The sequence below is a fragment of the Leuresthes tenuis genome, unplaced genomic scaffold (genome assembly GCF_036924035.1).
Source record: "Leuresthes tenuis unplaced genomic scaffold, fLeuTen1.0.hap1 SCAF_21, whole genome shotgun sequence".
Classification (NCBI taxonomy): domain Eukaryota; kingdom Metazoa; phylum Chordata; class Actinopteri; order Atheriniformes; family Atherinopsidae; genus Leuresthes; species Leuresthes tenuis.
The window spans coordinates 14,579,412-14,651,500 of NW_027325375.1; the positions used below are offsets into that span (position 1 = coordinate 14,579,412).

At 42.6% G+C, this 72,089-nt stretch overlaps 3 non-coding genes across 3 annotated transcripts; 2 read left to right on the forward strand and 1 right to left on the reverse strand.

Annotated features, from left to right (window-relative positions):
* The first annotated feature begins 7,874 nt into the window (after nt 1–7,874).
* On the forward strand, nt 7,875–7,988 carry LOC140280621 (U5 spliceosomal RNA). Its single transcript, XR_011909561.1, has one exon. It is a non-coding gene; the product is annotated as a U5 spliceosomal RNA (small nuclear RNA).
* A 308-nt stretch (nt 7,989–8,296) lies between these two features.
* On the forward strand, nt 8,297–8,480 carry LOC140280530 (U2 spliceosomal RNA). Its single transcript, XR_011909489.1, has one exon. It is a non-coding gene; the product is annotated as a U2 spliceosomal RNA (small nuclear RNA).
* Nucleotides 8,481–10,082: 1,602 nt separating this feature from the next.
* LOC140280654 (U5 spliceosomal RNA) lies at nt 10,083–10,196 on the reverse strand. The gene has a single exon (XR_011909591.1). It is a non-coding gene; the product is annotated as a U5 spliceosomal RNA (small nuclear RNA).
* Between the last annotated feature and the right edge of the window lie 61,893 nt (nt 10,197–72,089).

Sequence of the window (72,089 nt, forward strand, 5' to 3'; positions counted from 1 at the left end):
TTGATCATACATTGTCGGACATTCGCACCTTTTCTTACCCGCTTTTTACAAACCATGGTCGGACTTTCACATCTTCTTGTAGCCGAACACATCCGCTCCCGCTATTGATTGTGTACAGTCGGGTATTTTAACCTTTTCTTACCCGCTTTTTACCAAGTATGGTCGGACATTCACGCCTTCGTACAGCAGAACACCTCCGCTCCCTCTTTTGATGGTGTATGTTCGGGCATTCAAACCTTTTCTTACCCGCTTTTTCCAAACTATGGTCGGCTATTCACAGCTTCCTCTCCACCATACTTGTATGGTGGGATATTCACACCCACTTGCATCCGAAGACCTCCGCCCCAAATTTTGTTGATATTTAGTCGGACATTCGCACCTTACCCGCTTTTGGCAAACTATGGCCTTCTTGCAGCCAAACACCTCTGATCTCGCTTTTGATGATGTAAGGTTGGGCATTCAGACCTTGCTTCACCTGCTTTTCACCAAATATAGTCGGACATTCACACCTTCTTGCAGCCGAACACTTCCGCTCCACCTTTTAGTGTTCTATCACACCTTTTTTTCACCGCATTTTATACATTATGGTCGGAAATTTTCAACCACTCTCATCCGAAGACCTCTCCTCCCGCTTTCTTTAATATATTTGAACTTTAGTCGGACATTCAAACCTCCTTGCAGCTGAACCACCTCCGCTCCCTGTTTTGATCATATATGGACTGGCAATACTACCTTTTCTTACCCGTTTGTGAGTAATTATGGCTGGACATCACAACACAACCTCTCTCGCTTTTGATGATGTATGGACCGGCATTCTTACCTTTTCTAACACATTTTTCAGCAATTATAGTTGGAGAATCACACCTACTCACAGCAGAACAACTCCGCTACCGCATTTGATGGTGTATAGTCGGGATTTCTCACCCTTTCTCATCAGCTTTTTGCAAATTATTCTCTGACATTCACACCTACTTGCAGTCGAACAGCTCTGCTCCCGCTTTTGATTATGTTTGGTTAGATATTCAAACCTTTTCTTAACTGCTTTTTCACAAACTTTGGTCGGACGTTCACACCTTCTTGCAGCTGAACACCTACGCTTCCGGTTTTGATAGTGTATATTCGGGCATACGAACCTTTTCTTACCCGCTTTTTACAAACCATGGTCGGACTTTCACACCTTCTCTTAGCTGAACAACTCCGCTCCCTCTTTTGATTGTGTACAGTCGGGTATTTTAACCTTTTCTTACCCGCTTTTTACCAAGTATGGTCGGACATTCACACCTTCGTACAGCAAAACACCTCCGCTCCCTCTTTTGATGGTGTATGTTCGGGCATTCAAACCTTTTCTTACCCGCTTTTTCCAAACTATGGTCGGCTATTCACAGCTTCCTCTCCACCATACTTGTATGGTGGGATATTCACACCCACTTGCATCCAAAGACCTCCGCCCCAAATTTTGTTGATATTTAGTCGGACATTCGCACCTTACCCGCTTTTGGCAAACTATGGCCTTCTTGCAGCCAAACACCTCTGATCTCGCTTTTGATGATGTAAGGTTGGGCATTCAGACCTTGCTTCACCTGCTTTTCACCAAATATAGTCGGACATTCACACCTTCTTGCAGCCGAACACCTCCGCTACCTCTTTTGATGGTGTATGTTCGGGCATTCGAACCTTTTCTTACCCGCTTTTTAAAACCAGGGTCGGACTTTAACACCTTTTAGTAGCCGAACAACTCCGCTCCCGCTATTGATTGTGTACAGTCGGGTATTTTAACCTTATCTTACTCGCTTTTTACCAACTATGGTCGGACATTCACACCGTCTTACAGCGGAACACCTCTGCTCCCGCTTTTGATGGTGTATAGTCGGGCATTCGAACCTTTTCTTACCCGCTTTTTACAAACTATGGTGGGACATTCAAACATTCTTGTATCCGAAAACCTCCGCTCTCTCTTTTGATCATACATTGTCGGACATTCGCACCTTTTCTTACCCGCTTTTTACAAACCATGGTCGGACTTTCACATCTTCTTGTAGCCGAACACATCCGCTCCCGCTATTGATTGTGTACAGTCGGGTATTTTAACCTTTTCTTACCCGCTTTTTACCAAGTATGGTCGGACATTCACACCTTCGTACAGCAGAACACCTCCGCTCCCTCTTTTGATGGTGTATGTTCGGGCATTCAAACCTTTTCTTACCCGCTTTTTCCAAACTATGGTCGGCTATTCACAGCTTCCTCTCCACCATACTTGTATGGTGGGATATTCACACCCACTTGCATCCGAAGACCTCCGCCCCAAATTTTGTTGATATTTAGTCGGACATTCGCACCTTACCCGCTTTTGGCAAACTATGGCCTTCTTGCAGCCAAACACCTCTGATCTCGCTTTTGATGATGTAAGGTTGGGCATTCAGACCTTGCTTCACCTGCTTTTCACCAAATATAGTCGGACATTCACACCTTCTTGCAGCCGAACACTTCCGCTCCACCTTTTAGTGTTCTATCACACCTTTTTTTCACCGCATTTTATACATTATGGTCGGAAATTTTCAACCACTCTCATCCGAAGACCTCTCCTCCCGCTTTCTTTAATATATTTGAACTTTAGTCGGACATTCAAACCTCCTTGCAGCTGAACCACCTCCGCTCCCTGTTTTGATCATATATGGTCTGGCAATACTACCTTTTCTTACCCGTTTGTGAGTAATTATGGCTGGACATCACAACACAACCTCTCTCGCTTTTGATGATGTATGGACCGGCATTCTTACCTTTTCTAACACATTTTTCAGCAATTATAGTTGGAGAATCACACCTACTCACAGCAGAACAACTCCGCTACCGCATTTGATGGTGTATAGTCGGGATTTCTCACCCTTTCTCATCAGCTTTTTGCAAATTATTCTCTGACATTCACACCTACTTGCAGTCGAACAGCTCTGCTCCCGCTTTTGATTATGTTTGGTTAGATATTCGAACCTTTTCTTAACTGCTTTTTCACAAACTTTTGTCGGACGTTCACACCTTCTTGCAGCTGAACACCTACGCTTCCGGTTTTGATAGTGTATATTCGGGCATACGAACCTTTTCTTACCCGCTTTTTACAAACCAATGTCGGACTTTCACACCTTCTCTTAGCTGAACAACTCCGCTCCCTCTTTTGATTGTGTACAGTCGGGTATTTTAACCTTTTCTTACCCGCTTTTTACCAAGTATGGTTGGACATTCACACCTTCGTACAGCAGAACACCTCCGCTCCCTCTTTTGATGGTGTATGTTCGGGCATTCAAACCTTTTCTTACCCGCTTTTTCCAAACTATGGTCGGCTATTCACAGCTTCCTCTCCACCATACTTGTATGGTGGGATATTCACACCCACTTGCATCCGAAGACCTCCGCCCCAAATTTTGTTGATATTTAGTCGGACATTCGCACCTTACCCGCTTTTGGCAAACTATGGCCTTCTTGCAGCCAAACACCTCTGATCTCGCTTTTGATGATGTAAGGTTGGGCATTCAGACCTTGCTTCACCTGCTTTTCACCAAATATAGTCGGACATTCACACCTTCTTGCAGCCGAACACTTCCGCTCCACCTTTTAGTGTTCTATCACACCTTTTTTTCACCGCATTTTATACATTATGGTCGGAAATTTTCAACCACTCTCATCCGAAGACCTCTCCTCCCGCTTTCTTTAATATATTTGAACTTTAGTCGGACATTCAAACCTCCTTGCAGCTGAACCACCTCCGCTCCCTGTTTTGATCATATATGGACTGGCAATACTACCTTTTCTTACCCGTTTGTGAGTAATTATGGCTGGACATCACAACACAACCTCTCTCGCTTTTGATGATGTATGGACCGGCATTCTTACCTTTTCTAACACATTTTTCAGCAATTATAGTTGGAGAATCACACCTACTCACAGCAGAACAACTCCGCTACCGCATTTGATGGTGTATAGTCGGGATTTCTCACCCTTTCTCATCAGCTTTTTGCAAATTATTCTCTGACATTCACACCTACTTGCAGTCGAACAGCTCTGCTCCCGCTTTTGATTATGTTTGGTTAGATATTCGAACCTTTTCTTAACTGCTTTTTCACAAACTTTTGTCGGACGTTCACACCTTCTTGCAGCTGAACACCTACGCTTCCGGTTTTGATAGTGTATATTCGGGCATACGAACCTTTTCTTACCCGCTTTTTACAAACCATGGTCGGACTTTCACACCTTCTCTTAGCTGAACAACTCCGCTCCCTCTTTTGATTGTGTACAGTCGGGTATTTTAACCTTTTCTTACCCGCTTTTTACCAAGTATGGTCGGACATTCACACCTTCGTACAGCAGAACACCTCCGCTCCCTCTTTTGATGGTGTATGTTCGGGCATTCAAACCTTTTCTTACCCGCTTTTTCCAAACTATGGTCGGCTATTCACAGCTTCCTCTCCACCATACTTGTATGGTGGGATATTCACACCCACTTGCATCCAAAGACCTCCGCCCCAAATTTTGTTGATATTTAGTCGGACATTCGCACCTTACCCGCTTTTGGCAAACTATGGCCTTCTTGCAGCCAAACACCTCTGATCTCGCTTTTGATGATGTAAGGTTGGGCATTCAGACCTTGCTTCACCTGCTTTTCACCAAATATAGTCGGACATTCACACCTTCTTGCAGCCGAACACTTCCGCTCCACCTTTTAGTGTTCTATCACACCTTTTTTTCACCGCATTTTATACATTATGGTCGGAAATTTTCAACCACTCTCATCCGAAGACCTCTCCTCCCGCTTTTGTTAATATATTTGAACTTTAGTCGGACATTCAAACCTCCTTGCAGCTGAACCACCTCCGCTCCCTGTTTTGATCATATATGGTCTGGCAATACTACCTTTTCTTACCCGTTTGTGAGTAATTATGGCTGGACATCACAACACAACCTCTCTCGCTTTTGATGATGTATGGACCGGCATTCTTACCTTTTCTAACACATTTTTCAGCAATTATAGTTGGAGAATCACACCTACTCACAGCCGAACACCTCCGCTCCCGCATTTGATGGTGTATATTCGGGCATACGAACCTGTTCTTACCCGCTTTTTACAAACCATGGTCGGACTTTCACACCTTCTTGTAGCTGAACAACTCCGCTCCCTCTTTTGATTGTGTACAGTCGGGCATACAAACCTGTTCTTACCCGCTTTTTACAAACTATGGTCGGACATTCAAACCTTCTTGTAGCCGAACACATCCACTCCTGCTTTTGATGATGTATGGTTGGGCATTCGCACCTTTTCTTACCCATTTTTCAGTAATTATGGGTGGATATTCACACCTTCTTGCAGCGGAACACCTCCTCTCCCGCTTATGATTATGTGCGGTTTGATATTCGAAAATTTTCTTTCATGTTTTATAGCAATTATTGATGGACATTCATACCTTCTTGAAGCCGAACACATCCACTCCTGCTTTTGATGATGTATGGTTGTGCATTCGAACCTACTTGTTGCCCGTTTTTCATTAATTATGGGTGGACATTCACACCTTGTCGCAGCCAAACACCTCCGCTCCCTGTTTTGATCATGTATGTTTTGACATTCGCACCTTTTCTCACCTGCTTTTTACTATTGTCGGCCAATCACAGCTTCTTCTCCACCATACTTGTATGGTAGGAAATTCTCACCCACTCTCATCCGAAGACCTCTCCTCCCGCTTTTGTTAATATTTAGTCGGGCATTTGAACCTTTTCTTACCCACTTTTTACAAATTATGGTCGAACATTCACACCTACTTGCAGCTGAATACTTCCGCTCCACCTTTTAGTGATGTATGGTTGGCATTTGCACCTTTTGTTACCCTCTTTTTATACTGATTGCTGAAGATTAAGTTGTTCTTTCTCAAACTACAATTTTTTTTTAATTGTTGAAACTTGATTTGAAGTGGATAAATAAGGAGGACAAACAGTTTTAAGTCACGCTGATAGAAGAAATTAATTTTATAGCAAAATCTGTATTTCGTCATATGTCGAGAGATGCTTATTGCTGAAGAAGTTCTTTCTCATTCTACAAAGTACAACGTTGTTTATCGTTGAAACTTGATTAGACATGAATAAATATGAAGGACAAAGCAGTCTTAACTTGGTTTGAGTTAATTAATTTGTTTATAGGAGAATCCGAATTCGTGCTTATTTTCAGATTCCTGAAGAATGAGTCTGGTTCTTTCTCATAATACAAAGTTTGTTGTTTATTGTTGAAACTTCATCAGAAGTGAAGAAATAAATGAATGCCTATCAACAAATGTGGGATCTAAACTCTACTGCTTCCTCTAAAATAATTTATTTTCTCAATTCAGAAATGTGTGTGTGTAAGTCACAACACCCGTGACACCAAAACGGCTTTCTTTTCTCTCTTTTCTCTACACTCTGCACTATGAGCACACACACCAAATCAGAAAGGCTTTTTTCTCTCTTTTCTACATTATGGACTGTGGGGACACAAAACCGCTCTCTCTTTTTTTTTTTGATTGTGTGCCAGGGCGTTGTCTCACGTATTAGATTATGCTTAAGATACGAATGGGTTTATCAGTCACATCAGAATCCATACATACTGATCCTCCCGTAATAAAATGGTCGGATCTTATCAAACACACTTTGTTTCTTGTGACAATCAAGTCAGCGAAACAGCGTATACACGTCAAGACACTGAATCAAGTTTGCCACAAGAACTCATAAGTTTGGCAGTATTGCTCTGCCGTCAGCAATCATACACCCATTTTATTTTCGTGAGACGTGCAGGCACCTGTTCATCTACTGTTCTATCACTATGAATTAGTTTATCTATTATCAATAAGGATACTTCTACAACTACTATCAAAGTATGTCCAGACTTCTTATGTTGTCAGTTGCTATATATGAATAAGTGGGTAGCTACTGACAAGCATTAAGCATGTCACACAGCCCAAACATATAACATTTCAGGACACACCACACAGTTAACAACCACAGTGAAGTGTCAAAGCCCAAACATTCAACAGGACACTTACACAACACATTCAAATCAAACAGTCAGACAACATACAAGAACATATACCCCAGCCGGCATTGCTCCCTGCCTATTTTCCTACAGCTCACTATGTGTGCGCACACCTTTATTCACAAACTCTTCAACTTATACTCTTTTACCGAAGCTGCTACAGCTCAATTGGCCGAATACCCTTAGATCCTATTTCGGTGAATTTGACATCTGCCTTACATGTAACAGATTAGCGGTTTAGCAGTTTTAATTTAGTTTGAGTGAAGGAATTCATTTTATAGCAAAATCCGAAATCGTGAAGCACTCATGAAAGTAAGCTTATTCTCGGATTCCTGAAACTTTAGATTTGCTCTTTCTTTTACTGCAAAGTACAACGTTGTTTTTTTTTGTTTAAATCTTTCTAGACATGGTAAATATGAACGACAAAGCAGTTTTAACATAGTTTGAGTGAAGGAATTCATTTTATAGATAAAATCCCAAGAGTCTGCAGAGAAAAGAGAGTGAATGCGAAGTAGACTTTAACACGGCTATGGGAGCGAGCCGAGTGTTGGCTAACCGGGAGAATTGCTTGAAAGAAACGCTACACCGAATGAGCGATCAGAACAAAGCCTCAATACGGGATTCTCGTGGTGTTTTTGTTGCTGCCTTGTCTTTTGCATAGAGTAAAAGACAAGGCAGCCATCGAATAGGGCCCGATTGTTCCTACTTGGTCAGCCGAGGAGCAAGGGGGGGGGGGGGGGGGGGGGGTCAAGCGTCTCAACCAAGCAAAGCTCACCATGGGGAAGGTGGCTATACCAACTAGCCTGATGCCCTGCTCCCGCAGTGACGGATAATCGTACTCTGGTTTCTCTTCATAACATACAAGTCTTTCGCCTTTTACTAAAGACTTCCGTGGAGAGCAGCACTAATGAGTTGTTTCTATTATTGGCAGGCTTTACCTTTGCGGGTGAAGCCCTTTCTGTCTGTGCAAAAGAAATCTTGCTACTTTGCAGAGTGACTTCTCTGAGTAGAGTCGCCTTACTTGTTGCGACTGTGCCGATGTTCGAAGCTGGAGTGCAAAGTTGTTGCTTGAATGGTGCTTGCTGGAGCATGCGGGAGTGCAAAGTTATACCATTTAAAAGGGCTGAAGAGTGCTCAGTGCAGCGGGTGGGCGGAGGTGCAACGTGACACTCTGGCCACCTATGGCCATAAAAAGAACACTGCTACAAGTGCGCATTGTGCCAGCAAGGGCCCTCGGACCTGAAACAGTGGACAGTTATCGCTTCTCGGCCTTTTGGCTAAGATCAAGTGTAGTATCTGTTCTTATCAGTTTAATATGTCCTCTATACGAGGACAACATATTAAATGGATTTTTAAGAATAGGAGTTGAAAAAGAAGCTTGCTCCGTTCACTCCAAGCCTCGACCCGGGACTGCAGTGCCGCTGGGAACGGTGCGCTCTCCTCTGCTCTTGTGAAAAAGCAAACAGTGGTGCAGGATGGAAGTTTCAGGGAGCCCAAGATGAAACTTTCTTTTAATCTGCTGAGAAAAGAGAGTGAATGCGAAGTGGACTTTAACACGGCTCTGGGAGCGAGCCGAGTGCGGGTTAACCGGGAGAATTGCTTGAAAGAAACGCGACACCGAATGAGTGGTCAGAACAAAGCCTCAATACGGTGTTCCCGTGGTGTTTGTGGCTGCCTTGTCTTTTGCACAGAGTAAAAGACAAGGCAGCCATCGAATAGATTGTTTCTACTTGGTCAGCCGAGGAGCGGGGGGGGGGGGGCAAGCGTCTCAACCAAGCAAAGCTCACCAAGTAGGAACAATCGGGCCCTTTTCGATGGCTGCAACACCTGAAAGAGATATTGATGCGAGACCCGATCAAATGCTTTTTCAAAGTCTAAATTTAAGATGACAAGCCGGGTGTTTCTGTCTCTAGCGTAATCAATGATGTCTCGAATCAGTACGAGGCTGTCAGTGAGTTGTCTCCCTGAGATGGCACAAGCTTGGTCTGGGTGAATTACCTCCTCTAAAACAGAGGACATCCGTGTCGCTAAAACCTTGCTAAAAAGTTTACAGTCAAAGTTTAAAAGTGTGATGGGCCTCCAATTCTTTAGGTCAGTCTTATCATTTTTTTTATAAAGTAGAGTCACTATTCCCACTCTAAAACTGTCAGGCAGTCGATCGAGTTTTTCAAAATCTTTAAAAACATCTAAAATGTCTGATGATAAAAGGTCCCAATAGGTCAGATAGAATTCTGCAGGAAGCCCGTCTAAACCCGGAGCTCGACTTCTCTTAAAACCTGTTAGGCATTTTTTTAACTCTAAAGCAGTAAAATTCTGTGTCAAGTGTGCATTCTCTTTTACGGTTTTGTCAACGAATTTTAAGATTTCTGCCGATGTTTCCAAGTGCACTGGTTTCTCTTTGTACATGTTACTATAAAAGGTATGTACAGGACTTCAACACTGAGTGGTGAGGTCTCTACAGGCCCCTCCCCTTTTTGCTCCTCACTTCCAATCCAAGCTTTTGGCGGGAAGTTTGAATTTATTGGGTCAACCTCTTCACTTTGTTCACCAACTGCCACCTTTGGTCCTTCTCTTTGTTGGCTTGACTGTGGCTTTACCGTCTTTAATTTGTTGGCAAAAGATTTAGGGCAATCTCTGAACAGGTGATTTAATTCTCCACAGAGATTACATTTCCTGCCATTTGGACACTCTCCAAAAGTTTGCCCAATTTCTCTGCTCTTCCCACATAACACCTTGGTACAAGCCTCAACCAGGTGCCCATGCTCACCACACTTGCGGCAGAACTTGGGCTGCCCCTAGTAGTGGATGTAACCTCGGTTTTCAAGGTGGCCAGAGTGTCGCCCACTCCGCTGCACTGAGCACTCTTCAGCCCTTTTAAATGGTATAACTTTGCACTCCCGCACGCTCCAGCAAGCACCATTCAAGCAACAACTTTGCACTCCAGCTTCGAACATCGGCACAGTCGCAACAAGTAAGGCGACTCTACTCAGAGAAGTCACTCTGCACAGTAACAAGATTTCTTTTGCACAGACAGAAAGGGCTTCACCCGCAAAGGTAAAGCCTGCCAAAAATAGAAACAACTCATTAGTGCTGCTCTCCACAGAAATCTTTAGTAAAAGGCGAAAGACTTGTACGTTATGAAGAGAAACCAGAGTACGATTATCCGTCACTGCGGGAGCAGGGCATCAGGCTAGTTGGCATAGCAACCTTCCCCATGGTGAGCTTTGCTTGGTTGAGACGCTTGCTCCCCCCCCCCCCCCTTGCTCCTCGGCTGACCAACTAGGAACAATCGATGGCTGCCTTGTCTTTTACTCTGTGCAAAAGACAAGGCAGCAACAAAAACACCACGAGAATCCCGTATTGAGGCTTTGTTCTGATCGCTCATTCGGTGTCGCGTTTCTTTCAAGCAATTCTCCCGGTTAGCCCACACTCGGCTCGCTCCCATAGCCGTGTTAAAGTCTACTTCGCATTCACTCTCTTTTCTCAGCAGACTCTTGGGATTTTATCTATAAAATGAATTCCTTCACTCAAACTATGTGAAAACTGCTTTGTCCTTAATATTTACCATGTCTAGAAAGGTTTAAACAAAAAAAACAACGTTGTACTTTGCAGTAAAAGAAAGAGCAAATCTAAAGTTTCAGGAATCCGAGAATAAGCTTACTTTCATGAGTTCTTCACGATTTCGCATTTTGCTATAAAATGAATTCCTTCACTCAAACTAAATTAAAACTGCTAAATCGCTAATCTGTTATATGTAAGGCAGATGTCAAATTCACCGAAATAGGATCAAAGGGTATTCGGCCAATCGAGCTGTAAAAGCTTCGGTAAAAGAGTATAAGTTGAAGAGTTTGTGAATAAAGGTGTGCGCACACATAGTGTGCTGTACGAAAATAGGCAGGGAGCAATGCCGGCTGGGGTATATGTTCTTGTATGTTGTCTGACTGTTTGATTTGAATGTGTTGTGTAAGTGTCCTGTTGAATGTTACATGTTTGGGCTTTGACACGCTTCACTGTGGTTGTTAACTGTGTGGTGTGTCCTGAAATGTTATATGTTTGGGCTGTGTGACATGCTTAATGCTTGTCAGTAGCTACCCACTTATTCATATATAGCAACTGACAACATAAGAAGTCCGGACATACTTTGATAGTAGTTGTAGAAGTATCCTTATTGATAATAGATCACTAATTCATAGTGATAGAACAGTAGATGAACAGGTGCTTGCACATGTCTCACGAAAATAAAATGGGTGTATGATTGCTGACGGCAGAGCAATACTGCCAAACTTATGAGTTCTTGTGGCAAACTTGATTCAGTGTCTTGACGTGTATACGCTGTTTCGCTGACTTGATTGTCACAAGAAACAAAGTGTGTTTGATAAGATCCGACCATTTTATTACGGGAGGATCAGTATGTATGGATTCTGATGTGACTGATAAACCCATTCGTATCTTAAGCATAATCTAATACGTGAGACAACGCCCTGGCACACGATAAAAAAAAAAAAAGAGAGAGAGCGGTTTTGTGTACCCACAGTCCATAATGTAGAAAAGAGAGAAAAAAGCCTTTCTGATTTGGTGTGTGTGCTCATAGTGCAGAGTGTAGAGAAAAGAAAGCCGTTTTGGTGTCACGGGTGTTGTGACTTACACACACACATTTCTAAATTGAGAAAGGAAATTATTTTAGAGGAAGCACTAGAGTTTAGATCCCACATTTGTTGATAGGCATTCATTTATTTCTTCACTTCTGATGAAGTTTCAACAATAAACAACAAACTTTGTATTATGAGAAAGAACCAGACTCATTCTTCAGGAATCCGAAAATAAGCTCTATTTTATGAGTTATGCACGAATTCAGATTCTCCTATAAAACGAATTCATTAACTCAAACCAAGTTAAGACTGCTTTGTCCTTCATATTTATTCATGTCTAATCAAGTTTCAACGATAAACAACGTTGTACTTTGTAGAATGAGAAAGAACTTCTTCAGCAATAAGCATCTCTCGACATATGACGAAATACAGATTTTGCTATAAAATTAATTCCTTCTATCAGCCTGACTTAAAACTGTTTGTCCTCCTTATTTATCCACTTCAAATCAAGTTTCAACAATTAAAAAAAAATTGTAGTTTGAGAAAGAACAACTTAATCTTCAGCAATCAGTATAAAAAGAGGTGCAAATGCCAACCATACATACCTAAAAGGTGGAGCGGAAGTATTCAGCAGCAAGTAGGTGTGAATGTTCGACCATAATTTGTAAAAAGCGGGTAAGAAAAGGTTCGAATGCCCGACTATATATTAACAAAAGCGGGAGGAGAGGTCTTCGGATGAGAGTGGGTGAGAATTTCCAACCATAATCTATAAAATACGGTGAAAAAAAATATGTGAATGCCTCATAGAACACTAAAAGCGGAAGTGTTCGGCTGCAAGAAGGTGTGAATGTCCGACTATATTTGGTGAAAAGCAGGTGAAGCAAGGTCTGAATGCCCAACCTTACATCATCAAAAGCGAGATCAGAGGTGTTTGGCTGCAAGAAGGCCATAGTTTGCCAAAAGCGGGTAAGGTGCGAATGACCGACTAAATATCAACAAAAGTGGGGGCGGAGGTCTTCGGATGCAAGTGGGTGTGAATATCCCACCATACAAGTATGGTGGAGAGGAAGCTGTGAATGGCCGACCATAGTAAAAGGCGGGTGAGAGAAGGTGCAAATGTCAAACCATACATAATCAAAACAGGGAGCGGAGGTGTTCTGCTGTAAGAAGGTGTGAATGTCCGACCATAGTTGGTAAAAAGCGGGTAAGAAAAGGTTAAAATACCCGACTGTACACAATCAATAGCGGGAGCGGAGTTGTTCGGCTACTAAAAGGTGTGAAAGTCCGACCATGGTTTGTAAAAAGCGGGTAAGAAAAGGTGCGAATGCCCGACAATGTATGATCAAAAGAGGGAGTGGAGGTTTTCGGCTGCAAGAAGGTCTGAATGTCCAACCATAATTTGTAAAAACCGGGGAAGAAATGGCTCAAAAGCCCGACTATACACCATCAAAAGTGGGAGCGGAGGTGTTCAGCTGCAAGACGGTCTGAATGTCCATCAATAATTGCTAGAAAACATGAAAGAAAATTTTCGAATATCAAACTGCACATGATCATAAGCGGGAGAGGAGGTGTTCAGCTGCAAGAAGTTGTGAATGTCTACCCATAATTACTGAAAAATGGGTAAGAAAAGGTGCGAATGCCTAACCATACATCATCAAAAGAGGGAGCGGAGGTGTTCCGCTGTAAGACGGTGTGAATGTCCGACCATAGAAGGTAAAAAGCGGGTAAGAAAAGGTTAAATTACCCGACTGTACACAATCAAAAGAGGGAGCGGAGTTGTTCAGCTAAGAGAAGGTGTGAAAGTCCGACCTTGGTTTGTAAAAAGCGGGTAAGAAAAGGTTCGTATGCCCGAATATACACCATCAAAAGCGGAAGCGGAGGTGTTCGGCTGCAAGATATTGTGAACGTCCGACCAAAGTTTTTAAAAAGCAGTTAAGAAAAGGTTCGAATATCTAACCAAACATAATCAAAAGCGGGAGCAGAGCTGTTCGACTGGAAGTAGGTGTGAATGTCAGATCATAATTTGCAAAAAGCTGATGAGAAAGGGTGAGAATGCCCGACTATACACCATCAAATGCGGTAGCGGAGTTGTTCGGCTGGGAGTAGGTGTGAATCTCCAACCATAATTGCTGAAAAATGTGTTAGAAAAGGTAAAAATGCCGGTCCATACATAATCAAAATTGGGAGAGGTGGTGTTCAGCTGCAAGAAGGTCTAAATGTCCATCAATAATTGCTAGAAAACATGAAAGAAAATTTTCGAAAATCAAACCACACATGATCATAAGTGGGAGAGGAGGTGTTCAGCTGCAAGAAGGTGTGAATGTCCACCCATAATACCTGAAAAATGGGTAAAAAAAAAGGTGCGAATGCCCAACCATACATCATCAAAAGCAGGAGTGCATGTGTTCGGCTACAAGAAGGTGTGAACGTCCAACCAAAGTTTGTAAAAAGCAGTTAAGAAAAGGTTCGAATATCCAACCATACATAATCAAAAGCGGGAGCAGAGCTGTTCGACTGCAAGTAGGTGTGAATGTCAGATCATAATTTGCAAAAAGCTGATGAGAAAGGGTGAGAATGCCCGACTATACACCATCAAATGCGGGAGCGGAGTTGTTCGGCTGTGAGTAGGTGTGAATCTCCGACCATAATTGCTGAAAAATGTGTTAGAAAAGGTAAGAATGCCGGTCCATACATCATCAAAAGCGAGAGAGGTTGTGTTCGGCTGCAAGTAGGTGTGAATGTCCAGCCATAATTACTCACAAACGGGTAAGAAAAGGTAGTATTGCCAGACCATATATGATCAAAACAGGGAGCGGAGGTGGTTCGGCTGCAAGAAGGTTTGAATGTCCGACTAAAGTTTAAATATATTAACAAAAGCGGGAGGAGAGGTCTTCGGATGAGAGTGGTTGAAAATTTCCAACCATAATGTATAAAATGCGGTGAAAAAAAGGTGTGATAGAACACTAAAAGGTGGAGCGGAAGTGTTCGGCTGCAAGAAGGTGTGAATGTCCGACTATATTTGGTGAAAAGCAGGTGAAGCAAGGTCTGAATGCCCAACCTTACATCATCAAAAGCGAGATCAGAGGTGTTTGGCTGCAAGAAGGCCATAGTTTGCCAAAAGCGGGTAAGGTGTGAATGTCCGACTAAATATCAACAAAATTTGGGGCGGAGGTCTTCGGCTGCAAGTGGTTGTGAATGTCCGACTATATTTGGTGAAAAGCAGGTGAAGCAAGGTCTGAATGCCCAACCTTACATCATCAAAAGCGAGATCAGAGGTGTTTGGCTGCAAGAAGGCCATAGTTTGCCAAAAGCGGGTAAGGTGCGAATGACCGACTAAATATCAACAAAAGTGGGGGCGGAGGTCTTCGGATGCAAGTGGGTGTGAATATCCCACCATACAAGTATGGTGGAGAGGAAGCTGTGAATGGCCGACCATAGTAAAAGGCGGGTGAGAGAAGGTGCAAATGTCAAACCATACATAATCAAAACAGGGAGCGGAGGTGTTCTGCTGTAAGAAGGTGTGAATGTCCGACCATAGTTGGTAAAAAGCGGGTAAGAAAAGGTTAAAATACCCGACTGTACACAATCAATAGCGGGAGCGGAGTTGTTCGGCTACTAAAAGGTGTGAAAGTCCGACCATGGTTTGTAAAAAGCGGGTAAGAAAAGGTGCGAATGCCCGACAATGTATGATCAAAAGAGGGAGTGGAGGTTTTCGGCTGCAAGAAGGTCTGAATGTCCAACCATAATTTGTAAAAACCGGGGAAGAAATGGCTCAAAAGCCCGACTATACACCATCAAAAGTGGGAGCGGAGGTGTTCAGCTGCAAGACGGTCTGAATGTCCATCAATAATTGCTAGAAAACATGAAAGAAAATTTTCGAATATCAAACTGCACATGATCATAAGCGGGAGAGGAGGTGTTCAGCTGCAAGAAGTTGTGAATGTCTACCCATAATTACTGAAAAATGGGTAAGAAAAGGTAAGAATGCCGGTCCATACATCATCAAAAGCGAGAGAGGTTGTGTTCGGCTGCAAGTAGGTGTGAATGTCCAGCCATAATTACTCACAAATGGGTAAGAAAAGGTAGTATTGCCAGACCATATATGATCAAAACAGGGAGCGGAGGTGGTTCAGCTGCAAGAAGGTTTGAATGTCCGACTAAAGTTTAAATATATTAACAAAAGCGGGAGGAGAGGTCTTCGGATGAGAGTGGTTGAAAATTTCCAACCATAATGTATAAAATGCGGTGAAAAAAAGGTGTGATAGAACACTAAAAGGTGGAGCGGAAGTGTTCGGCTGCAAGAAGGTGTGAATGTCCGACTATATTTGGTGAAAAGCAGGTGAAGCAAGGTCTGAATGCCCAACCTTACATCATCAAAAGCGAGATCAGAGGTGTTTGGCTGCAAGAAGGCCATAGTTTGCCAAAAGCGGGTAAGGTGTGAATGTCCGACTAAATATCAACAAAATTTGGGGCGGAGGTCTTCGGCTGCAAGTGGTTGTGAATGTCCGACTATATTTGGTGAAAAGCAGGTGAAGCAAGGTCTGAATGCCCAACCTTACATCATCTAAAGCGAGATCAGAGGTGTTTGGCTGCAAGAAGGCCATAGTTTGCCAAAAGCGGGTAAGGTGCGAATGACCGACTAAATATCAACAAAAGTGGGGGCGGAGGTCTTCGGATGCAAGTGGGTGTGAATATCCCACCATACAAGTATGGTGGAGAGGAAGCTGTGAATGGCCGACCATAGTAAAAGGCGGGTGAGAGAAGGTGCAAATGTCAAACCATACATAATCAAAACAGGGAGCGGAGGTGTTCTGCTGTAAGAAGGTGTGAATGTCCGACCATAGTTGGTAAAAAGCGGGTAAGAAAAGGTTAAAATACCCGACTGTACACAATCAATAGCGGGAGCGGAGTTGTTCGGCTACTAAAAGGTGTGAAAGTCCGACCATGGTTTGTAAAAAGCGGGTAAGAAAAGGTGCGAATGCCCGACAATGTATGATCAAAAGAGGGAGTGGAGGTTTTCGGCTGCAAGAAGGTCTGAATGTCCAACCATAATTTGTAAAAACCGGGGAAGAAATGGCTCAAAAGCCCAACTATACACCATCAAAAGTGGGAGCGGAGGTGTTCAGCTGCAAGACGGTCTGAATGTCCATCAATAATTGCTAGAAAACATGAAAGAAAATTTTCGAATATCAAACTGCACATGATCATAAGCGGGAGAGGAGGTGTTCAGCTGCAAGAAGTTGTGAATGTCTACCCATAATTACTGAAAAATGGGTAAGAAAAGGTGCGAATGCCTAACCATACATCATCAAAAGAGGGAGCGGAGGTGTTCCGCTGTAAGACGGTGTGAATGTCCGACCATAGAAGGTAAAAAGCGGGTAAGAAAAGGTTAAATTACCCGACTGTACACAATCAAAAGAGGGAGCGGAGTTGTTCAGCTAAGAGAAGGTGTGAAAGTCCGACCTTGGTTTGTAAAAAGCGGGTAAGAAAAGGTTCGTATGCCCGAATATACACCATCAAAAGCGGAAGCGGAGGTGTTCGGCTGCAAGATATTGTGAACGTCCGACCAAAGTTTTTAAAAAGCAGTTAAGAAAAGGTTCGAATATCTAACCAAACATAATCAAAAGCGGGAGCAGAGCTGTTCGACTGGAAGTAGGTGTGAATGTCAGATCATAATTTGCAAAAAGCTGATGAGAAAGGGTGAGAATGCCCGACTATACACCATCAAATGCGGTAGCGGAGTTGTTCGGCTGGGAGTAGGTGTGAATCTCCAACCATAATTGCTGAAAAATGTGTTAGAAAAGGTAAAAATGCCGGTCCATACATAATCAAAATCGGGAGAGGTGGTGTTCAGCTGCAAGAAGGTCTAAATGTCCATCAATAATTGCTAGAAAACATGAAAGAAAATTTTCGAAAATCAAACCACACATGATCATAAGTGGGAGAGGAGGTGTTCAGCTGCAAGAAGGTGTGAATGTCCACCCATAATACCTGAAAAATGGGTAAAAAAAAAGGTGCGAATGCCCAACCATACATCATCAAAAGCAGGAGTGCATGTGTTCGGCTACAAGAAGGTGTGAACGTCCAACCAAAGTTTGTAAAAAGCAGTTAAGAAAAGGTTCGAATATCCAACCATACATAATCAAAAGCGGGAGCAGAGCTGTTCGACTGCAAGTAGGTGTGAATGTCAGATCATAATTTGCAAAAAGCTGATGAGAAAGGGTGAGAATGCCCGACTATACACCATCAAATGCGGGAGCGGAGTTGTTCGGCTGTGAGTAGGTGTGAATCTCCGACCATAATTGCTGAAAAATGTGTTAGAAAAGGTAAGAATGCCGGTCCATACATCATCAAAAGCGAGAGAGGTTGTGTTCGGCTGCAAGTAGGTGTGAATGTCCAGCCATAATTACTCACAAACGGGTAAGAAAAGGTAGTATTGCCAGACCATATATGATCAAAACAGGGAGCGGAGGTGGTTCGGCTGCAAGAAGGTTTGAATGTCCGACTAAAGTTTAAATATATTAACAAAAGCGGGAGGAGAGGTCTTCGGATGAGAGTGGTTGAAAATTTCCAACCATAATGTATAAAATGCGGTGAAAAAAAGGTGTGATAGAACACTAAAAGGTGGAGCGGAAGTGTTCGGCTGCAAGAAGGTGTGAATGTCCGACTATATTTGGTGAAAAGCAGGTGAAGCAAGGTCTGAATGCCCAACCTTACATCATCAAAAGCGAGATCAGAGGTGTTTGGCTGCAAGAAGGCCATAGTTTGCCAAAAGCGGGAAAGGTGTGAATGTCCGACTATATTTGGTGAAAAGCAGGTGAAGCAAGGTCTGAATGCCCAACCTTACATCATCAAAAGCGAGATCAGAGGTGTTTGGCTGCAAGAAGGCCATAGTTTGCCAAAAGCGGGTAAGGTGCGAATGACCGACTAAATATCAACAAAAGTGGGGGCGGAGGTCTTCGGATGCAGGTGGGTGTGAATATCCCACCATACAAGTATGGTGGAGAGGAAGCTGTGAATGGCCGACCATAGTAAAAGGCGGGTGAGAGAAGGTGCGAATGTCAAACCATACATAATCAAAACAGGGAGCGGAGGTGTTCTGCTGTAAGAAGGTGTGAATGTCCAACCATAGTTGGTAAAAAGCGGGTAAGAAAAGGTTAAAATACCCGACTGTACACAATCAATAGCGGGAGCGGAGTTGTTCGGCTACTAAAAGGTGTGAAAGTCCGACCATGGTTTGTAAAAAGCGGGTAAGAAAAGGTGCGAATGCCCGACAATGTATGATCAAAAGAGGTAGTGGAGGTTTTCGGCTGCAAGAAGGTCTGAATGTCCAACCATAATTTGTAAAAACTGGGGAAGAAAAGGCTCGAAAGCCCGACTATACACCATCAAAAGTGGGAGCGGAGGTGTTCAGCTGCAAGACGGTCTGAATGTCCATCAATAATTGCTAGAAAACATGAAAGAAAATTTTCGAATATCAAACTGCACATGATCATAAGCGGGAGAGGAGGTGTTCAGCTGCAAGAAGGTGTGAATGTCTACCCATAATTACTGAAAAATGGGTAAGAAAAGGTGCAAATGCCTAACCATACATCATCAAAAGAGGGAGCGGAGGTGTTCAGCTACAAGAAGGTATGAAAGTCCAACCATGGTTTGTAAAAAGTGGGTAAGAGAAGGTTCGAATACCCGAATATATACCATCAAAAGCGGAAGCGGAGGTGTTCCGCTGTACGAAGGTGTGAATGTCCGACCATACTTGGTAAAAAGCGGGTAAGAAAAGGTTAAAATACCCGACTGTACACAATCAATAGCGGGAGCGGATGTGTTCGGCTACAAGAAGGTGTGACAGTCCGACCATGGTTTGTAAAAAGCGGGTAAGAAAAGGTGCGAATGTCTGACAATGTATGATCAAAAGAGAGAGCGGAGGTTTTCGGATACACGAAGGTTTGAATGTCCTACCATAGTTTGTAAAAAGCGGGTAAGAAAAGGTTCGAATGCCCAACTATACACCATCAAAAGCGGGAGCGGAGGTGTTCCGCTGTAAGACGGTGTGAATGTCCGACCATAGTTGGTAAAAAGCGGGTAAGAAAAGGTTAAAATACCCGACTGTACACAATCAATAGCGGGAGCGGAGTTGTTCGGCTACAAGAAGGTGTGAAAGTCCAACCATGGTTTGTAAAAAGCAGTTAAGAAAAGGTTCGAATATCCAACCAAACATAATCAAAAGCGGGAGCAGAGCTGTTCGACTGCAAGTAGGTGTGAATGTCCAGCCATAATTACTCACAAACGGGGGAAGAAAAGGTAGTATTGCCAGACCATACATGATCAAAACAGGGAGCGGAGGTTTGCTTCAAGGTGTTAATGTCTGACTATAGTTTGTAAAAAGCGGGTAAGACAAGGTGCGAATGCCCAACAATGTATGATCAAAAGAGAGAGCGGAGGTGTTCGGCTGCAAGGTCTGAATGTCCAACCATAATTTGTAAAAACCGGGTAAGAAAAGGCTCGAAAGCCCGACTATACATCATCAAAAGCGGGAGCGGAGGTGTTCAGCTGCAAGAAGGTGTGAATGTTCGACTAAAGTTTGTAAAAAGCTGGTAAGACAAGGAGCGATGTCCCGACATTGTATGATCAAAAGCGGGAGCGGAGGTGTCCAGCTGTGAGTAGGTGTGAATGTCCGACCATAATTGCTGAAAAATGTGTTAGAAAAGGTAAGAAAAGCGGGAGAGGTGGTGTTCGGCTACAAGAAGGTGTGAAAGTCCGACAATGGTTTGTAAAAAGCGGGTAAAAAAAGGTTCAAATGCCCGAATATACATCATCAAAAGCGGAAGCGGAGGTGTTCGGATGCAAGAAGGTGTGAACGTCCGACTAAAGTTTGTAAAAAGCAGTGAAAAGCGAGAAAAAGCATTTCGTGAGTTCTGCATGATTTGGGATTTTGCTTATAAAATGCATTACTTCACTCAAACTATGTTAAAACTGATTTGTCCTTCATATTTACCATGTCTAGAAATATTTAAACAAAAAAACAACGTTGTACTTTGCAGTAAAAGAAAGAGCAAATCTAAAGTTTCAGGAATCCGAGTATAAGCCTGCTTTCATGAGTTCTGCACGATTTCGGATTTTGCTATAAAATGAATTGCTTTGCTCAAACCAAGTTAAAACTGCTTTGTCCTTCCATATTCATCAATGTCTAGATCGACTTCAACAAAGAAAAACATTGGACTTTGCAGTAGAAGAAGTTGAAATCCATCTACACATTGATTAATATGAAGGACAAAGCAGTTCTCACTTGCCCATAAGAAAATAAGCTTATTCTCGGATTCCTGATCCTTCAGTGTTGCTCTTTCTTCTACTGCAAAATACAATGTTGTTCTTTGTTGAAGTCGATCTAGACATTGATAAATATGAAGGAAAAAGCAGTTTTAACTTGGTTTGAGTGAATTAATTCATTTTATACATAAAATCCGAAATCGTGCAGAACTCATGAAAATAAGCTTATTCTCGGATTCCTAAAACTTTTGATTGGCTCTTTCTTTTACTGCAAAGTACAACGTTGTTTTTTTTGTTTAAATATATCGAGACATTGATAAATATGAAGGTAAAAGCCGTTTTAACATAGTTTGAGTGAAGGAATTGATTTTATAGATAAAATCCCAAATCATGCAGAACTCCTCAAAAGGGGCGTATGGCTTAATCACAAGTGTGGTTCTTTCTCATTCAGGGTAGTATGAGGAAGTTTATGCTTGAAATATATGTAGAAATGGGTACATATGAAGGACAAAGCAGTGTTAACTTAGTTTGAGTGAAGGAATTCATTTTATACATAAAATCCCAAATCATGCAGAACGTATGAAAAGAAGCTTATTCTCGGATTCCTGATCCTTCAGTTTTGCTCTTTCTTCTACTGCAAAATACAATGTTGTTCTTTGTTGAAGTCGATCTAGACATTGATAAATATGAAGGAAAAAGCAGTTTTAACTTGGTTTGAGTGAATTAATTCATTTTATACATAAAATCCGAAATCGTGCAGAACTCATGAAAATAAGCTTATTCTCGGATTCCTAAAACTTTTGATTGGCTCTTTCTTTTACTGCAAAGTACAACGTTGTTTTTTTTGTTTAAATATATCGAGACATTGATAAATATGAAGGTAAAAGCCGTTTTAACATAGTTTGAGTGAAGGAATTGATTTTATAGATAAAATCCCAAATCATGCAGAACTCCTCAAAAGGGGCGTATGGCTTAATCACAAGTGTGGTTCTTTCTCATTCAGGGTAGTATGAGGAAGTTTATGCTTGAAATATATGTAGAAATGGGTACATATGAAGGACAAAGCAGTGTTAACTTAGTTTGAGTGAAGGAATTCATTTTATACATAAAATCCCAAATCATGCAGAACGTATGAAAAGAAGCTTATTCTCGGATTCCTGATCCTTCAATTTTGCTCTTTCTTCTACTGCAAAATACAATGTTGTTCTTTGTTGAAGTCGATCTAGACATTGATAAATATGAAGGAAAAAGCAGTTTTAACTTGGTTTGAGTGAATGAATTCATTTTATACATAAAATCCGAAATCGTGCAGAACTCATGAAAATAAGCTTATTCTCGGATTCCTAAAACTTTTGATTTGCACTTTCTTTTACTGCAAAGTACAACGTTGTTTTTTGTTGAAATCTATCTAGACATTGATTACATTCACACCTACTAGCAGTCGAACACCTTCTCATCCACTTATGATCATGTGCGGTTGGGCTTTCGCACCTTTTCTTACCCATTTTTCAGTAATTATGGGTGGACATTCAGACCTTCTTGCAGCCGAAAACCTCCGCTCCTCTTTTGATCATACATTGTCGGGCATTCACACCTTGTCTTACCCGCTTTTTACAAACTTTAGTTGGACATTCAAACCTTCTTGCAGCTGAACCACCTCCGCTCCCTGTTTTGATCATATATGGTCTGGCAATAGTACCTTTTCTTACCCGTTTGTGAGTAATTATGGCTGGACATTCACACCTTCTTGCAGCCGAACACAACCTCTCCCGCTTTTGATGATATATGGTCCGGCCTTCTTACCTTTTCTAACACATTTTTCAGCAATTATGGTCGGACATTCACACCTACTCACAGACGAACACCTCCGCTCCCACATTTGATAGTGTATAGTTGGGCATTCTCAGCCTTTCTCATCAGCTTTTTGCAAATTATGATCTGATATTCACACCTACTTGAAGTCGAACAGCTCTGCTCCCGCTTTTGATTATGTTTGGTTGGATATTCGAACATTTTCTTAATGCTTTTTACAAACTTTGGTCGGACGTTCACACCGTCTTGCAGCCGAACACCTCCGCTTCCGCTTTTGATGGTGTATAGTCGGGCATTCGAGCCTTTTCTTACCCACCTATTACTTACTATGGTTGGACATTAAAACCTTCTTGTAGCAGAACACATCCGCTCCTGCTTTTGATGATGTATGATTTGGCATTCGCACCTTTTCTTACCCATTTTTCAGTAATTATTGGTCGGACATTCAGACCTTCTTGCACCTGAACACCTCTGCTCCCGCTTTTGATGGTGTATAGTCGGGCTTTCGAGCCTTTTCTTCCCCGATTTTTACAAATTATGGTTGGACATTCAGACCTTGAGGCCGAAAACCTCCGCTCCCTCTTTTGATAATACATTGTCGGGCATTCGCCCCTTGTCTTACACGGTTTTTACAAACTTTAGTCAGACATTCACACCTTGCAGCTGAACCACCTCCATTCCCTGTTTTGATCATGTGTGGTCTGGAAATACTACCTTTTCTTCCCCCGTTTGTGAGTAATTATGGCTGGACATTCACACCTACTTGCAGCCGAAAAACCGCCTCTCCCGCTTTTGATGATGTATTGTCCGGCATTCTAGTCTTTTCTATCACATTTTTCAGCAATTATGATCTGACATTCACACCTACTTGCAGTCGAACAGCTCTGCTCCCGCTTTTGATTATGTTCGGTTGGATATTCAAACCTTTTCTTAACTGCTTTTTACAAACTTTGGTCGGACGTTCACACCTTCTTGCAGCCGAACACCCCCGCTTCCGCTTTTGATGGTATATATTCGGGTATTCGAACCTTCTCTTACCCGCTTTTTACAAACCATGGTTGGACTTTCATATCTTCTTGTATCTGAACAACTCCACTCCTGCTTTTGATGATTTATGGTTGGACATTCGCATCTTTTCCTACCCATTTTTCAGTAATTATAGGTGGATATTCACATCTTCTTGCAGCTGAACACCTCCTCTCCCGCTAATGATCATGTAAGGTTTGATATTCGAAAATTTTCTTTCATGTTTTAAAGCAATTATTAATGGACATTCACACCTACTTGCAGCCGAACACCACCTCTCCCGCTTTTGATGATGTATGGACCGGCATTCTTACCTTTTCTAACACATTTTTCAGCAATTATGGTCGGAGAATCACACCTACTCACAGCCGAACAACTCCGCTACCGCATTTGATGGTGTATAGTCGGGATTTCTCACCCTTTCTCATCAGCTTTTTGCAAATTATTCTCTGACATTCACACCTACTTGCAGTCGAACAGCTCTGCTCCCGCTTTTGATTATGTTTGGTTAGATATTCGAACCTTTTCTTAACTGCTTTTTTACAAACTTTGGTCGGACGTTCACACCTTCTTGCAGCCGAACACCTACACTTCCGGTTTTGATAGTGTATATTCGGGCATACGAACCTTTTCTTACCCGCTTTTTACAAACCATGGTCGGACTTTCACACCTTCTCTTAGCTGAACAACTCCGCTCCCTGTTTTGATTGTGTACAGTCGGGTATTTTAACCTTTTCTTACCCGCTTTTTACCAACTATGGTCGGACATTCACACCGTCTTACAGCGGAACACCTCCTCTCCCGCTTATGATCATGTACGGTTTGATATTCGAAAATTTACTTTCTTGTATTAAAGCAATTATTGATGGACATTCAAACCTTCTTTTTGATGGTGTATAGTCGGGCTTTCGAGCCTTTTCTTCCCGGTTTTTACAAACCATGGTCGGACTTTCACACCTTCTTGTAGCCGAACAACTCCGCTCCTGCTATTGATTGTGTACAGTCGGGTATTTTAACCTTTTCTTACCCGCTTTTTACCAACTATGGTCGGACATTCACACCGTCTTACAGCGGAACACCTCTGCTCCCGCTTTTGATGGTGTATAGTCGGGCATTCGAACCTTTTCTTACCCGCTTTTTACAAACTATGGTGGGACATTCAAACCTTCTTGTATCCGAAAACCTCCGCTCTCTCTTTTGATCATACATTGTCGGACATTCGCACCTTTTCTTACCCGCTTTTTACAAACCATGGTCGGACTTTCACACCTTCTTGTAGCCGAACACATCCGCTCCCGCTATTGATTGTGTACAGTCGGGTATTTTAACCATTTCTTACCCGCTTTTTACCAACTATGGTCGGACATTCACACCTTCGTACAGCGGAACACCTCCGCTCCCTCTTTTGATGGTGTATGTTCGGGTATTCAAACCTTTTCTTACCCGCTTTTTCCAAACTATGGTCGGCTATTCACAGCTTCCTCTCCACCATACTTGTATGGTTGGATATTCACACCCACTTGCATCCGAAGACCTCTGCCCCAAATTTTTTTGATATTTAGTCGGACATTCGCACCTTACCCGCTTTTGGCAAACTATGGCCTTCTTGCAGCCAAACACCTCTGATCTCGCATTTGATGATGTAAGGTTTGGCATTCAGACCTTGCTTCACCTGCTTTTCACCAAATATAGTCGGACATTCACACCTTCTTGCAGCCGAACACTTCCGCTCCACCTTTTAGTGTTCTATCACACCTTTTTTTCACCGCATTTTATACATTATGGTCGGAAATTTTCAACCACTCTCATCCGAAGACCTCTCCTCCCGCTTTCTTTAATATATTTGAACTTTAGTCGGACATTCAAACCTTCTTGCAGCTGAACCACCTCCGCTCCCTGTTTTGATCATATATGGTCTGGCAATACTACCTTTTCTTACCCGTTTGTGAGTAATTATGGCTGGACATTCACACCTACTTGCAGCCGAACACAACCCCTCTCGCTTTTGATGATGTATGGACCGGCATTTTTACCTTTTCTAACACATTTTTCAGCAATTATGGTCGGAGATTCACACCTACTCACAGCCGAAAAACTCCGCTCCCGCATTTGATGATGTATAGTCGGGCATTCTCACCCTTTCTCATCAGCTTTTTGCAAATTATGATCTGACATTCACACCTACTTGCAGTCGAAAAGCTCTGCTCCCGCTTTTGATTATGTTTGGTTGGATATTCGAACCTTTTCTTAACTGCTTTTTACATATTTTGGTTGGACGTTCACACCTTCTTGTAGCCGAACACTTCCACTCCTGCTTTTGATGATGTATGGTTGGGCATTCCCACCTTTTTTTTGCCCATTTTTCAGGAATTATGGGTGGACATTCACACCTTGCAGCTGAACACCTCCTATCCCACTTATGATCATGTGCGGTTTGATTTTCGAAAAGTTTCTTTCATGTTTTCTAGCAATTATTGATGGACATGTAGACCTTCTTGCAGCTGAACACCTCCGCTCCCGCTTTTGATCATACATTGTCAGGCATTCGCACCTTGTCTTACCCACTTTTTACAAACTTTAGTCGAACAATCACACCTACTTGCAGCCGAACACAACCTCTCTCGCTTTTGATGATGTATGGATCGGCATTCTTACCTTTTCTAACACATTTTTCAGCAATTATGGTCGGAGATTCACACCTACTCACAGCCGAACAACTCTGCTACCGCATTTGATGGTGTATAGTCGGGCATTCTCACCCTTTCTCATCAGCTTTTTGCAAATTATGATCTGACATTCACACCTACTTGCAGTCGAACAGCTCTGCTCCTGCTTTTGATTATGTTTGGTTGGATATTCGAACCTTTTCTTAACTGCTTTTTACAAACTTTGGTTGGACGTTCACACCTCCTTGTAGCCGAACACATGCACTCCTGCTTTTGATGATGTATGGTTGGGCATTCGCACCTTTTTTTTACCATTTTTTCAGGTATTATGGGTGGACATTCACACCTTCTTACAGCTGAACACCTCCTCTCCCACTTATGATCATGTGTGGTTTGATTTTTGAAAATTTTCTTTCATGTTTTCTAGCAATTATTGATGGACATTTAGACCTTCTTGCAGCTGAACACCACCTCTCCCAATTTTGATGATGTATGGACCGGCATTTTTACCTTTTCTAACACATTTTTCAGCAATTATGGTTGGAGATTCACACCTACTCACAGCCGAACAACTAGGCTACCGCATTTGATGGTGTATGGTCGGGATTTCTCACCCTTTCTCATCAGCTTTTTGCAAATTATTCTCTGACATTCACACCTACTTGCAGTCGAACAGCTCTTTTCCCGCTTTTGATTATGTTTGGTTAGATATTCGAACCTTTTCTTAACTGCTTTTTTACAAACTTTGGTCGGACGTTCACACCTTCTTGCAGCCGAACACCTACACTTCCGGTTTTGATAGTGTATATTCGGGCATACGAACCTTTTCTTACCCGCTTTTTACAAACCATGGTTGGACTTTCACACCTTCTCTTAGCTGAACAACTCCGCTCCCTCTTTTGATTGTGTACAGTCGGGTATTTTAACCTTTTCTTACCCGCTTTTTACCAACTATGATCGGACATTCACACCGTCTTACAGCGGAACACCTCCGCTCCCTCTTTTGATGGTGTATGTTCGGGCATTCGAATCTTTTCTTACCCGCTTTTTACAAACCAGGGTCGGACTTTCACACCTTTTAGTAGCCGAACAACTCCGCTCCCGCTATTGATTGTGTACAGTCGGGTATTTTAACCTTTTCTTACCCGCTTTTTACCAACTATGGTTGGACATTCACACCGTCTTACAGCGGAACACCTCCTCTCCCGCTTATGATCATGTACGGTTTGTTATTCGAAAATTTACTTTCTTGTTTTAAAGCAATTATTGATGGACATTCAAACCTTCTTTTTGATGGTGTATAGTCGGGCTTTCGAGCCTTCTCTTCCCGGTTTTTACAAACCATGGTCGGACTTTCACACCTTCTTGTAGCCGAACAACTTCGCTCCTGCTATTGATTGTGTACAGTCGGGTATTTTAACCTTTTCTTACCCGCTTTTTACCAACTATGGTCGGACATTCACACCGTCTTACAGCGGAACACCTCTGCTCCCGCTTTTGATGGTGTATAGTCGGACATTCGCACCTTTTCTTACCCGCTTTTTACAAACCATGGTCGGACTTTCAGACCTTCTTGTAGCCGAACACATCCGCTCCCGCTATTGATTGTGTACAGTCGGGTATTTTAACCTTTTCTTACCCGCTTTTTACCAACTATGGTCGGACATTCACACCTTCGTACAGCGGAACACCTCCGCTCCCTCTTTTGATGGTGTATGTTCGGGTATTCAAACCTTTTCTTACCCGCTTTTTCCAAACTATGGTCGGCTATTCACAGCTTCCTCTCCACCATACTTGTATGGTTGGATATTCACACCCACTTGCATCCGAAGACCTCTGCCCCAAATTTTTTTGATATTTAGTCGGACATTCGCACCTTACCCGCTTTTGGCAAACTATGGCCTTCTTGCTGCCAAACACCTCTGATCTCGCATTTGATGATGTAAGGTTTGGCATTCAGACCTTGCTTCACCTGCTTTTCACCAAATATAGTCGGACATTCACACCTTCTTGCAGCCGAACACTTCCGCTCCACCTTTTAGTGTTCTATCACACCTTTTTTTCACCGCATTTTATACATTATGGTCGGAAATTTTCAACCACTCTCATCCGAAGAACTCTCCTCCCGCTTTCTTTAATATATTTGAACTTTAGTCGGACATTCAAACCTTCTTGCAGCTGAACCACCTCCGCTCCCTGTTTTGATCATATATGGTCTGGCAATACTACCTTTTCTTACCCGTTTGTGAGTAATTATGGCTGGACATTCACACCTACTTGCAGCCAAACACAACCCCTCTCGCTTTTGATGATGTATGGACCGGCATTTTTACCTTTTCTAACACATTTTTCAGCAATTATGGTCGGAGATTCACACCTACTCACAGCCGAACAACTCCGCTCCCGCATTTGATGATGTATAGTCGGGCATTCTCACCCTTTCTCATCAGCTTTTTGCAAATTATGATCTGACATTCACACCTACTTGCAGTCGAACAGCTCTGCTCCCGCTTTTGATTATGTTTGGTTGGATATTCGAACCTTTTCTTAACTTCTTTTTACATATTTTGGTTGGACGTTCACACCTTCTTGTAGCCGAACACTTCCACTCCTGCTTTTGATGATGTATGGTTGGGCATTCACACCTTTTTTTTGCCCATTTTTCAGGAATTATTGGTGGACATTCACACCTTGCAGCTGAACACCTCCTATCCCACTTATGATCATGTGCGGTTTGATTTTCGAAAAGTTTCTTTCATGTTTTCTAGCAATTATTGATGGACATGTAGACCTTCTTGCAGCTGAACACCTCCGCTCCTGCTTTTGATCATACATTGTCAGGCATTCGCACCTTGTCTTACCCACTTTTTACAAACTTTAGTCGAACAGTCACACCTACTTGCAGCCGAACACAACCTCTCTCGCTTTTGATGATGTATGGACCGGCATTCTTACCTTTTCTAACACATTTTTCAGCAATTATGGTCGGAGATTCACACCTACTCACAGCCGAACAACTCCGCTCCCGCATTTGATGGTGTATAGTCGGGCATTCTCACCCTTTCTCATCAGCTTTTTGCAAATTATGATCTGACATTCACACCTACTTGCAGTCGAACAGCTCTGCTCCTGCTTTTGATTATGTTTGGTTGGATATTCGAACCTTTTCTTAACTGCTTTTTACAAACTTTGGTTGGACGTTCACACCTTCTTGTAGCCGAACACATGCACTCCTGCTTTTGATGATGTATGGTTGGGCATTCGCACCTTTTTTTTACTCATTTTTCAGGTATTATGGGTGGACATTCACACCTTCTTGCAGCTGAACACCTCCTCTCCCACTTATGATCATGTGTGGTTTGATTTTCGAAAATTTTCTTTCATGTTTTCTAGCAATTATTGATGGACATTTAGACCTTCTTGCAGCTGAACACCACCTCTCCCGATTTTGATGATGTATGGACCGGCATTTTTACCTTTTCTAACACATTTTTCAGCAATTATGGTTGGAGATTCACACCTACTCACAGCCAAACAACTCCGCTACCGCATTTGATGGTGTATAGTCGGGCATTCTCACCCTTTCTCATCAGCTTTTTGCAAATTATGATCTGACATTGGTAAATGGTAAATGGACTTGTACTTGTATAGCGCTTTTCTAGTCTAGCTGACCACTCAAAGCGCTTCACTACATGCCGCATTCACCCCACTCACACACATTCATACAGCACGTCTTAGGATATAACTACGTGCTTTCTAAGCATTCACACACATTCATACCCCCAATGATACACTGGGGGAGCAACGTGGGGTTCAGTGTCTTGCCCAAGGACGCTTCGACATGTATCCTGGGGAAGCCAGAGTCGAACCACCGACCTTCCGATTGGTGGGTGACTGCTCTTCCTCCTACTTCCAGTCGAACAGCTCTGCTCCCGCTTTTGATTATGTTTGGTTAGATATTCGAACCTTTTCTTAACTGCTTTTTACAAACTTTGGTCGGACGTTCACAATATCTTGCAGCTGAACACCTCCGCTTCCGCTTTTGATGGTGTATATTCGGGCATACGAACCTTTTCTTACCCGCTTTTTACAAACCAAGGTCGGACTTTCACACGTTCTCTTAGCTGAACAACTCCGCTCCCTCTTTTGATTGTGTACAGTCGGGTAATTTAACCTTTTCTTACCCGCTTTTTACCATCTATGGTCGGACATTCACACCGTCTTACAGCGGAACACCTCCGCTCCCTCTTTTGATGATGTATGGTTAGGCATTCGCACCTTTTCTTACCCATTTTTCAGTAATTATGGGTAGACATTCACACCTTCTTGCAGCTGAACACCTCCTCTCCCGCTTATGATCATGTGCAGTTTGATATTCGAACATTTTCTTTCATGTTTTCTAGCAATTATTGATGGACATTCAGACCGTCTTGCAGCTGAACACCTACGCTCCCACTTTTGATGGTGTATAGTCGGGCTTTCAAGCCTTTTCTTCCCCGGTTTTTACAAATTATGGTTGGACATTCAGACCTTCTTGCAGCCGAAAACCTCCACTCCCTCTTTTGATCATACATTGTCGGGCATTCGCACCTTTTCTTACCCGCTTTTTACAAACCATGGTCGGACTTTCACACCTTTTAGTAGCCGAACAACTCCGCTCCCGCTATTGATTGTGTACAGTCGGGTATTTTAACCTTTTCTTACCCGCTTTTTACCAACTATGGTCGGACATTCACACCTTCTTACAGCAGAACACCTCCGCTCCCTGTTTTGATTATGTACGGTTTGACATTCGCACCTTCTCTCACCCGCCTTTTACTATGGTCGGCCATTCACAGCTTCCTCTCCACCATACTTGTATGGTGGGATATTCACACCCACCTGCATCCGAAGACCTCCGCCCCCACTTTTGTTGATATTTAGTCGGTCATTCGCACCTTACCCGCTTTTGGCAAACTATGGCCTTCTTGCAGCCAAACACCTCTGATCTCGCTTTTGATGATGTAAGGTTGGGCATTCAGACCTTGCTTCACCTGCTTTTCACCAAATATAGTCGGACATTCACACCCACTTGCATCCGAAGACCTCCGCCCCAAATTTTGTTGATATTTAGTCGGACATTCGCACCTTACCCGCTTTTGGCAAACTATGGCCTTCTTGCAGCCAAACACCTCTGATCTCGCTTTTGATGATGTAAGGTTGGGCATTCAGACCTTGCTTCACCTGCTTTTCACCAAATATAGTCGGACATTCACACCTTCTTGCAGCCGAACACTTCCGCTCCACCTTTTAGTGTTCTATCACACCTTTTTTTCACCGCATTTTATACATTATGGTTGGAAATTTTCAACCACTCTCATCCGAAGACCTCTCCTCCCGCTTTTGTTAATATATTTGAACTTTAGTCGGGCATTCAAACCTTCTTGCAGCTGAACCACCTCCGCTCCCTGTTTTGATCATATATGGTCTGGCAATACTACCTTTTCTTACCCGTTTGTGAGTAATTATGGCTGGACATTCACACCTACTTGCAGCCGAACACAACCTCTCTCGCTTTTGATGATGTATGGACCGGCATTCTTACCTTTTCTAACACATTTTTCAGCAATTATGGTCGGAGATTCACACCTACTCACAGCCGAACAACTCCGCTCCCGCATTTGATGGTGTATAGTCGGGCATTCTCACCCTTTCTCATCAGCTTTTTGCAAATTATGATCTGACATTCACACCTACTTGCAGTCGAACAGCTCTGCTCCCGCTTTTGATTATGTATGGTTGGATATTCGAACCTTTTCTTAACTGCTTTTTACAAACTTTGGTTGGACGTTCACACCTTCTTGTAGCCGAACACATGCACTCCTGCTTTTGATGATGTATGGTTGGGCATTCGCACCTTTTTTTTTACCCATTTTTCAGGTATTATGGGTGGACATTCACACCTTCTTGCAGCTGAACACCTCCTCTCCCACTTATGATCATGTGTGGTTTGATTTTCGAAAATTTTCTTTCATGTTTTCTAGCAATTATTGATGGACATTTAGACCTTCTTGCAGCTGAACACCACCTCTCCCGATTTTGATTATGTATGGACCGGCATTTTTACCTTTTCTAACACATTTTTCAGCAATTATGGTTGGAGATTCACACCTACTCACAGCCGAACAACTCCGCTACCGCATTTAATGGTGTATAGTCGGGCATTCTCACCCTTTCTCATCAGCTTTTTGCAAATTATGATCTGACATTCACACCTACTTGCAGTCGAACAGCTCTGCTCCCGCTTTTGATTATGAATGGTTGGATATTCGAACCTTTTCTTAACTGCTTTTTACAAACTTTGGTTGGACGTTCACACCTTCTTGTAGCCGAACACATGCACTCCTGCTTTTGATGATGTATGGTTGGGCATTCGCACCTTTTTTTTACCCATTTTTCAGGTATTATGGGTGGACATTCACACCTTCTTGCAGCTGAACACCTCCTCTCCCACTTATGATCATATGTGGTTTGATTTTCGAAAATTTTCTTTCATGTTTTCTAGCAATTATTGATGGACATTTAGACCTTCTTGCAGCTGAACACCACCTCTCCCGATTTTGATTATGTATGGACCGGCATTTTTACCTTTTCTAACACATTTTTCAGCAATTATGGTTGGAGATTCACACCTACTCACAGCCGAACAACTCCGCTACCGCATTTGATGGTGTATAGTCGGGCATTCTCACCCTTTCTCATCAGCTTTTTGCAAATTATGATCTGACATTCACACCTACTTCCAGTCGAACAGCTCTGCTCCCGCTTTTGATTATGTTTGGTTAGATATTCGAACCTTTTCTTAACTGCTTTTTACAAACTTTGGTCGGACGTTCACAATATCTTGCAGCCGAACACCTCCGCTTCCGCTTTTGATGGTGTATATTCGGGCATACGAACCTTTTCTTACCCGCTTTTTACAAACCAAGGTCGGACTTTCACACGTTCTCTTAGCTGAACAACTCCGCTCCCTCTTTTGATTGTGTACAGTCGGGTAATTTAACCTTTTCTTACCCGCTTTTTACCATCTATGGTCGGACATTCACACCGTCTTCCAGCGGAACACCTCCGCTCCCTCTTTTGATGATGTATGGTTAGGCATTCGCACCTTTTCTTACCCATTTTTCAGTAATTATGGGTAGACATTCACACCTTCTTGCAGCTGAACACCTCCTCTCCCGCTTATGATCATGTGCAGTTTGATATTCGAAAATTTTCTTTCATGTTTTCTAGCAATTATTGATGGACATTCAGACCGTCTTGCAGCTGAACACCTCCGCTCCCACTTTTGATGGTGTATAGTCGGGCTTTCGAGCCTTTTCTTCCCCGGTTTTTACAAATTATGGTTGGACATTCAGACCTTCTTGCAGCCGAAAACCTCCACTCCCTCTTTTGATCATACATTGTCGGGCATTCGCACCTTTTCTTACCCGCTTTTTACAAACCATGGTCGGACTTTCACACCTTTTAGTAGCCGAACAACTCCGCTCCCGCTATTGATTGTGTACAGTCGGGTATTTTAACCTTTTCTTACCCGCTTTTTACCAACTATGGTTGGACATTCACACCTTCTTACAGCAGAACACCTCCGCTACCTGTTTTGATTATGTATGGTTTGACATTCGCACCTTCTCTCACCCGCCTTTTACTATGGTCGGCCATTCACAGCTTCCTCTCCACCATACTTGTATGGTGGGATATTCACACCCACTTGCATCCGAAGACCTCCGCCCCCACTTTTGTTGATATTTAGTCGGTCATTCGCACCTTACCCGCTTTTGGCAAACTATGGCCTTCTTGCAGCCAAACACCTCTGATCTCGCTTTTGATGATGTAAGGTTGGGCATTCAGACCTTGCTTCACCTGCTTTTCACCAAATATAGTCGGACATTCACACCCACTTGCATCCGAAGACCTCCGCCCCAAATTTTGTTGATATTTAGTCGGACATTCGCACCTTACCCGCTTTTGGCAAACTATGGCCTTCTTGCAGCCAAACCCCTCTGATCTCGCTTTTGATGATGTAAGGTTGGGCATTCAGACCTTGCTTCACCTGCTTTTCACCAAATATAGTCGGACATTCACACCTTCTTGCAGCCGAACACTTCCGCTCCACCTTTTAGTGTTCTATCACACCTTTTTTTCACCGCATTTTATACATTATGGTTGGAAATTTTCAACCACTCTCATCCGAAGACCTCTCCTCCCGCTTTTGTTAATATATTTGAACTTTAGTCGGACATTCAAACCTTCTTGCAGCTGAACCACCTCCGCTCCCTGTTTTGATCATATATGGTCTGGCAATACTACCTTTTCTTACCCGTTTGTGAGTAATTATGGCTGGACATTCACACCTACTTGCAGCCGAACACAACCTCTCTCGCTTTTGATGATGTATGGACCGGCATTCTTACCTTTTCTAACACATTTTTCAGCAATTATGGTCGGAGATTCACACCTACTCACAGCCGAACAACTCCGCTCCCGCATTTGATGGTGTATAGTCGGGCATTCTCACCCTTTCTCATCAGCTTTTTGCAAATTATGATCTGACATTCACACCTACTTGCAGTCGAACAGCTCTGCTCCCGATTTTGATTATGTATGGTTGGATATTCGAACCTTTTCTTAACTGCTTTTTACAAACTTTGGTTGGACGTTCACACCTTCTTGTAGCCGAACACATGCACTCCTGCTTTTGATGATGTATGGTTGGGCATTCGCACCTTGTTTTTTACCCATTTTTCAGGTATTATGGGTGGACATTCACACCTTCTTGCAGCTGAACACCTCCTCTCCCACTTATGATCATGTGTGGTTTGATTTTCGAAAATTTTCTTTCATGTTTTCTAGCAATTATTGATGGACATTTAGACCTTCTTGCAGCTGAACAGGCTTTGTGCACATGTCTCATGAAAATAAAATGGGTGTATGATTGCTGACGGCAGAGCAATACTGCCAAACTTATGAGTTCTTGTGGCAAACTTGATTCAGTGTCTTGACGTGTATACGCTGTTTCGCTGACTTGTCACAAGAAACAAAGTGTGTTTGATAAGATCCGACCATTTTATTACGGGAGGATCAGTATGTATGGATTCTGATGTGACTGATAAACCCATTCGTATCGTAAGCATAATCTAATACGTGAGACAACGCCCTGGCACACAATCAAAAAAAAAAAGAGAGAGCGGTTTTGTGTCCCCACAGTCCATAATGTAGAAAAGAGAGAAAAAAGCCTTTCTGATTTGGTGTGTGTGCTCACAGTGCAGAGTGTAGAGAAAAGAGAGAAAAGAAAGCCGTTTTGGTGTCACGGGTGTTGTGACTTACACACACACATTTCTGAATTGAGAAAGGAAATTATTTTAGAGGAAGCACTAGAGTTTAGATCCCACATTTGTTGATAGGCATTCATTTAATTTTTCTTTTAATCAGTTTTAAAGTGAATACTAACTGAGAAATGAAAAAGGTGAAGAGTTTAGAAGCTTGGTTCAAGAGCAAAACTTGGTTTATGATCAGCTGAGTCTCTAAACAGAACAGCAAAGGGCTTCATCGAACATTTAAAAAAGATTCAGATTGTTAGAATATCCAGAATTTATAGGAATGGTGGTGATTACTCTTATTTTCTAGAATGGAAATAACTGCACCATGTCTGTTTTATGAATTTAAGGGGCTAAAAAGTTTTGTTCTCGTTTTTCTATGATTAACCGAATGTATGTGAGAGTCCAAACAGACAGAAGGGTTACGGCCGAGCGCTGGACCTTCCAAAAAAGATGAGACAGGCTGGACCTGTGCCATACTAGTTAAGACCGGCCTGTGGATAACAGGTTCTTTAAACTCTCACACACACAAACTCACACACGTTCGCACACATACACCCATACACACACACATTCTTGAACTTGCTGCAAGATTAAACATTTGCATTAACTGACTCCAGCAACTCTGAGTCTCATTGAGAGACTTTTCTCAACAATTGGGTCCTCAAACCAGATCTCAACGTTTTTTCCGCTTTCCAGGGTCGGAGCTGAAACCGTGCACGGGGGAGTCCAGTACTCCTAATGAAAGACCCCCTGCTGAATTGCGGTAATTAGGGGCCAGTGTCCACTGAAAGGGGGAAACAGGGACGAGATCGTACTTTTGAATCAATGGCCAGAAGCCATTGGCAGTGCAGGCATCAACAATAATGGTGTTATTTCACCCATTAACACTTAAGGTACCTCATGCAGTGGCTGTGATATGGTTACTTAACAAAATATCTTTACCAGACATCTCTCCTACATAACAGTTCTTCTTTCACAGCCACACCTTGTTGTCGAGAGATGTGCTACACTTAATCCATCCACACTGCTACCTACCCCACAGATGGAAAGCCTCATGATTGCATGTCAGAAATAACCATCAGTGTTTTACCCAGGCCAGACTTAACTGATATACGTTATGAAAATGCAGAAATAACTATATTTATTCAACAGGTCAAGCAAAAAACCCTGATGGCACAAATGCTACAGGATTTGCAGTAGTAACAGAAACTGAAGTTTTCTTAAAACAACCACTACCAAAAAATTACTCTGTTCAAGCAGTCGAATTGGTAGCTTTAACTGAAGCTTGTAAATTAAATAACAAAAAGGTTGTTAACGTTTACACTGACAGTCAGTATGCCTTCTCAACTGTACATGTGTTAACACAGCATTGGAAAAACAGGTATGTTGACATCCACAGCTAAATGTATAAACTACAAATATTTTAGCATTATTAGATGTTATTCAATTGCCATCTACAATAGACTCGTATGAATGACCGGAAGGAAAACCATACTGCCAAAGAATTTGTTTAAATATGCTGCAGTATTGAGCCACGGACCATGTCATGTCTCAACAGGAGGGATGGAAGCAATAATGAACAAGGTTTTTACAGCATATGGTTTTACTAATTATTGAATTTTTTTTTTTAGAATAAATAAATGAATAAAGTTTTGTCTAGCAGGTCAAATATGTGCAAAATACATTCCACAGGGCAATCTAAGACCAAAACGAAGATAATTCCCTAAGCCAGTGTATCTTTTTCAACATATTTGTTTGTATTTCATTATTTCATTATTGTGTAGATTTCATTGAACTAAATTAATGTTAAGGGAAACAATTCTGCTCAGTGACAACAGAGGTTTTTACCAAATGGTCTGAAATATTTCCATGTGCACAAGCAGATGCACTCTCAGTAGCAAAATCACGCGTAAAATAACTCATTTCTAGATTTGAAATTCCTGAAAAGATCTTCAGTGATAATTTGACACACTTTGTAAACTATGTCATCTCACTGATGGCAAAGAACTTAAAATAGATCTTAGAAACCACTGTGATATAGAAGGTTTCGCTATCACATTGGAATTGTTTTACTATTTACATATGCATGTGCAGTGAAGAATTGCTTGCTGCTGATAAATGCAAAGAAGAACAGCTTACACATAGATGCTCACATATAGGCTGCTGAATGCAATGAAGACCTGCTTATCCAGTAAAGTTCAATGTCAATGTGTAATATTCAATTAGGATTTGCAAAACAGTGAAGTTAAACAATGAATGGGTCCATAGTCGGTATGAGAAGACTACAGGAATATTTACCTGGGTGTACGTTCAAACAGAGATGAGAAAATTGCGATAAATTATTGTTTGTTTGTTTGTTAGTATGTATATGAATGTTATGTGTATAAACTGTGTTGAGTTGTAGTTACTCAGTAGTGTCTCAGTGAAACAACCGACTGGGGAAGCCTTGCGGTGACAACAAAAGCAGTGTTTTACTGATCAGTCAAGTTGCTCCAGTGTACTCCATACAAACTGGTTGGCTACTGAAGGGATAGAAAATGGGGAATACTTGTTTTAAAGCAAACAAGGAATTAGATGGGAAAAATACATGTTTTAACGGGACCCAGACAATATTATATAGATGTCGCCACTGAAGTAAAGAACATTTACGTGGGATGGTGTGAGGGTCCTCGTTTGGCTGACGTTCGCCGATATGCTCGCCATGCTCAGAACCAAGTTGAGACGCGTAAGACAACCAAAAGGGACAAGTGTGAAAAGGAGCTGCATTTGGCAACCATGACCATGTATTACGCAGTTGGTGTAAACAGAGGACGAGGCCGAAGACGTGGACGTGTGGGAGAGGAGGTCGAAATGGGCCACGCCAGAGCTATGATCCGAATATTTGTTTTTACTGTGGCCAGACTGGACACTGGAAGAAGGACTGTCCACAGCTAAAAAGTGATGAAATTGGGCAAAAGGCTGACTGAGGGTGGGAGGCAGGTTCTGGACGTCACGCGGCAGCGGAGCCTCCACTAATGGGTGATAGCACAAACACACTCACACATTTTTCCTGCTCTGTGTAGTGAAGCAACGCTTGCCGACTGTGATTCACGTAGTAAAGTTTTGCATGCTATTTCCGTCCTAGAGCAAAGATATTTCTCTCAGAATATAGGAACTTATGTTCATCAGTAGTGACGTCAGGGGAGTTTGATTGTCCTCCAAAGTTAAGTGGAAACCACGTTTACTGTATGTCTGCATCAGGCCAGGTTGTGAAGGAGAAAATGACAATGCCCATTGCGTGTTGTCACTCCCGATGAGCTCTCCTTCAAACACTCATTTTTGTTATCAGAGTTGTGTCCCATTAACCTGATGGGCTGTGATCTCATGTGTAAATTAGGCATTATTTTAACTTCTACACCAGAGGGTGTTAAGGTTATGTTACAGCCTGACAAAGTTTTCACAGCAGTGCAGTTTGATTCATCGGCACTTACATATGCTTATGAGTGGAAACTTCCCAGCTCTCCTTTTTCACAACAACTAGTGGAAGAAGCAAAAGCGTTAGTTTCACCCCTTTCTGATTTCATGCAACCTACTGATTTGCACTGCACATCACACATTTCTTTGGGGCCTGACAATGACTATGAGAAGAAGTGAAAAAATATGTGCGCCTACTTTATTGGCTGTGTCGCTCACTCCAGAGCACTTCGATTTTTTTAATGTTTGTGGTACTCGCCCTCACATTTCCTTGGCCAAACGTACACACTGGCAGTGACAAGGTGTGGGAGAGTTTGTTGCTAAATGTCAGAAAGAAATGGAGTGGACTGTTTCACCTGCTGATCCAAATTTGATGTTTTCTGAACGATTGTCAGCATACAAAAAAACATTTTTGAGTACAATGCATTGTCAAAGAACTGTGGACTTAATTCCTACCACAGAATCACATTTTGAAGCATGTTTTTTATCTGAAACAGATTTGTCTTCGATACCCATGTTGGCTGAAGTGCCCAATGATCTTTGGGCTAAGAGCAAATATGATGTGGGGTTGATAAAAGGCTGTGAACCAGTAATTGTCACCCCTAAATCAGACTTTTGTCCATGTAAAAAACAATACCCTTTTAAGCCTGAAGCAATTAAAGGGATTAAACCTGTTTTTCAATCTTTTCAGAAAACAGGCGTTATTGTTCCTTTTGAAAATTCACCTGTGCTTACTCCATTGTTTCCTGTTAAAAAGATTAAAGATGCTGGCCAGCCAGATGAATGGCGTTTTGTACAGGACCTCCAAGCGGTGAATGCTGCAGTTCAGCCACATGCTCCTACTGTGCCCAACCCACACACTATTTTGTCTCAAATTACATCAGATGCACAGTTTTTCTCAGTGGTTGACTTGTCGCCAGTGCACCCTGATAGCCCATTTTGGTTTGCTTTTTAGTTTGAAGGGAGATCTTGGACTTTTACCCGGTTATGCCAGGGGTACTGTGAAAGTCCCACTATTTACAATGCTGCCCTCAAAGCTAGTCTGGATTAACTTCAATCAACCACAGGCTCTGCTCTTTTGCAGTATGTGGATGACATCCTTTTATGTAGTCCATCTAAACAACAGTGTGAAAAAGACCAAATGACTCAAATAACTTTCTTGCTTTCAAAATCTTTCCTCTAGTGACGCTGACTTAGAGAGGGATGAAGATAATCATGTTTAATTGTTCATGTTTTGATTGTTTATCATTGGACCCTTTATTACTATGATGCCTGCATTTTAAACTCACGTTGTGTGCAAATGCAGGCTGATGTTTTACAGATAAAGTTATTATTTTCCTTGTTTCTTTTGGGTTGATTAATACAATGGTATTATTATAATCAAAAGGGAGGAATGTAATGGAAAATAATTCTTATATGCATTGTATTGAGTGTTACTGTGTATAACCTGCAAATGACCGAGCTGCAAGGTACCACCCTGCCCTGTTTTCTTAAATTCATCTTTACAATGGTGGGCTTGTTATAATGAGATAGCTGCACTTTAGGGGGGACAGGGTTAGGCTGGTATTTACGAGTGTGTCTGGGTAACCTCAACTGATGGTTGGGGAGGAAAGTTAAAAGAACAATCAATTATACCCAAAAACAGATGACGTGATGAGCGGGCAATATAACTGTGTGTTTTTGCTTCAGTGGTCAGAGCAACTCTGTATTCTGTACTGTGTTGTTCTCTCTTGCAAGATATTATTATTAAAGTCTCTTATCTCCTCACAAGAAAATAACTGACTCCCCAAATGCAAGTGTCAGGACAAATGATCAAACTTCTCCAAGCTTCAGTCTGCAGAGAAGTACAAGACAGGGTTGCTCACTTTCTCCCTCACTTTTTGCTATTTTCATCAAACCTTTAGCAGCTGCTATCAGACAAGATAGAAATATTAAAGACATCCAACCCCAAAATATTGAGCATAAAATAAGTCTTTATGCTGATGATGTATTACTTTTCCTTCAGAACTCACAGACGTCTCTCACTCACACGATCACACTCATAAATAAATTCTCAGCACTTTCTGACTACTCTATAAATTGGTCTAAGACCACAGTTCTGCCCATTAACTGTAGGGTCCAGAATATACCTGCGATCACTTTACAGTCAGGAAATATTAGATATTTAGGCATAAACATTTCCTCCAGGCTCTCAGAGCTAACAAAACTAATTTATGTGCAATTATTAAAGACAGTAGAGGACAATCTCTCTCGTTGGAAGTCCTTACCTATATCACTTATGGGGAGAGTTACAACCATTAAAATGATGATACTACCAAAAGTTAACTATTTGTTCTCAATGATCCCCATAAAACCAACCTGCTACTTGGTTTAAGTCACTAGATTCATGCATCTCCAAATTTCTGTGGAAAAACAAACCACCACGTATTAGTTTAAAAACCCTACAGAAGACCAAGGACAGTGGTGGATTAGATTTACCTAATTTTCAGCACTATTCCTTAGCCAATAGGTTACGGTATATATCAAAATGGTTTAAACCTAGCCCAATAGATGAACATGGATAAATATAGAACAAGCATTGTGTGATAATCTGGAAATCTCTGACCTGCCACTTATTAGTCAAAACGTAAAAAATCACAAATGTTTCAAAAGCATTAACATCAGCACCTCTCTGACAGCCTGGTGGGAATTTCTTAAAATAACAAAGTCTTCACTTGTCCCGTGTAAGCTTACACCCATCTGGAACAATCCTGACATCCTGCAAAACAAAAAAATGCTAAACTTTACTCTCTGGAAGATCAAAGGAATCAAACATCTGGAACATATAATCCAAAATGGACATTTTATTTCATTTGATGAGCTCATATCACAACATGAGATAGGCAGCAATAAATTCCTAGAATATCAACAACTTAAGTCTATAATAACAAAGAAATATATCCTTCACCAACCAGACTTACAACTCCTGATTAGGGTAGCAGAATTTCTAAGCATCTGCACCCCAAAACTACTATCAAAAATATATAAATTATTGTCTAAGATAGATGACACAATGTCTCTACCGTCCTCAAAATGGGAGGCAGATTTATCCATCAGTTCTAGTCATAGCTTCTGGCCACAAATATGTTTGAACACCTTCAGAATGACTCAAAATCCTAATTTACAGCTCATACAATACAAAATTCTTCATAGAACACACTATACAGGACAAAGGATGTTCAGGATGGGTCTAACACACTCAAACATCTGCTCACATTGCACAGATAACACACCTGATGATTATGCACACGCTTTGTGGTTTTGTGCGCCTGTCCAGAAGTTCTGGCTTGAAGTCTGTGCGGACCTATCAACATGGCTAAAGTGTAGCATTCCTGCATGCCCCACACTGTGCATACTGGGTGACTTAGACAACATCAACGTGGAATTTAGCTTAGCACACATGATCCTCACAGTGTTATGTATAGCAAAGAAAACTATTCTCATGAACTGGAAAGCGAAGAACAATCTGTGTATTAACCAGTTTAGAAATTTTCTTTTAGATTATATTAGCATGGAAACAATGTCTGCCTCCTCAAAACATCAATTGGCTGAATTTAATTCTCTCTGGTCCCCTCTGATTAGCTTGATCACATAGTGTTGGTGGTGGGTTGCTGTCCCGTCGCTCTGGGCGGTTGGGTGTGTGCTGGGGGGGGCTGTGTGGCTTCGGGCGTCTGGTGGTCTCTCGGGTCGTGGGGAGCGGGTTGGTCATTGCTGGGGGGGACTGTGTGTCGGGCTTGGAGGGCAGTTTTGGGGGCTTGCGGGTGGGGCTGTCTTGCGGTGTGGGGCGGGGTCCCTTAGGGGCCTTGGGGTGGTGGCTGCTGGCTCTGTACCGGGTGACCGGGCCGCTCTGGCGTGTGTGGTGGAGCTGGGCCTGGTTGCTTGCCGCTGCCTTGCGCCCGGGGCGGGGCCCTGCCTGTGCCTGGGGGGTCTGGGTTGCCCTGGACATGCCACAATATGCGTGGGTTGGTGCAGGTCCTGGTGCCGGCCTTGTTGCTCTGGGAACTCCAAGGTGTCCGCAGGTGGTTATTTTCTTTTGGGTGTTGGGGCGTGCGGTGAGGGGGAGGGGGTATGTGTGGGGGTGTGCTTTTCCCCTGTTGGGGGGGGCCTGGGGGGGCCTGGGTGATGGTGGGTCTCGCTGCTGCGACTGGTGTGACCGGGTGATTTGTTTGTTTGTTTGTTTGATTTTTGTTGTTGTTTGTTTGTTTTTGTAGAGGTCCTCCGGGGTGGGGTTGGGTTGAGTGGGGTGGGGCGGGATGGGTTCCTTCTGGGGGTACAGTAGCTCCCGGAATATGGTGACTGCAGGCCCCGAGCCTGGTGGACATCAGGCCCTCCTGCCCTGTGTTGGGTCCCAGGTAGCGGGGATGCCTATTGCAGCCAGTCTCTGGCTGCCCTCTCCGGGGTGGGAGGGACCAGGAGGATGAATTAATTATTCTGCTAGTTTATATATTGTAAACATAAACAATAAACATTTATAAAACTTCCTTTGGCAAAGCAAATCTGTTTGGCATAAAGGTATTCAGATTACAATTCTGCTGACATAATGCACAATTCCGGATTTTGATATAAAATGAATTCCTTCACTCAAACCAAGTTAAAACTGCTTTTTCCTTCATATTTATCCATGTCTAAATAGCTTTAAACAAAAAAGAACGTTGTACTTTGCAGGATAGGAAAGAACAACACTAAACCTTTAGGAATCCGAGAATAAGCTTATTTTCACGAGTTCTACACAATTTCGGATTTTGATATAAAATGAATTCCTTCACTCAAACCAAGTTAAAACTGCTTTGTCCTTCATATTTATCCATGTCTAAATAGCTTTAAACAAAAACCAACGTAGTACTTTTCAGGATAGGAAACAACAACACTAAATTTTTTCAGGAATCCAAGAATAAGCTTCTTTTCACGAGTTCTACACAATTCCGGATTTTGATATAAAATGAATTCCTTCACTCAAACCAAGTTAAAACTGCTTTGTCCGTCATATTTTTGCATGTCTAAATAGGTTTCAGGCATAAAATTCTTCATATTACCCTGTATGTGAAAGAAGCATACTTGTGATGGAGCAATACACTCCTTTTGGGTAACCTAAACTGATGGTTGGGGAGGAAAGTTAGAAGAACAATCAACTATCAACCAAAGACAGATGACGTGATGAGCGGGCAATATAACTGTGTTTTTGCTTCAGTGGTCAGAGCAACTCTGTATTCTGTACTGTGTTGTTCTCTCTTTCAAGATATTATTATTAAAGCCTCTTATCTCCTCAGAAGAAAATAACTGACTCTGTGCGTTACTAAATTTCCACCACAATTTTGGCGTCACGAACAGGATCCCTCGACTGGTGTCTCTGGACCGGATCGCAGTGCATGGCCAGCCTGGACTGAAGTAGCTGTTCCAGCCTCATACCTCCAAGGCCTTTTCTGAGAGAGAGGACTGGCAGGTCCTTTTCTTGAATACCAGCGCTGGGATCATTTTTGAAATATGATAGTCTGAGACGATAGGACTGCTTTTTAGTTTTTATTTGAATAAAAGAGTGTTTCCCGGTTGTGTCATTAGTGAGACAGAGATTTCATGGGTAAGTGAAACTTTTGAAGCAGTCCGAAGAAGTGTGAAGTACTCCGAAGAAGTGTGAGTACAGATTAAGGTCCTCATTGGAGACGTCCTTTGAGTGAAGGAATATATTTCCCCATTCCAAGTCTGAGAATGGGAAACAGTAGGTCTCAGACTTTTGACCCTACCGGGGGACCTAAGCATGATGAAATGAAAAAGACATATGGTCCAGAGGTTTTCCACCTGAAGGTTCTTTTAGTATGTTAGAAATAAGAAAATTAGAAGAAAAGTTTTGCAAATATGAGAAAGAGATGAAGCAAAAAAAAGAAAATTAAGTTTATATAAGAAGTAAGAAAGGTATAGAATTTTGGAAAAAATAAAGTGTATTAAGAGAAAGAAAGGAAAATGTTAAACAAATGCCATGACGGAATGATGATAATAATTTAGTATTAGCTGTGCCGGATCCAGACCTGGACTCCTGCCCTGCAACAACAACAGCCAGCCCTGCCACAAGCCTCTGGCTCTCGGGAAGAAGGGACTTCTTCCATCCTCCCTCGGGAAGAAATTCCATCATTCTCACAACATCAGTTACATAGGTCTGATGATGAGGAAAAGGAAGACGTTTGGTTCTCCAGCGTACCTGCCCAAGAACTTTTAACGCAAGTGACAAAAATCCTTTACCCACAATCTGGACTTCAGAGATCTAAACGTGAGAAAAAACAAAACCAGATTCAAACCATGCCTATGGTTAAAGTTGCAGTTCCCACTGGACCATTACTGGTTTATCGACCCTGGACTGAGACTGACATCATGGAAGCATAACAATGCTTACCAGATCCAGAGATTTCTGGACCCCATTTTGCTGACGAGTTGCGAGATTTCTGCGCACAATCTGCCCGACTGGGGTTGAATTGCGTCGCATATTGGCAAAAAAGTTCAAACCGACCGACCTCTGCAAAATAGAGGCCAGTATGCTACAACTGGATTTGCGACCTACCAACAGTGAACGAGGACATAATGATAACGCTCAATATGAAGCAGCCATCCAAAGACTGTGTCAAACCATCACCACTCAATTTCCAACCAAAATCAATATGTCCCACATTTACACCTGCAAACAGAAACCCGGTGAAGGGACTGATGATTTTGTACACCGCATCCTTGAGGAAGTCAGCAAGCACAGCGGTCATCAGAGACCAAGGGATTTGGGTAATGAATCAGGACCATGGGAGAGTATTGCATGCAATGCAATAATTAAAGGCCTCATGCCAGATGTCGCCACTGAAGTAAAGAACATTTACGTGGGATGGTGTGAGGGTCCTCGTTTGGCTGACGTTCGCCGATATGTTTGCCATGCTCATAACCAAGTTGAGACGCGTAAGACAACCAAAAGGGACAAGTGTGAAAAGGAGCTGCATTTGGCAGCCATGACCATGTATTACGCAGTTGGTGTAAAAAGAGGACGAGGCCGAAGTTGAAAGAGAGGAGGGAGAGGAGGTCGAAATGGGCCACGCCAGAGCTATGATCCGAATATTTGTTTTTACTGTGGCCAGACTGGACACTGGAAGAAGGACTGTCCACAGCTGAAAAGTGATGAAATTGGGCAAAAGGCTGACTGAGGGTGGGAGGCAGGTTCTGGACGTCACGCGGCAGCGGAGCCTCCACTGATGGGTGATAGCACAAACACACTCACACATTTTTCCTGCTCTGTGTAGTGAAGAAACGCTTGCCGACTGTGATTCACGTAGTAAAGTTTTGCATGCTATTTCCGTCCTAGAGCAAAGATATTTCTTTCAGAATATAGGAACTTATGTTCATCAGTAGTGACGTCAGGGGAGTTTGATTGTCCTCCAAAGTTAAGTGGAAACCACGTTTACTGTATGTCTGCATCAGGCCAGGTTGTGAAGGAGAAAATGACAATGCCCATTGCGTGTTGTCACTCCCGATGAGCTCTCCTTCAAACACTCATTTTTGTTATCAGAGTTGTGTCCCATTAACCTGATGGGCTGTGATCTCATGTGTAAATTAGGCATTATTTTAACTTCTACACCAGAGGGTGTTAAGGTTATGTTACAGCCTGACAAAGTTTTCACAGCAGTGCAGTTTGATTCATCGGCACTTACATATGCTTATGAGTGGAAACTTCCCAGCTCTCCTTTTTCACAACAACTAGTGGAAGAAGCAAAAGCGTTAGTTTCACCCCTTTCTGATTTCATGCAACCTACTGATTTGCACTGCACATCACACATTTCTTCGGGGCCTGACAATGACTATGAGAAGAAGTGAAAAAATATGTGCGCCTACTTTATTGGCTGTGTCGCTCACTCCAGAGCACTTCGATTTTTTTAATGTTTGTGGTACTCGCCCTCACATTTCCTTGGCCAAACGTACACACTGGCAGTGACAAGGTGTGGGAGAGTTTGTTGCTACATGTCAGAAAGAAATGGAGTGGACCGTTTCACCTGCTGATCCAAATTTGATGTTTTCTGAACGATTGTCAGCATACAAAAAAACATTTTTGAGTACAATGCATTGTCAAAGAACTGTGGACTTAATTCCTACCACAGAATCACATTTTGAAGCATGTTTTTTATCTGAAACAGATTTGTCTTCGATACCCATGTTGGCTGAAGTGCCCAATGATCTTTGGGCTAAGAGCAAATATGATGTGGGGTTGATAAAAGGCTGTGAACCAGTAATTGTCACCCCTAAATCAGACTTTTGTCCATGTAAAAAACAATACCCTTTTAAGCCTGAAGCAATTAAAGGGATTAAACCTGTTTTTCAATCTTTTCAGAAAACAGGCGTTATTGTTCCTTTTGAAAATTCACCTGTGCTTACTCCATTGTTTCCTGTTAAAAAGATTAAAGATGCTGGCCAGCCAGATGAATGGCGTTTTGTACAGGACCTCCAAGCGGTGAATGCTGCAGTTCAGCCACATGCTCCTACTGTGCCCAACCCACACACTATTTTGTCTCAAATTACATCAGATGCACAGTTTTTCTCAGTGGTTGACTTGTCGCCAGTGCACCCTGATAGCCCATTTTGGTTTGCTTTTTAGTTTGAAGGGAGATCTTGGACTTTTACCCGGTTATGCCAGGGGTACTGTGAAAGTCCCACTATTTACAATGCTGCCCTCAAAGCTAGTCTGGATTAACTTCAATCAACCACAGGCTCTGCTCTTTTGCAGTATGTGGATGACATCCTTTTATGTAGTCCATCTAAACAACAGTGTGAAAAAGACCAAATGACTCAAATAACTTTCTTGCTTTCAAAATCTTTCCTCTAGTGACGCTGACTTAGAGAGGGATGAAGATAATCATGTTTAATTGTTCATGTTTTGATTGTTTATCATTGGACCCTTTATTACTATGATGCCTGCATTTTAAACTCACGTTGTGTGCAAATGCAGGCTGATGTTTTACAGATAAAGTTATTATTTTCCTTGTTTCTTTTGGGTTGATTAATACAATGGTATTATTATAATCAAAAGGGAGGAATGTAATGGAAAATAATTCTTATATGCATTGTATTGAGTGTTACTGTGTATAACCTGCAAATGAACGAGCTGCAAGGTACCACCCTGCCCTGTTTTCTTAAATTCATCTTTACAATGGTGGGCTTGTTATAATGAGATAGCTGCACTTTAGGGGGGACAGGGTTAGGCTGGTATTTACGAGTGTGTCTGGGTAACCTCAACTGATGGTTGGGGAGGAAAGTTAAAAGAACAATCAATTATACCCAAAAACAGATGACGTGATGAGCGGGCAATATAACTGTGTGTTTTTGCTTCAGTGGTCAGAGCAACTCTGTATTCTGTACTGTGTTGTTCTCTCTTGCAAGATATTATTATTAAAGTCTCTTATCTCCTCACAAGAAAATAACTGACTCCCCAAATGCAAGTGTCAGGACAAATGATCAAACTTCTCCAAGCTTCAGTCTGCAGAGAAGTACAAGACAAGGTTGCCCACTTTCGCCCTCACTTTTTGCTATTTTCATCGAACCTTTAGCAGCTGCTATCAGACAAGATAGAAATATTAAAGGCATCCAACCCCAAAATATTGAGCATAAAATAAGTCTTTATGCTGATAATGTATTACTTTTCCTTCAGAACTCACAGACGTCTCTCACTCACACGATCACACTCATAAATAAATTCTCAGCACTTTCTGACTACTCTATCAATTGGTCTAAGACCACAGTTCTGCCCATTAACTATAGGGACCAGAATATACCTGCTATCACTTTACAGTCAGGAAATATTAGATATTTAGGCATAAACATTTCCTCCAGGCTCTCAGGGCTAACAAAGCTAAATTATGTGCAATTATTAAAGACAGTAGAGGACGATCTCTCTCGTTTGAAGTCCTTACCTATATCACTTATGGGGAGAGTTACAACCATTAAAATGATGATACTACCAAAAGTTAACTATTTGTTCTCAATGATCCCCATAAAACCATCTGCTACTTGGTTTAAGTCACTAGGTTCATGCATCTCCAAATTTCTGTGGAAAAACAAACCACCACGTATTAGTTTAAAAACCCTACAGAAGACCAAGGACAGTGGTGGATTAGATTTACCTAATTTTCAGCACTATTCCTTAGCCAATAGGTTACAGTATATATCAAAATGGTTTAAACCTAGCCCAATAGATGAACCATGGATAAATATAGAACAAGCATTGTGTGATAATCTGGAAATCTCTGACCTGCCACTTATTAGTCAAAACGTAAAAAATCACAAATGTTTCAAAAGCATTAACATCAGCACCTCTCTGACAGCCTGGTAGGAATTTCTTAAAATAACAAAGTCTTCACTTGTCCCGTGTAAGCTTACACCCATCTGGAACAATCCTGACATCCTGCAAAACAAAAAAATGCTAAACTTTACTCTCTGGAAGATCAAAGGAATCAAACATCTGGAACATATAATCCAAAATGGACATTTTATTTCATTTGATGAGCTCATATCACAACATGAGATAGGCAGCAATAAATTCCTAGAATATCAACAACTTAAGTCTATAATAACAAAGAAATATATCCTCCACCAACCAGACTTACAACTCCCGATTAGGGTAGTAGAATTTCTAAGCATCTGCACCCCAAAACTACTATCAAAAATATATAAATTATTGTCTAAGATAGATGACACAATGTCTCTACCGTCCTCAAAATGGGAGGCAGATTTATCCATCAGTTCTAGTCATAGCTTCTGGCCACATATATGTTTGAACACCTTCAGAATGACTCAAAATCCTAATTTACAGCTCATACAATACAAAATTCTTCATAGAACACACTACACAGGACAAAGGATGTTCAGGATGGGTCTAACACACTCAAACATCTGCTCACATTGCACAGATAACACACCTGATGATTATGCACACGCTTTGTGGTTTTGTGCGCCTGTCCAGAGGTTCTGGCTTGAAGTCTTTGCGGACCTATCAACATGACTAAAGTGTAGCATTCCTGCATGCCCCACACTGTGCATACTGGGTGACTTAGACAACATCAATGTGGAATTTAGCTTAGCACACATGATCCTCACAGTGTTATGTATAGCAAAGAAAACTATTCTCATGAACTGGAAAGCGAAGAACAATCTGTGTATTAACCAGTTTAGAAATTTTCTTTTAGATTATATTAGCATGGAAACAATGTTTGCTTCCTCAAAACATCAATTGGCTGAATTTAATTCTCTCTGGTCCCTTCTGATTAGCTTGATCACATAGTGGTGGTGGTGGGTTGCTGTCCCGTCGCTCTGGGCGGTTGGGTGTGTGCTGGGGGGGGCTGTGTGGCTTCGGGCGTCTGGTGGTCTCTCGGGTCGTGGGGAAATACAGCAGCCCTGTATTATTGCTTCCTGTGAAATCAAGATACAATGTGCACATGCTGGTTACAAATAAGAAAATACAAACAACAAACAGTTTCTTCCATGGTTCACAGCATGTGTATGATCATCTTCATCGCTGGTCTCAGTAAGGATGTTTCAATCTTCGGTGTCAGAGGTTACTAGCACTTAACACACCGGTGGAGTACAGCTTTTACTGCTGACTCTTATCTTTGTCCTTCCGGGCGTGTTGGTTAGGCTGATGTATGTCAGGGTGGAAGTCATCTACTGGTTCTGGTACCTTCTTACAGTGACTGGCATGAATCCAGGTTGCTCTCTCTGCAACTTTAACAGCTGTGTGAGTGACCAGTAGCACCTGGAACGGGCCTTGCCAACGTTTGGACTTCCAATGTTTCCTGCGAAGTTCCTTCACCACCTGTCATCTGGTTGGAGTGGTGTGTTTTCTGTGGCTGGAAGGGCTGCTTTTACTGCCTGTGAAACTTGAGATAGAACAGTGGAAAGGTTTCGACAGTAAGACAACATAGCATCATCACAAACAGTTGTGGAAGGGAGGGGTCTGGTTACAGGTCCCAATCCCAGGTTAGGAGGTCTGCCAAATAAAATTTCAAATGGGCTGAGATTCACTTGAGCTCTGATTCTCATTCTCATGTAGATAAGCACAATAGGTAATGCTTTTGTCCATGGCAGACCTGTTTCTTCACAACATTTGGCTAACTTGGACTTTAATGTACCATTTTCTCTTTCCACAGCACCTCCACTCTGTGGATGATAAGCACAATGTGTGCGCAAGGTTATTCCCAGGAATTTACCAACCTCAGTCAATGCAGTGTTTACAAAATGTGTGCCATTATCACTGCTGATCTTCTCTGGAATGTCCCATCTAGGAATGATTTCTGTTTAGCAGTGCTTTAGTCACTGCATTACTGTTTGCATGTTTTGCAGGGAAAACTTCAATCCATTTACTAAACACGTCCACTATTACTAGTGCATATTTCTTTCCTTCAGCTGGTGTGAGTTCAACAAAATCCATCATCAAATGTTCAAAAGGTTTCTCTGGTGGAGGGTGTGCAACTTGCGATGTGTGTAATGCCTTTCCTACATTATGTGTGGCACAAACCATACATGACTGACAGTATTTTTGCGCATATGAACTGAACCCTTTTGTGAACCACTGAGCAGTGAGTGCATTCAGCATCCCCCCTTTTGACACATGGTTCAACCCATGTGTCAATTTTGAAAAATGAGGAAAAAAATGTTTAGGTAGACAGGGTTTACCATCAGGTCCCATCCAAACACCATCCGTATGAGTTGCACCCACAGAGGACCAAATGCGTCCAGAGGACCAAATTTCATCTGCAGAGGCAAAAGTTTGCAAAGCATGGAGATCTGTGAGGGAGTCTTCTGCCTGCAAAGAGAGGGAAGCGAAAACAGGAAAAAAATTAGCTGCTTGCTTAGCTGCAGCATCAGCTCTGGCATTGCCACAAGCAACAGGATCGTCTGAGTTAGTGTGAGCCGCACACTTACAGACCGAGATTGCTGTAGGCAAAAGGATCGCATCAAGAAGATCAGAAACCTGCTTGGAGTTCAGAATAGTTTTACCATCTGATTTAAGGAAATGCCTGTGTTTCCACAGCGCACCAAAGTCATGAACAACACCAAAGCATATCTGGAATCTGTGTAAATAGTGACAGACTTACCAGCTGCCAACTTACAAGCTTCAGTAAGTGCAATAAGCTCAGTAGTTTGAGCAGAGAAATGTTTAGGAAGAGAACCAGACAACAAAGTGTCATGTGAAGAACATACTGCAAACCAAACACAGTTAGTACCTGTGGCTGGATCACGCAAAGCTGATCCATCTACAAAAAGAATCATGTCAGAGTTTGGAAGAGGAGTCTCTAAAAGATCAGGTCGGGGTGTACAAACTTGTTCCAAAACAGCTTCACAGTCATGAGGCTCCCCATCCTCAGGAGTCGGAAGCAAAGTAGCAGGATTCAGAACAGTACAACGTTTAACAGTGACATTTGGCATATCACGGAGCACAGAGGTGTATCTGAGCCAACAAGCAGTTGAAAGATGTGAAGTTTTCTGCTCGAGAAGAATAATGGCAACAGCATGAGGAACCAAAACAGTCAAATTAGCGTAGCCCACAATATCTTGGGAGGCCAGGACAGCTTTCTCTGCAGCTGCAACAGCACGAAGACAACCAGGCAGGCCTGCAGCCACAGAGTCCAGTTTTGCTGAGAAATGAGCCACTGGCCTTTGCCTGCCCCATGTTCCTGCATAAGAACAGATGTCATACAACCATGCTTCTCATCAACTGCCTGTATGAAAGGTTTATGAGGATCTGGAATGCCAAGTGTTGGTGCTGTTTGAAGAGCCAGCTTAAGCTGACTAAAGGCTGATTCAGCCTCAGGAGTCCATGGAACACGATCAGCTGACTGGAGCTGCATGTCAGAACTGCAGCTGCCTTTACCATGGATAAGAGCACCTAAGAGAGCTTCGAGAAAAGAGTAGTTAGGAATAAAGTTCCTGCAGTAAGATGTTATACCTAAGAATGACATAAGCTGTTTTTTAGTAACCGGTTTAGGAATGATCTGAACTGCAGCAACATGTTTAGGAGAAAGTGAGCGCCCATCCTTAGAAATCACATGACCCAAAAAGGTGACTTCGTCCTGTACAAACTGTAACTTAGAAAGGCTGGCTTTATGGCCATAAGAAGGAAGATGTTTCAACAGATTCACTGTCTTTTTCACACTGTTGTTTAGATGGACCACATAAAAGGATGTCATCCACATACTGCAAAAGAGCAGAGCCTGTGGTTGATTGAAGTTAATCCAGACTAGCTTTGAGGGCAGCATTGTAAATAGTGGGACTTTCACAGTACCCCTGGCATAACCGGGTAAAAGTCCAAGATCTCCCTTCAAACTAAAAAGCAAACCAAAATGGGCTATCAGGGTGCACTGGCGACAAGTCAACCACTGAGAAAAACTGTGCATCTGATGTAATTTGAGACAAAATAGTGTGTGGGTTGGGCACAGTAGGAGCATGTGGCTGAACTGCAGCATTCACCGCTTGGAGGTCCTGTACAAAACGCCATTCATCTGGCTGGCCAGCATCTTTAATCTTTTTAACAGGAAACAATGGAGTAAGCACAGGTGAATTTTCAAAAGGAACAATAACGCCTGTTTTCTGAAAAGATTGAAAAACAGGTTTAATCCCTTTAATTGCTTCAGGCTTAAAAGGGTATTGTTTTTTACATGGACAAATGTCTGATTTAGGGGTGACAATTACTGGTTCACAGCCTTTTATCAACCCCACATCATATTTGCTCTTAGCCCAAAGATCATTGGGCACTTCAGCCAACATGGGTATCGAAGACAAATCTGTTTCAGATAAAAAACATGCTTCAAAATGTGATTCTGTGGTAGGAATTAAGTCCACAGTTCTTTGACAATGCATTGTACTCAAAAATGTTTTTTTGTATGCTGACAATCGTTCAGAAAACATCAAATTTGGATCAGCAGGTGAAACAGTCCACTCCATTTCTTTCTGACATTTAGCAACAAACTCTCCCACACCTTGTCACTGCCAGTGTGTACGTTTGGCCAAGGAAATGTGAGGGCGAGTACCACAAACATTAAAAAATCGAAGTGCTCTGGAGTGAGCGACACAGCCAATAAAGTAGGCGCACATATTTTTTCACTTCTTCTCATAGCCCCAAAGAAATGTGTGATGTGCAGTGCAAATCAGTAGGTTGCATGACATCAGAAAGGGGTGAAACTAACGCTTTTGCTTCTTCCACTAGTTGTTGTGAAAAAGGAGAGCTGGGAAGTTTCCACTCATAAGCATATGTAAGTGCCGATGAATCAAACTGCACTGCTGTGAAAACTTTGTCAGGCTGTAACATAACCTTAACACCCTCTGGTGTAGAAGTTAAAATAATGCCTAATTTACACATGAGATCACAGCCCATCAGGTTAATGGGACACAACTCTGATAACAAAAATGAGTGTTTGAAGGAGAGCTCATCGGGAGTGATAACACGCAATGGGCATTGTCATTTTCTCCTTCACAACCTGGCCTGATGCAGACATACAGTAAACGTGGTTTCCACTTAACTTTGGAGGACAATCAAACTCCCCTGACGTCACTACTGATGAACATAATTTCCTATATTCTGAGAGAAATATCTTTGCTCTAGGACGGAAATAGCATGCAAAACTTTACTACGTGAATCACAGTCGGCAAGCGTTTCTTCACTACACAGAGCAGGAAAAATGTGTGAGTGTGTTTGTGCTATCACCCATTAGTGGAGGCTCCGCTGCCGCGTGACGTCCAGAACCTGCCTCCCACCCTCAGTCAGCCTTTTGCCCAATTTCATCACTTTTCAGCTGTCCAGTCTGGCCACAGTAAAAACAAATATTCGGATCATAGCTCTGGCGTGGCCCATTTCGACCTCCTCTCCCACACGTCCACGTCTTCGACTTCGGCCTCGTCCTCTGTTTACACACACTGCGTAATACATGGTCATGGCTGCCAAATGCAGCTCCTTTTCACACTTGTCCCTTTTGGTTGTCTTACGCGTCTCAACTTGGTTATGAGCATGGCGAGCATATCGGCGAACGTCAGCCAAACGAGGACCCTCACACCATCCCACGTAAATATTCTTTACTTCAGTGGCGACATCTGGCATGAGGCCTTTAATTATTGCATCGCAAACTGTGGCCTTCTCTCAGCCAAACACCTCTGATCTCGCTTTTCATGATGTAAGTTCCTGCGTATGCTGCCGCTTACCTGGATGACGTCATCATCCATAGCAACAGCTGGTCGGAGCATGTTCAGCAGATGGCGGCAGTGCTGGAGTCACTGCGGCAGGCGGGGCTCACGGCCAACCCAAAGAAGTGTGCAGTTGGATGGAGGGAGGTACGGTATCTGGGGTACCACTTGGGCGGCGGACAGGTGCGTCCACAGGTAGACAAGACAGCAGCGATTGCAGCCTGCCCAAAACCTAAGATCAAGAAAGAGGTGAGGCGGTTTTTGGGGCTGGCCGGATATTACCGGCGATTTATTCCCAACTTCGCGAAAAGGTGCCTCTGATCCGGTCCGGTGGACGAAGCAGTGCCAGGTGTCACTTGAGAGGGTAAAGCAGACCCTCTGTGGGGAGCCTCTTCTCCACACACCTAACTCCTTTCTCCCATTTGTCCTGCAGACTGATGCATCGGGAAGGGGGTCGGGGGCTGTTCTGTCCCAGCAGGTGCGGGGCGTTCACCGCCCAGTGCTTTACATCAGCCAGAAACTATCCGAGAGGGAGACCAGATACAACACGGTGGAGAGGGAGTGCCTGGCCATCCGGTGGGTGGTCGGCGCTCTGCGGTATTACTTGCTGGGGCGCCCATTCACCCTTTGCTCGGACCTTGCTCCCCTCCAGTGGCTCCACCGAATGAAAAATGTCAATGCACGGATCACCCGCTGGTATCTGGCACTACAGCCTTTTAAATTCAAAGTGGTCCATAGGCCGGGGGCACAGATGGCGGTGGCCGACTTCCTTTACAGCTCGCATGGCGAGGTGGGGGGGGGGGGGGGGGGGGGGGGGAGTAGTAGGTTAGAGGCGGTGGAGGTATGTGGAGGGGGCGTGGTGCATCAGCTGCAGGAGAGAGCTGTGGAGAGAGCTCTGGGGAGCAGGACTAGGTGAGTGATTAGTACACCGTCAGTCACTTGTCTAATCACTCTCCTCTTTAAAAAACTCAGAGCTGTAAGGAGGATTGAAGTGGAGTCGGCAGCACGAACCAGGAGGGAAGGCCTGCGAACGACTCCACATTCATGAAAAAGGGTTAAATAAACTATACGTTGAACCGTCCTCTGTCTCTGAGTCTCTCTGAAAGAACCCGCAGTGGCAACAGGCCGCCTCAATGTGCAATTATTAAAGACAGTAAAGGACGATCTCTCTCGTTGGAAGTCCTTACCTATATCACTTATGGGGAGAGTTACAACCATTAAAATGATGATACTACCAAAAGTTAACTATCTGTTCTCAATGATCCCCATAAAACCACCTGCTACTTGGTTTAAGTCACTAGATTCATGCATCTCTAAATTTCTGTGGAAAAACAAACCACCACGTATTAGTTTAAAAACCCTACAGAAGACCAAGGACAGGGTGGATTAGATTTACCTAATTTTCAGCACTATTCCTTAGCCAATAGGTTACGGTATATATCAAAATGGTTTAAACCTAGCCCAATACATGAACATGGATAAGTATAGAACAAGCATTGTGTGATAATCTGGAAATCTCTGACCTGCCACTTATTAGTCAAAACGTGAAAAATCACAAATGTTTCAAAAGCATTAACATCAGCACCTCTCTGACAGCCTGGTGGGAATTTCTTAAAATAACAAAGTCTTCACTTGTCCCGTGTAAGCTTACACCCATCTGGAACAATCCTGACATCCTGCAAAACAAAAAAATGCTAAACTTTACTCTGTGGAAGATCAAAGGAATCAAACATCTGGAACATATAATCCAAAATGGACATTTTATTTCATTTGATGAGCTCATATTACAACATGAGATAGGCAGCAATAAATTCCTAGAATATCAACAACTTAAGTCTATAATAACAAAGAAATATATCCTCCACCAACCAGACTTACAACTCCCGATTAGGGAAGCAGAATTTCTAAGCATCTGCACCCCAAAACTACTATCAAAAATATATAAATTATTGTCTAAGATAGATGACACAATGTCTCTACCGTCCTCAAAATGGGAGGCAGATTTATCCATCAGTTCTAGTCATAGCTTCTGGCCACAAATATGTTTGAACACCTTCACAATGACTCGAAATCCTAATTTACAGCTCATACAATACAAAATTCTTCATAGAACACACTATACAGGACAAAGGATGTTCAGGATGGGTCTAACACACTCAAACATCTGCTCACATTGCACAGATAACACACCTGATGATTATGCACACGCTTTGTGGTTTTGTGCGCCTGTCCAGAAGTTCTGGCTTGAAGTCTGTGCGGACCTATCAACATGGCTAAAGTGTAGCATTCCTGCATGCCCCACACTGTGCATACTGGGTGACTTAGACAACATCAACGTGGAATTTAGCTTAGCACACATGATCCTCACAGTGTTATGTATAGCAAAGAAAACTATTCTCATGAACTGGAAAGCGAAGAACAATCTGTGTATTAACCAGTTTAGAAATTTTCTTTTAGATTATATTAGCATGGAAACAATGTCTGCCTCCTCAAAACATCAATTGGCTGAATTTAATTCTCTCTGGTCCCCTCTGATTAGCTTGATCACATAGTGTTGGTGGTGGGTTGCTGTCCCGTCGCTCTGGGCGGTTGGTCATTGCTGGGGGGACTGTGTGTCGGGCTTGGAGGGCAGTTTTGGGGGCTTGCGGGTGGGGCTGTCTTGCGGTGTGGGGCGGGGTCCCTTAGGGGCCTTGGGGTGGTGGCTGCTGGCTCTGTACCGGGTGACGGGGCCGCTCTGGCGTGGGTGGTGGAGCTGGGCCTGGACCTGGTGGCTTGCCGCTGCCTTGTGCCCGGGGCGGGGCCCTGCCTGTGCCTGGGGGGTCTGGGTTGCCCTGGACATGCCACAGCATGCGTGGGTTGGTGCAGGTCCTGGTGCCGGCCTTGTTGCTCTGGGAACTCCAAGGTGTCCGCAGGTGGTTAATTTTTTTTAGGGTGTTGGGGCGTGCGGTGAGGAGGAGGGGGTCTGTATGGGGGTGTGCTTTTCCCCTGTTGGGGGGGGCCTGGGGGGGCCTGGGTGATGGTGGGTCTCAGGCCCGGGCTGCTGCGACTGGTGTAACCGGGTGATTTGTTTGTTTGTTTGTTTGATTTTTGTTGTTGTTTGTTTGTTTTTGTAGAGGTCCTCCGGGGTGGGGTTGGGTTGAGTGGGGTGGGGTGGGATGGGTTCCTTCTGGGGGTACAGTAGCTCCCGGAATATGGTGACTGCAGGCCCCGAGCCTGGTGGACATCAGGCCCTCCTGCCCTGTGTTGGGTCCCAGGTAGCGGGGATGCCTATTGCAGCCAGTCTCTGGCTGCCCTCTCCGGGGTGGGAGGGACCAGGAGGATGAATTAATTATTCTGCTAGTTTATATATTGTAAACATAAACAATTATAAAACTTCCCTTGGCAAAGCAAATCTGTTTGGCATAAAGGTATTCAGACTACAATTCTGCTGCCATAATGCACAATTCCGGATTTTGATTAAAATGAATTCCTTCACTCAAACCAAGTTAAAACTGCTTTTCCTTCATATTTATCCATGTCTAAATAGCTTTAAACAAAAAAGAACGTTGTACTTTGCAGGATAGGAAACAACAACACTAAACCTTTAGGAATCCGAGAATAAGCTTATTTTCACGAGTTCTACACAATTTCGGATTTTGATATAAAATGAATTCCTTCACTCAAACTAAGTTAAAACTGCTTTGTCCTTCATATTTATCCATGTCCAAATAGCTTTAAACAAAAAAGAACGTTGTACTTTGCAGGATAGGAAAGAACAACACTAAACCTTTTCAGGAATCCGAGAATAAGCGTCGTTTGACGAGTTCTACACAATATCGGATTTTGATATAAAATTAATTCCTTCACTCAAACCAAGTTAAAACTGCTTTGTCCTTCATATTTATCCATGTCTAAATACCTTTAAACAAAAACGAACGTAGTACTTTTCAGGATAGGAAACAACAACACTAATTTTTTTCAGGAATCCAAGAATAAGCTTCTTTTCACGAGTTCTACACAATTCCGGATTTTGATATAAAATTAATTCCTTCACTCAAACCAAGTTAAAACTGCTTTGTCCTTCATATTTTTGCATGTCTAAATAGGTTTCAGGCATAAAATTCTTCATATTACCCTGTATGTGAAAGAAGCATACTTGTGATGGAGCAATACACTCCTTTTGGGTAACCTAAACTGATGGTTGGGGAGGAAAGTTAGAAGAACAATCAACTATCAACCAAAGACAGATGACGTGATGAGCGGGCAATATAACTGTGTTTTTGCTTCAGAGCAACTCTGTATTCTGTACTGTGTTGTTCTCTCTTTCAAGATATTATTATTAAAGCCTCTTATCTCCTCAGAAGAAAATAACTGACTCTGTGCGTTACTAAATTTCCACCACAATTTTGGCGTCACGAACAGGATCCCTCGACTGGTGTCTCTGGACCGGATCGCAGTGCATGGCCAGCCTGGACTGAAGTAGCTGTTCCAGCCTCATACCTCCAAGGCCTTTTCTGAGAGAGAGGACTGGCAGGTCCTTTTCTTGAATACCAGCGCGATCATTTTTGAAATATGATAGTCTGAGACGATAGGACTGCTTTTTAGTTTTTATTTGAATAAAAGAGGGTTTCCCGGTTGTGTCATTAGTGAGACAGAGATTTCATGGGTAAGTGAAACTTTTGAAGCAGTCCGAAGAAGTGTGAAGTACTCCGAAGAAGTGTGAGTACAGATTAAGGTCCTCATTGGAGACGTCCTTTGAGTGAAGGAATATATTTCCCCATTCCAAGTCTGAGAATTGGAAACAGTAGGTCTCAGACTTTTGACCCTACCGGGGGACCTAAGCATGATGAAATGAAAAAGACATATGGTCCAGAGGTTTTCCACCAGAAGGTTCTTTTAGTATGTTAGAAATAAGAAAATTAGAAGAAAAGTTTTGCAAATATGAGAAAGAGATGAAGCAAAAAAAAAGAAAATTAAGTTTAAATAAGAAGTAAGAAAGGTATAGAATTTTGGAAAAAATAAAGTGTATTAAGAGAAAGAAAGGAAAATGTTAAACAAATGCCATGACGGAATGATGATAACAATTTAGTATTAGCTGTGCCGGATCCAGACCTGGACTCCTGCCCTCCACGACGCCTGCAACAACAACAGCCAGCCCTGCCACAAGCCTCTGGCTCTCGGGAAGAAGGGACTTCTTCCATCCTCCCTCGGGAAGAAATTCCATCATTCTCACAACATCAGCTACATAGGTCTGATGATGAGGAAAAGGAAGACGTTTGGTTCTCCAGCGTACCTGCCCAAGAACTTTTAACGCAAGTGACAAAAATCCTTTACCCACAATCTGGACTTCCGAGATCTAAACGTGAGAAAAAACAAAACCAGATTCAAACCATGCCTATGGTTAAAGTTGCAGTTCCCACTGGACCATTACTGGTTTATCGACCCTGGACTGAGACTGACATCATGGAAGCATAACAATGCTTACCAGATCCAGAGATTTCTGGACCCCATTTTGCTGACGAGTTGCGAGATTTCTGCGCACAATTCTGCCCGACTGGGGTTGAATTGCGTCGCATATTAGCAAAAAAGTTCAAACCGTCCGACCTCTGCAAAATAGAGGCCAGTATGCTACAACTGGATTTGCGACCTACCAACAGTGAACGAGGACATAATGATAACGCTCAATATGAAGCAGCCAACCAAAGACTGTGTCAAGCCATCACCACTCAATTTCCAACCAAAATCAATATGTCCCACATTTACACCTGCAAACAGAAACCCGGTGAAGGGACTGATGATTTTATACACCGCATCCTTGAGGAAGTCAGCAAGCACAGCGGTCATCAGAGACCAAGGGATTTGGGTAATGAATCAGGACCATGGGAGAGTATTGCATGCAATGCAATAATTAAAGGCCTCATGCCAGATGTCGCCACTGAAGTAAAGAACATTTACGTGGGATGGTGTGAGGGTCCTCGTTTGGCTGACGTTCGCCGATATGCTCGCCATGCTCATAAACAAGTTGAGACGCGTAAGACAACCAAAAGGGACAAGTGTGAAAAGGAGCTGCATTTGGCAGCCATGACCATGTATTACGCAGTTGGTGTAAACAGAGGACGAGGCCGAAGTCGAAGACGTGGACGTGTGGGATCAGAGCTATGATCCGAATATTTGTTTTTACTGTGGCCAGACTGGACACTGGAAGAAGGACTGTCCACAGCTGAAAAGTGATGAAATTGGGCAAAAGGCTGACTGAGGGTGGGAGGCAGGTTCTGGACGTCACGCGGCAGCGGAGCCTCCACTAATGGGTGATAGCACAAACACACTCACACATTTTTCCTGCTCTGTGTAGTGAAGAAACGCTTGCCGACTGTGATTCACGTAGTAAAGTTTTGCATGCTATTTCCGTCCTAGAGCAAAGATATTTCTCTCAGAATATGGGAACTTATGTTCATCAGTAGTGACGTCAGGGGAGTTTGATTGTCCTCCAAAGTTAAGTGGAAACCACGTTTACTGTATGTCTGCCTCAGGCCAGGTTGTGAAGGAGAAAATGACAATGCCCATTGCGTGTTGTCACTCCCGATGAGCTCTCCTTCAAACACTCATTTTTGTTATCAGAGTTGTGTCCCATTAACCTGATGGGCTGTGATCGCATGTGTAAATTAGGCATTATTTTAACTTCTACACCAGAGGGTGTTAAGGTTATGTTACAGCCTGACAAAGTTTTCACAGCAGTGCAGTTTGATTCATCGACACTTACATATGCTTATGAGTGGAAACTTCCCAGCTCTCCTTTTTCACAACAACTAGTGGAAGAAGCAAAAGTGTTAGTTTCACCCCTTTCTGATTTCATGCAACCTACTGATTTGCACTGCACATCACACATTTCTTTGGGGCCTGACAATGACTATGAGAAGAAGTGAAAAAATATGTGCGCCTACTTTATTGGCTGTGTCGCTCACTCCAGAGCACTTCGATTTTTTTAATGTTTGTGGTACTCGCCCTCACATTTCCTTGGCCAAACGTACACACTGGCAGTGACAAGGTGTGGGAGAGTTTGTTGCTACATGTCAGAAAGAAATGGAGTGGACCGTTTCACCTGCTGATCCAAATTTGATGTTTTCTGAACGATTGTCAGCATACAAAAAAACATTTTTGAGTACAATGCATTGTCAAAGAACTGTGGACTTAATTCCTACCACAGAATCACATTTTGAAGCATGTTTTTTATCTGAAACAGATCTGTCTTCGATACCCATGTTGGCTGAAGTGCCCAATGATCTTTGGGCTAAGAGCAAATATGATGTGGGGTTGATAAAAGGCTGTGAACCAGTAATTGTCACCCCTAAATCAGACTTTTGTCCATGTAAAAAACAATACCCTTTTAAGCCTGAAGCAATTAAAGGGATTAAACCTGTTTTTCAATCTTTTCAGAAAACAGGCGTTATTGTTCCTTTTGAAAATTCACCTGTGCTTACTCCATTGTTTCCTGTTAAAAAGATTAAAGATGCTGGCCAGCCAGATGAATGGCGTTTTGTACAGGACCTCCAAGCGGTGAATGCTGCAGTTCAGCCACATGCTCCTACTGTGCCCAACCCACACACTATTTTGTCTCAAATTACATCAGATGCACAGTTTTTCTCAGTGGTTGACTTGTCGCCAGTGCACCCTGATAGCCCATTTTGGTTTGCTTTTTAGTTTGAAGGGAGATCTTGGACTTTTACCCGGTTATGCCAGGGGTACTGTGAAAGTCCCACTATTTACAATGCTGCCCTCAAAGCTAGTCTGGATTAACTTCAATCAACCACAGGCTCTGCTCTTTTGCAATATGTGGATGACATCCTTTTATGTGGTCCATCTAAACAACAGTGTGAAAAAGACAGTGAATCTGTTGAAACATCTTCCTTCTTATGGCCATAAAGCCAGCCTTTCTAAGTTACAGTTTGTACAGGACGAAGTCACCTTTTTGGGTCATGTGATTTCTAAGGATGGGCGCTCACTTTCTCCTAAACGTGTTGCTGCAGTTCAGATCATTCCTAAACCGGTTACTAAAAAACAGCTTATGTCATTCTTAGGTATAACATCTTACTGCAGGAACTTTATTCCTAACTACTCTTTTCTCGAAGCTCTCTTAGGTGCTCTTATCCATGGTAAAGGCAGCTGCAGTTCTGACATGCAGCTCCAGTCAGCTGATCGTGTTCCATGGACTCCTGAGGCTGAATCAGCCTTTAGTCAGCTTAAGCTGGCTCTTCAAACAGCACCAACACTTGGCATTCCAGATCCTCATAAACCTTTCATACAGGCAGTTGATGAGAAGCATGGTTGTATGACATCTGTTCTTATGCAGGAACATGGGGCAGGCAAAGGCCAGTGGCTCATTTCTCAGCAAAACTGGACTCTGTGGCTGCAGGCCTGCCTGGTTGTCTTCGTGCTGTTGCAGCTGCAGAGAAAGCTGTCCTGGCCTCCCAAGATATTGTGGGCTACGCTAATTTGACTGTTTTGGTTCCTCATGCTGTTGCCATTATTCTTCTCGAGCAGAAAACTTCCCATCTTTCAACATCTTGTTGGCTCAGATACACCTCTGTGCTCCTTGATATGCCAAATGTCACTGTTAAACGTTGTACTGTTCTGAATCCTGCTACTTTGCTTCCGACTCCTGAGGATGGGGAGCCTCATGACTGTGAAGCTGTTTTGGAACAAGTTTGTACACCCCGACCTGATCTTTTAGAGACTCCTCTTCCAAACTCTGACATGATTCTTTTTGTAGATGGATCAGCTTTGCGTGATCCAGCCACAGGTCCTAACTGTGTTTGGTTTGCAGTATTTTCTTCACATGACACTTTGTTGTCTGGTTCTCTTCCTAAACATTTCTCTGCTCAAACTACTGAGCTTATTGCACTTACTGAAGCTTGTAAGTTGGCAGCTGGTAAGTCTGTCACTATTTACACAGATTCCAGATATGCTATTGGTGTTGTTCATGACTTTGGTGCGCTGTGGAAACACAGGCATTTCCTTAAATCAGATGGTAAAACTATTCTGAACTCCAAGCAGGTTTCTGATCTTCTTGATGCGATCCTTTTGCCTACAGCAATCTCGGTCTGTAAGTGTGCGGCTCACACTAACTCAGACGATCCTGTTGCTTGTGGCAATGCCAGAGCTGATGCTGCAGCTAAGCAAGCAGCTAATTTTTTTCCTGTTTTCGCTTCCCTCTCTTTGCAGGCAGAAGACTCCCTCACAGATCTCCATGCTTTGCAAACTTTTGCCTCTGCAGATGAAATTTGGTCCTCTGGACGCATTTGGTCCTCTGTGGGTGCAACTCATACGGATGGTGTTTGGATGGGACCTGATGGTAAACCCTGTCTACCTAAACATTTTTTTCCTCATTTTTCAAAATTGACACATGGGTTGAACCATGTGTCAAAAGGGGGGATGCTGAATGCACTCACTGCTCAGTGGTTCACAAAAGGGTTCAGTTCATATGCGCAAAAATACTGTCAGTCATGTATGGTTTGTGCCACACATAATGTAGGAAAGGCATTACACACATCACAAGTTGCACACCCTCCACCAGAGAAACCTTTTGAACATTTGATGATGGATTTTGTTGAACTCACACCAGCTGAAGGAAAGAAATATGCACTAGTAATAGTGGACGTGTTTAGTAAATGGGTTGAAGTTTTCCCTGCAAAACATGCAAACAGTAATGCAGTGACTAAAGCACTGCTAAACAGAAATCATTCCTAGATGGGGCATTCCAGAGAAGATCAGCAGTGATAATGGCACACATTTTGTAAACACTGCATTGACTGAGGTTGGTAAATTCCTGGGAATAACCTTGCGCACACATTGTGCTTATCATCCACAGAGTGGAGGTGCTGTGGAAAGAGAAAATGGTACATTAAAGTCCAAGTTAGCCAAATGTTGTGAAGAAACAGGTCTGCCATGGACAAAAGCATTACCTATTGTGCTTACCCCTAATGTTGTCTTACTGTCGAAACCTTTCCACTGTTCTATCTCAAGTTTCACAGACAGTAAAAGCAGCCCTTCCAGCCACAGAAAACACACCACTCCAACCAGATGACAGGTGGTGAAGGAACTTCGCAGGAAACATTGGAAGTCCAAACGTTGGCAAGGCCCGTTCCAGGTGCTACTGGTCACTCACACAGCTGTTAAAGTTGCAGAGAGAGCAACGTGGATTCATGCCAGTCACTGTAAGAAGGTACCAGAACCAGTAGATGACTTCCACCCTGACATACATCAGCCTAACCAACACGCCCGGAAGGACAAAGATAAGAGTCAGCAGTAAAAGCTGTACTCCACCGGTGTGTTAAGTGCTAGTAACCTCTGACACCGAAGATTGAAACATCCTTACTGAGACCTGCGATGAAGATGATCATACACATGCTGTGAACCATGGAAGAAACTGTTTGTTGTTTGTATTTTCTTATTTGTAACCAGCATGTGCACATTGTATCTTGATTTCACAGGAAGCAATAATACAGGGCTGCTGTATTTTTCCCTGTGTGAAAGGCCTCATTGTATGTATCTCACCAAATGATTCAAATGACTCAAAGAACTTTTTTGCTTTCAAAATTTTTCCTCTAGTGACGCTGACTTAGAGAGGGATGAAGATAATCATATTTAATTGTTCATGTTTTGATTGTTTATCATTGGACCCTTTATCACTATGATGCCTGCATTTTAAACTCACGTTGTGTGCAAATGCAGGCTGATGTTTTACAGATAAAGTTATTATTTTCCTTGTTTCTTTTGGGTTGATTAATATAATGGTATTATTATAATCAAAAGGGAGGAATGTAATGGAAAATAATTCTTATATGCATTGTATTGTGTATAACCTGCAAATGACTGAGCTGCAAGGTACCACCCTGCCCTGTTTTCTTAAATTCCTCTTTACAATGGTGGGCTTGTTATTATGAGATAGCTGCACTTTAGGGGGGACAGGGTTAGGCTGGTATTTACGAGTGTGTCTGGGTAACCTCAACTAATGGTTGGGGAGGAAAGTTAGAAGAACAATCAACTATACCCAAAAACAGATGACGTGATGAGTGGGCAATATAACTGTGTGTTTTTGCTTCAGTGGTCAGAGCAACTCTGTATTCTGTACTGTGTTGTTCTCTCTTGCAAGATATTATTATTAAAGCCTCTTATCTCCTCAAAAGAAAATAACTGACTCCCCAAGTGCAAGTGTCAGGACAAATGATCAAACTTCTCCAAGCTTCAGTCTGCAGAGAGGTACAAGACAGGGTTGCCCACTTTCGCCCTCACTTTTTGCTATTTTCATCGAACCTTTAGCAGCTGCTATCAGACAAGATAGAAATATTAAAGGCATCCAACCCCAAAATATTGAGCATAAAATAAGTCTTTATGCTGATGATGTATTACTTTTCCTTCAGAACTCACAGACGTCTCTCACTCACACGATCACACTCATAAATAAATTCTCAGCACTTTCTGACTACTCTATCAATTGGTCTAAGACCACAGTTCTGCCCATTAACTATAGGGACCAGAATATACCTGCGATCACTTTACAGTCAGGAAATATTAGATATTTAGGCATAAACATTTCCTCCAGGCTCTCAGAGCTAACAAAGCTAAATTATGTGCAATTATTAAAGACAGTAGAGGACGATCTCTCTCGTTTGAAGTCCTTACCTATATCACTTATGGGGAGAGTTACAACCATTAAAATGATGATACTACCAAAAGTTAACTATTTGTTCTCAATGATCCCCATAAAACCATCTGCTACTTGGTTTAAGTCACCAGGTTCATGCATCTCCAAATTTCTGTGGAAAAACAAACCACCACGTATTAGTTTAAAAACCCTACAGAAGACCAAGGACAGTGGTGGATTAGATTTACCTAATTTTCAGCACTATTCCTTAGCCAATAGGTTACAGTATATATCAAAATGGTTTAAACCTAGCCCAATAGATGAACCATGGATAAATATAGAACAAGCATTGTGTGATAATCTGGAAATCTCTGACCTGCCACTTATTAGTCAAAACGTAAAAAATCACAAATGTTTCAAGAGCATTAACATCAGCACCTCTCTGACAGCCTGGTGGGAATTTCTTGAAATAACAAAGTCTTCACTTGTCCCGTGTAAGCTTACACCCATCTGGAACAATCCTGACATCCTGCAAAACAAAAAAATGCTAAACTTTACTCTCTGGAAGATCAAAGCGATCAAACATCTGGAACATATAATCCATAATGGACATTTTATTTCATTTGATGAGCTCATATCACAACATGAGATAGGCAGCAATAAATTCCTAGAATATCAACAACTTAAGTCTATAATAACAAAGAAATATATCCTCCACCAACCAGACTTACAACTCCCGATTAGGGTAGTAGAATTTCTAAGCATCTGCACCCCAAAACTACTATCAAAAATATATAAATTATTGTCTAAGATAGATGACACAATGTCTCTACCGTCCTCAAAATGGGAGGCAGATTTATCCATCAGTTCTAGTCATAGCTTCTGGCCACATATATGTTTGAACACCTTCAGAATGACTCAAAATCCTAATTTACAGCTCATACAATACAAAATTCTTCATAGAACACACTATACAGGACAAAGGATGTTCAGGATGGGTCTAACACACTCAAACATCTGCTCACATTGCACAGATAACACACCTGATGATTATGCACACGCTTTGTGGTTTTGTGCGCCTGTCCAGAGGTTCTGGCTTGAAGTCTTTGCGGACCTATCAACATGACTAAAGTGTAGCATTCCTGCATGCCCCACACTGTGCATACTGGGTGACTTAGACAACATCAATGTGGAATTTAGCTTAGCACACATGATCCTCACAGTGTTATGTATAGCAAAGAAAACTATTCTCATGAACTGGAAAGCGAAGAACAATCTGTGTATTAACCAGTTTAGAAATGTTCTTTTAGATTATATTAGCATGGAAACAATGTCTGCTTCCTCAAAACATCAATTGGCTGAATTTAATTCTTTCTGGTCCCTTCTGATTAGCTTGATCACATAGTGGTGGTGGTGGGTTGCTGTCCCGTCGCTCTGGGCGGTTGGGTGTGTGCTGGGGGGGGCTGTGTGGCTTCGGGCGTCTGGTGGTCTCTCGGGTCGTGGGGAAATACAGCAGCCCTGTATTATTGCTTCCTGTGAAATCAAGATACAATGTGCACATGCTGGTTACAAATAAGAAAATACAAACAACAAACAGTTTTTTCCATGGTTCACAGCATGTGTATGATCATCTTCATCGCTGGTCTCAGTAAGGATGTTTCAATCTTCGGTGTCAGAGGTTACTAGCACTTAACACACCGGTGGAGTACAGCTTTTACTGCTGACTCTTATCTTTGTCCTTCCGGGCGTGTTGTTTAGGCTGATGTATGTCAGGGTGGAAGTCATCTACTGGTTCTGGTACCTTCTTACAGTGACTGGCATGAATCCAGGTTGCTCTCTCTGCAACTTTAACAGCTGTATGAGTGACCAGTAGCACCTGGAACGGGCCTTGCCAACGTTTGGACTTCCAATGTTTCCTGCAAAGTTTCTTCACCACCTGTCATCTGGTTGGAGTGGTGTGTTTTCTGTGGCTGGAAGGGCTGCTTTTACTGCCTGTGAAACTTGAGATAGAACAGTGGAAAGGTTTCGACAGTAAGACAACATAGCATCATCACAAACAGTTGTGGAAGGGAGGGGTCAGGTTACAGGTCCCAATCCCAGGTTAGGAGGTCTGCCAAATAAAATTTCAAATGGGCTGAGATTCACTTGAGCTCTGATTCTCATTCTCATGTAGGTAAGCACAATAGGTAATACTTTTGTCCATGGCAGACCTGTTTCTTCACAACATTTGGCTAACTTGGACTTTAATGTACCATTTTCTCTTTCCACAGCACCTCCACTCTGTGGATGATAAGCACAATGTGTGCGCAAGGTTATTCCCAGGAATTTACCAACCTCAGTCAATGCAGTGTTTACAAAATGTGTGCCATTATCACTGCTGATCTTCTCTGGAATGCCCCATCTAGGAATGATTTCTGTTTAGCAGTGCTTTAGTCACTGCATTACTGTTTGCGTGTTTTGCAGGGAAAACTTCAACCCATTTACTAAACACGTCCACTATTACTAGTGCATATTTCTTTCCTTCAGCTGGTGTGAGTTCAACAAAATCCATCATCAAATGTTCAAAAGGTTTCTCTGGTGGAGGGTGTGCAACTTGCGATGTGTGTAATGCCTTTCCTACATTATGTGTGGCACAAACCATACATGACTGACAGTATTTTTGCGCATATGAACTGAACCCTTTTGTGAACCACTGAGCAGTGAGTGCATTCAGCATCCCCCCTTTTGACACATGGTCCAACCCATGTGTCAATTTTGAAAAATGAGGAAAAAAATGTTTAGGTAGACAGGGTTTACCATCAGGTCCCATCCAAACACCATCCATATGAGTTGCACCCACAGAGGACCAAATGCGTCCAGAGGACCAAATTTCATCTGCAGAGGCAAAAGTTTGCAAAGCATGGAGATCTGTGAGGGAGTCTTCTGCCTGCAAAGAGAGGGAAGCGAAAACAGGAAAAGATTTAGCTGCTTGCTTAGCTGCAGCATCAGCTCTGGCATTGCCACAAGCAACAGGATCGTCTGAGTTAGTGTGAGCCGCACACTTACAGACCGAGATTGCTGTAGGCAAAAGGATCACATCAAGAAGATCAGAAACCTGCTTGGAGTTCAGAATAGTTTTACCATCTGATTTAAGGAAATGCCTGTGTTTCCACAGCGCACCAAAGTCATGAACAACACCAAAAGCATATCTGGAATCTGTGTAAATAGTGACAGACTTACCAGCTGCCAACTTACAAGCTTCAGTAAGTGCAATAAGCTCAGTAGTTTGAGCAGAGAAATGTTTAGGAAGAGAACCAGACAACAAAGTGTCATGTGAAGAACATACTGCAAACCAAACACAGTTAGTACCTGTGGCTGGATCACGTAAAGCTGATCCATCTACAAAAAGAATCATGTCAGAGTTTGGAAGAGGAGTCTCTAAAAGATCAGGTCGGGGTGTACAAACTTGTTCCAAAACAGCTTCACAGTCATGAGGCTCCCCATCCTCAGGAGTCGGAAGCAAAGTAGCAGGATTCAGAACAGTACAACGTTTAACAGTGACATTTGGCATATCACAGAGGTGTATCTGAGCCAACGAGCAGTTGAAAGATGTGAAGTTTTCTGCTCGAGAAGAATAATGGCAACAGCATGAGGAACCAAAACAGTCAAATTAGCGTAGCCCACAATATCTTGGGAGGCCAGGACAGCTTTCTCTGCAGCTGCAACAACACGAAGACAACCAGGAAGGCCTGCAGCCACAGAGTCCAGTTTTGCTGAGAAATGAGCCACTGGCCTTTGCCTGCCCCATGTTCCTGCATAAGAACAGATGTCATGCTTCTCATCAACTGCCTGTATGAAAGGTTTATGAGGATCTGGAATGCCAAGTGTTGGTGCTGTTTGAAGAGCCAGCTTAAGCTGACTAAAGGCTGATTCAGCCTCAGGAGTCCATGGAACACGATCAGCTGACTGGAGGCCTTTACCATGGATAAGAGCACCTAAGAGAGCTTCGAGAAAAGAGTAGTTAGGAATAAAGTTCCTGCAGTAAGATGTTATACCTAAGAATGACATAAGCTGTTTTTTAGTAACCGGTTTAGGAATGATCTGAACTGCAGCAACACGTTTAGGAGAAAGTGAGCGCCCATCCTTAGAAATCACATGACCCAAAAAGGTGACTTCGTCCTGTACAAACTGTAAATTAGAAAGGCTGGCTTTATGGCCATAAGAATGAAGATGTTTCAACAGATTCACTGTCTTTTTCACACTGTTGTTTAGATGGACTACATAAAAGGATGTCATCCACATACTGCAAAAGAGCAGAGCCTGTGGTTGATTGAAGTTAATCCAGACTAGCTTTGAGGGCAGCATTGTAAATAGTGGGACTTTCACAGTACCCCTGGCATAACCGGGTAAAAGTCCAAGATCTCCCTTCAAACTAAAAAGCAAACCAAAATGGGCTATGAGGGTGCACTGGTGACAAGTCAACCACTGAGAAAAACTGTGCATCTGATGTAATTTGAGACAAAATAGTGTGTGGGTTGGGCACAGTAGGAGCATGTGGCTGAACTGCAGCATTCACCGCTTGGAGGTCCTGTACAAAATGCCATTCATCTGGCTGGCCAGCATCTTTAATCTTTTTAACAGGAAACAATGGAGTAAGCACAGGTGAATTTTCAAAAGGAACAATAACGCCTGTTTTCTGAAAAGATTGAAAAACAGGTTTAATCCCTTTAATTGCTTCAGGTTTAAAAGGGTATTGTTTTTTACATGGACAAAAGTCTGATTTAGGGGTGACAATTACTGGTTCACAGCCTTTTATCAACCCCACATCATATTTGCTCTTAGCCCAAAGATCATTGGATATTTCAGCCAACATGGGTATCGAAGATAAATCTGTTTCAGATAAAAAACATGCTTCAAAATGTGATTCTGTGGTAGGAATTAAGTCCACAGTTCTTTGACAATGCATTGTACTCAAAAATGTTTTTTTGTATGCTGACAATCGTTCAGAAAACATCAAATTTGGATCAGCAGGTGAAACGGTCCACTCCATTTATTTCT